General features: G+C 40.3%; 5 protein-coding genes across 5 annotated transcripts; 2 read left to right on the top strand and 3 right to left on the bottom strand.

Moving 5' to 3' along the window:
* Positions 1-7,890: 7,890 nt before the first annotated feature.
* CMQ_2814 (integral plasma membrane protein) lies at positions 7,891-11,167 on the top strand (the record flags this gene model as incomplete). Its single annotated transcript, XM_014316892.1, has 4 exons — positions 7,891-7,981; positions 8,055-8,222; positions 8,701-8,798; positions 9,380-11,167. The coding sequence occupies 4 exons, from the start codon at positions 7,891-7,893 to the stop codon at positions 11,165-11,167; spliced, it is 2,145 nt and encodes a 714-aa protein (XP_014172367.1).
* A 2,240-nt stretch (positions 11,168-13,407) lies between these two features.
* CMQ_2690 (ankyrin unc44) lies at positions 13,408-13,941 on the bottom strand (the record flags this gene model as incomplete). The annotated part of the gene is made up of 1 exon (XM_014316768.1): positions 13,408-13,941. One exon carries the CDS (start codon positions 13,939-13,941, stop codon positions 13,408-13,410), a length of 534 nt encoding a protein of 177 aa, XP_014172243.1.
* A 28,609-nt stretch (positions 13,942-42,550) lies between these two features.
* CMQ_2624 (peroxisomal copper amine oxidase) lies at positions 42,551-44,729 on the bottom strand (the record flags this gene model as incomplete). Its single annotated transcript, XM_014316702.1, has 2 exons — positions 42,551-44,553; positions 44,615-44,729. The coding sequence occupies 2 exons, from the start codon at positions 44,727-44,729 to the stop codon at positions 42,551-42,553; spliced, it is 2,118 nt and encodes a 705-aa protein (XP_014172177.1).
* Positions 44,730-59,674: 14,945 nt separating this feature from the next.
* On the top strand, positions 59,675-61,012 carry CMQ_2767 (s-adenosylmethionine synthetase; the record flags this gene model as incomplete). Its single annotated transcript, XM_014316845.1, has 3 exons — positions 59,675-59,746; positions 59,833-60,498; positions 60,551-61,012. The coding sequence occupies 3 exons, from the start codon at positions 59,675-59,677 to the stop codon at positions 61,010-61,012; spliced, it is 1,200 nt and encodes a 399-aa protein (XP_014172320.1).
* A 921-nt stretch (positions 61,013-61,933) lies between these two features.
* CMQ_3088 (splicing factor 3b subunit) lies at positions 61,934-65,587 on the bottom strand (the record flags this gene model as incomplete). The annotated part of the gene is made up of 1 exon (XM_014317166.1): positions 61,934-65,587. One exon carries the CDS (start codon positions 65,585-65,587, stop codon positions 61,934-61,936), a length of 3,654 nt encoding a protein of 1,217 aa, XP_014172641.1.
* Between the last annotated feature and the right edge of the window lie 6,502 nt (positions 65,588-72,089).

Below are 72,089 nucleotides of genomic sequence, written 5' to 3'. Positions count from 1 at the left end.
GCCACGTATAAATTAACTAGCAGGCCTTCGCCTACTAGTCCCCTATAGTTTGTTAAGTTGAAGTCTTAATATAATAGTATAAACTAGTTAAGCCTTTGTAACTATGCATTGTATACTAGCCCCTTATATAAAGTAAGGTTAAGTAAGTTCTTAAGATGTATTTAAACGTTTAATAATATAGCTTCTTTATTACTTTAAGGTATAAAAGAGTAAGTATATTTTATAATTTAAGACAAATTTATTTATACTTATAAGACTACTCTTACCTTTTTAGCCCTTTTTTTTTAATCTTACTTATATAGTAGGTTAATATAATAGTTTATAACTTTATATAGTAGCTAACTAACGATTGCTTATAAACAATGTTTAACTAAAGCTACTCTTAAGTCTTAATAGACTTTTTTATAAATATAGACTTTATAAAACGCTCTTTCTAGATATACGCACTATCTTTTAAGAGCGTAAGTCTTTGCTAGCATAGTGTTTACTAAGTAATAGCTAACCTTATAGTAGGCTTTATATCTAAACTACGTCTTTAAGGCTTATTTAAATGTTTACTATAAATTCTTATATATAGCTACGCTAAAGAACATAGCGCGCTACGTTAGATATATAGCTAATAATACATTATGCTTACTAGTAAGTGCGTTAACTTATATATACTAGTAGCTAATTGCTAACTAATAGCTCTTTAAAGAGATTAAAGGCTTAGCCTAATACATTTAAAAGTTTTTAGCTAGTATAAATAAGTTGCTACTTTAGTAGATAATAGTTAACAATATTATTATAACGCTAAGCGATTACGCAGCAATTGCCTAAAGGTTAATAGCCTTAATAGTAGTAACTAAGAAACTTAGTTACGCTTTATAAAAAGATAAGTTAAAGCCTTTAGTAACTAACTAACGCTTTTAGCGCAAACGTTTTAAGATAGCATAATAGGCTGCATTGCACCTTAGTGTTCTTTACTAGTACTAGTAAGAGTTAAAGCTTACCTTAACGCTTGTATAGTAGTTAGCAAGATAGCCTAGCTCTTACCGCTAATGTTATTAAATATAAGCATACCTCTATAAGCATAAACTTAAGTTACTACTACCTTTAAAGCAATAGTAAGTCCTTTAATCCTTATTATTAAGTTATTACTAACCTATTACTTAGGCTAATCCTTATTCTATTATGCTTAGCTTAGCCTAGCGCGCTATAGCTATTTAAGCTAGCTATAGTAGTATACTTTACTATACTATAAGAGTAAAGAGGCTACCTAAGTAAATCTTATAAACTATAGCGGCTTTAGTTAAGCTAGCCTAGATTAACTAAGTAGTAGTCTTTCCTTAGCCGCTACCTTAAGCAGCGCCTAGTAAGCAATAGTCTTACGCTAAGTTACTAACCTTAGCTAAGCGCTAGCGTAGCGCTAACACTATTCTTAGTGCTATAGCTAGCAGTAGTAAGGCAGTTATAGTAGCTAGTAGTAGTAGTATAGTAGTATCTAGTAAGAGTACGCTAGCAAGTAGCTAGTTAGCAGCTAGTAATAGCTATATACTAGTTAGTAAAGGCTTGCTTAGTAATAAAAAGAAGGATAAGAAGGATAGTATTAAGGAGAAGAATAAGAGAGTAGAGAGAACGTTTATAAAAAAGAATAGTAATAAGTAGCTAGTAGCTAAGCAATAGCCTACTAATAGTATGTTTAAAATTTATAGCTTTAATAGGCGCTCTTAAAGCTAGAATAAGTAGTTTATAGTGCGTAATTATATAGAAATAGTAAAAGTAGTTAACTAATAATTAGCTTATATATAGCTAGCTATTACCTTATAGTCTTTTTATTTCTTATAAGTGCGTTTTATAGTTTTTTTGTAAGACGATAACTTATAGCTAGTATATACTAAGTGCTTTTTTGGTTTTTAGGTATTATACTTAGCTAGCTAGCCTTTTTATTTTACTAGGAACTAGGTTTACAACCTTTTACTAAGGTAAGTAATAATGTCTTTAACCTTATACTCTTTCTAGTCTTTTACTATTTTTAAGAATAAAAGCTCTTTCTTATCTTTTACTATAACAGTTTATAGCTTAAAGCAAGAGATGTAAAATATATTATATTAGCATGCATACTATAATAGTAAGGCAACTTAATATATAACTAAGCCTAGCTTCTTTATAATGTAGACGCGTAGAAAGGTTAGGTTTAGCTTCTTTAAGCTAGCTAGGTTTAGGTGCTTTATTAATAAACTTATAAATTTGCCTTTAATAAAGTCTTTATATAGGCGTTGCTTATTATAGCCCTTCTTTTATTAGCAAATCGCTTTTTCCTACAACACTTCTAGCTTTTACTAAATAGCTTATAGCCAACTAACACGCTTTTACACGCCCTTTACTATAGCCTTAGTAAAGAGGAAGTTGTTTATAAAATAAAGGTAGTATATATATAACGTATAGAATAAAGAGGGCTTTATTATAGTATAGCAGGCGTTGTAATATACAAACTTTGCTATACTTAACACTTGCATCTACTAGTGTTGTAAACAACTATAGAACGTTTGTAGGAAGCGCTCTAAGGTTTAGCTTAGGATCTTAGTGCTACTATTTGTTTATAGGTAGTACGCTATTAACATTATTAGCTAAACCTTTTAAAGTTGCATTAGTTCCTACTAAAATTAGCTAGTAAATAAGCTGTCCTTATTACTAATAATTACTTCTAAAATACTAAACTTAGTCTTTATATAGTTATAGATACGTTAGGCAACCTTAAAAGCTATAACCGTCTTTTAAGTAAGGATAAATATACTATGCTTTATATAGCAATTAACTATTATTAAGATAGCGTTATATAAATAGCTGTCTAAGCCTAGGCTTAACTTAAGACTAGTTATAAAATTTATACTAATGTGCTAGAATAGCTAAATAAGTATAAGTAAGGACTAAAGGTATTTATATAGCTTATACTACAAAACCTTATTGCTTATATATAACAAATAGTTAGCGATAAACGCGTAAACGTTAGTAGCTATATCTAGCTAGTAGTACTTCCTAGTAAAGAGTTCTATAGTCTTATAGACTCTTATATAGCCTGCTATAAGGGAGTTATAGTGTAAACTAATTAGCCTTACTTATAGCTTGTTTGCTAATAAGACAACGATGTAATCTTTATAGAATAAAGTATTCTCTTCTTATAGATAATAAGTGTTATTCTTTTAGCTTTGTCTAGCCTTTATAAACAGGTTTTTTAGTAATTAGTCTTAGCCTTAAGCGTTATAAATAGTATTATATAGTTTAAAGAAGCACTAGAGTTATAGCGGCTATTCTTAGCTAGTAGCAACCTACGCCTCTTATACTAATATTAATAAAGCTCTTAGTATAAAGAGCCTTAATAATTAGTTTGCAATCTGTATCTTTCTAAGAAGTAAGGAGAGTATGTTATTATATACAATGTTACCTTTTATATAGTCTAGTTAGCAAGATAGACTGTTTACTAGGTTAGTAGACCCTAGGTAGTGCTTAATCTTAAAGTTAAACGCTAAAAGATAGAATACTTATTAGGTAATTTAGTTCTAGAGATTCTTTGCTAATACTTTAACAACGCTTTTTAGCGCTTAGTAGTTAGTTAAGACTATAAATAAGTTCTTTAAACCTTTTAAATAGTAACGCTAGTACTTTAAGCTTTTAATAATAGCTAAGAGCTCTTACTATCTTACTCCTTACTATATTTTATAGACTGTTAGCTTACGTAAGTAGTAAGCAACTAGTTGCTACTTGCTATCTATAAGCTAAGAGATAATGCTAGAGATAGCGTAGCTTAACGCATTCGTTTCTACTTATGTAAGCTTTATATTATTATAGTAATAAAGAATTATTGCTATTATAAATGCTATTTTTAGCAATTTAAAAGTAACCTTTGCCTCTTTAGTTAATATAAATAGTTGCGTAGCAACGGCTTTACGCTTATATAGTAAGCTAAAGCTCGTCTTAATTAACTTTATTAAAGCTTGCATAATGCAAGAGTAGTAGGAAATAAAGCGTTTATAAAAGTTTGTAAACTCTAGGAAGGATTGCACATTTTATACGCACTTAAGGGCCTTTTATTTAGCAATAGCTTTAACCTGCTTAGAGTTTATAGCTAGCTCTTTTATAGTAATAATAAACCCTAAGAAATTAATTTTCTCTGTAAAGAATTTACACTTCTTAAGATTTATATATAGCTGCGCAGCTTTTAGCCGCTTAAAAACTAATTAAAGGTGCTTCTTATACTTCTCTTTAGTCTAAAAGTAGATTAAGATGTTATCTAGGTACACCTTGCAAACTATGCCTACTAGCCTTGCTAGTGCGCGGTAGATATATGCTTAAAATGTAGCTAGCACGTTAGTTAGTTTAAAGAGCATAATATAAAACTTAAAGAGCCTATATTTTGTTTAGAAAGTAGTCTTTTACTAATTAAAGGCCTTAACTTAGATTTTATAGTACGCTTTCTTTATATTTACTTTAAAGAATACAATTATGCTATCTAAGTAATTTAATAGCTTACTAATTAATAAAAGAAGGTAGCAGTCCTTCTTAGTTACTTAATTTAAACCTTAGTAGTTAATGTATATATATAAAGTACTATCTTTCTTTTAGACGAAAATTACTAGAGCTTTAGCTAGACTATTGCTATAGGCAATTTGCTTATTTGCTAATAACTTATTAATAAAGTAGCAAAGCTTCTTTTGCTAGGTAAGAGACAGCAAGTATAGAGGGCTATATAGTACCTTTATACTATCTTCCAGCTTAATTAGGTGCTTTGCGTTTACTAATAAAGGTAGTTTCTTTACTTTATTAGTATTAAGCACTTTAGCAAATAGTTATATATAGAATAGTAGTTGCTAGCTAAGGTCTAGTAAAGCTAGATTATTATTTATAGTAAGGATGTTTAGTTTATAAAGACTTAAATCTAACTATATTAAGTAGATAGCAAATAACTTCTTACTATTATATAAGCGTTAGCTTATTTCCTTAAAGGTCTTAAAAACTATAATAGCAAATAACTAAGCTTATTAGATAGTGTTAATAATAACGCCTAAAAACCTTCGTCTTTTATAACTTAAAATAATGTCTTTATAGTTAGCGCCTACTTAGCAAATAACTATAAAGACATATATTAATATATAAAAGACCTTATTCTTTATTAGTATAATAGTTAGCTTATATAGGCTATAGGCTTATAGTGCTTTCCTATTAATAAAGACTAGGTTTAGGTTTAAGTACTACTAAAGTAGCTTTAAACTAAGCTATTAAACAACCTTTAGGTTAACTACGTTTAGGTTAGCATAGAAATTTAGGTTTATAATAATAGTAGCTTAGCGATTACTAGGCGTCTATACTTTAGCTAAAGTATAGTAGTAAGGAATTATATTTTTAGTTAGCTATACTAATAAGGTTAATAAAGAATAAGGCTTTTTTATTAACCTTACTAGTTTTCTTAGTTAAAGTAAGTTGCCTTTTAGTTATTAAGCTCTTAAAGACTATCTTTTAGTTTTACTTAAAGCTTTTTAATATATACATAGGTTTTAAGCTTAAAGCACTCTTAGAAAGTATGCCTACTCTTGCTATAATTCTAGCACTTTAACGCAACATTAATATTATTTAAACTACTAAGGTTAATAAGTTAAAAAGTAAACTAACCTTAGCTAGCAACTAGTTATAGGCTTAGGTTGCTCTTTATAAAACCGTAGTTCTTTATCTTATTATTATTATAGCGCTATTTCTTTATTAGCTTACTAGCTAGCACGCTATTAACTATAACTACCTACTTTTAGTTATTTTATCTCTTTGTTTATTCTTAGCCTTAAGACTAATACTCTTTATAAGCATTAGTAATCTTTATTACTATACTAAAAAACTTACTAATAGTTTTATTCTAATACTACTTTGCTAAGTAGTTGTTAAGCTTTTATTAATACTTTTAAGTAATCTTACTTACCTACTTAAAGGTATTACTAATCTTTTATTATAAATAGTCTTATTTTTACTAGTACGCTATTAGCAACTTGCCGCCCTACTAAAGCGTCTAGCTTTCCTTATAAATATAGTATATCTAGAATTTAAGGTTTATGTGTTCTTAATAATTAAACGCAATAAAGTGCGTCTATATAAAGCGTATAATTAAGAGTTTACTAGCGTAAAGTTAGTTGCAGTTCTTTTACTAATTAGCTGCTAGTATAGTAGTTAGCTAACTACTTACCTAAATAATCTTTATATCTTTTAACGCATTACTGCGTATATTAATATTATAAGCGTTCTTTATTATTGCTAACCACTCTTTTATCTTTATAGTAAAGGCACTAATTTCTAGCCTTTTAATACTATATTATAGTAGCTTATTATTATAGTAGCAACTACTAGGCAGTAGCCCTATAACCTTTATAGCTATAATATTAGTTAATGCCTCTAGCGTCTATATAATGCAAGTATATTCATCGCTTTACAGCTGCTTTTTAGCCAGCAAGGTGTCGTTAAGCAGCACGTATACCGGTCTCGTTTCTAACTTAACGGACAGGGTTAGGGTGCCTCTAAATGCTGCGCGCAAGGTATAGCTGCCGTGCATTAGCGTAAGGGGTAGCATTAGCACGTCCTTAGCTTCTAACAGTTCGCATGCTAATCGCAGAGTAGCCGCCCTATGATTAGACATTGCTCCTTATAGAATTAAAGTTAAAGAATGTAAGGGTTAGTGTGCAATGCATGGTTATAAAGGCTTAACTAGTTTGTACTGTTATATTAAGACTTTAACTTAACGAACTATAGGAGACTGGTAGGCGAAGGTTAGGGTTAGGTTTAGTTAGGGTTAGGTTAATTTATACGTGGCTAGAAGATGCGGTGTAGCGCAACCTTAGTAGGGCGTGGCATAGCTAAGTAGCTATGCTAGTCCCGTGCAACGTGTTAAGATAGTTTGTTAAGTCTGTCGCTTAGTAAGCGACTAGTTGCTAAACCGGTGCGTAGGGACGCGTGTGTAGAATACCCTTACATTAATTTAGTATAAAGTAGTAAGTATACTAGGTAGTAAGAATAATAATAAAGGTAGTATTAGTAGACGCTATTACTTTTGCTAATAGCCTTATTATATTTTAAGCTAATTAAGCACTAGTTTAAGGTTGTATAGTATAATACTAGTCTTTTTAAATATACTAGTAATTATAAGTAGCTTAAACGCTTGCTAGAAAACGTTTTTTATAATTAAAAGAAAGTTAAGCTTACTAAAGTTTATTAGCTTTTCAGCGATTTTTTGAAGTTAAATCGCGTTGAATTGTGCTTATTTGGCTGGTGTGACTATTTGGCTGGCTAGCGCCACCTATGGTGGTGCGCGTTTTTCAACGCGCGCCCTAGGTAAAGCAAAGCACGAGTAGATCTTCTAAAGGCCTTAGAGCTTACTACGATACGTGCAACTAGTCCGGACGAATATCCCACAAGGATTACCGTACGGGTCTTACACTGGTATTCGCGCAGACGACTGCGCGTACAGACTAGTGGTGCACGGAGTAGAAGCCACAGTAAGTTGTATCGTATCTTACGATAGCGGAATTAGAGCTATTGAGTTTGGACGATAAAGTCAAAGCATGCCACCGAATTTTTCAACCTGGGATCGGGCTAAGACACGAGGTTGCACAGTCATTGGCCAGCTCCTCCAAATAATTTTACTACATAATATACTTAGGGGGGTATGCAGCCGAGGCTACCGGTTGGTGGGCGCGTCGCGAGAGCTTTATTTTCAAATCATCAAACTTGCACGCCGCAAATGCTTATGTGAAGCCTTTCCCGCCCTTTCCTTTCCCCTTCTTCCTTTTCGTTGTCCTGCTTTATTGCTGGGCTTTAAGTTTTTAGCTTCCGCCCTCCCGTTTTGGTAGTGGTTCTCTACGGTCTGCCACTGCCAGCATGGCTTCCCGATACAAGGACAAGGAGGCCGACGTGCTGGTCTCCTTAAATGGACGATGGGTGAGCTGGGCACACACAGCGGCGGCGTACTGTATGTCGACCCCAGTTTTCAGTATTGTCATGCTACGCCTGTGTTCTGTCTACTGATGTTTTATTCTATGCAGCGGCCTTTCTCAGTGCCCTCGTCGTAGGAATCTCGCTCCACTACGAGAAGATTGTCCAAAACGAATGGTTCGGCTACCCAGAAGAGTGGTTCCCGTCCGTATCAGCAACGATCGGCGACAGATACCCAGAACGATCGTTCTTCATGCTGTTTATTGCTTTGACATCCGGTTAGTTTGAGCACTACGAGATAAATATGGTCATCTCTGTTGGCTTACTTCCTGCTAACGAAACGAGGCCCGAGATTCGCCTTAGTCGGATTGTGGTACTTGTTGGCGTCAAGCCCCGGACGGGAACTCCCAAAAGTTGTCGCTTCTTTCGGGGTGTTTCGATCACTCACATGTGGTGGCTGGACGTATGTGACGTCGACAGATAATCATGATTGGCACGATATTTTCATGATATCCTACCTTGTTGCAACAATCCCGTGGATGTTCGGATGTCTCGCCCTGAGCCCCGCAAATGCACAAGCTTTGAAGTACCGCAAATGCATCGCCGCTGGGTTTTTTGGCACCATCATCCCGATGGTATATTTTTTTATCCAACACAAGGTTCACCGTGTTGCAGGTGGTGAGTTGTTGACGTTTACCTTGGCCACTACTCGGTCTCCATGCATTGTTTTCTCCTACTAATCACCCGCAACCGCAGCCTACACGATTTACGCATTTTTTGAGTGGTCTCTTGTCCTCTCCGACGTGGCCTTCGATGCCGTGACAGCACTAGACTTTAAATCGCTCGATCTGATAGTGAGGGATACCAGAGGAACAAGCAAGGGGTACGTGCAATGGCTTCCAAGGTAGATGGTTCTGCATACCTCTGTCACAATGGCAAGCATAAGACGGTGTTCACGAAAAAAAGAATTCGCGTTCTGTTTCAGGTGTGGAGGGGTGTCTTGACTACTCGATAGAGGCAAGTTCGATGAACAGCGTTCTAAAAATTCTGCAGTGCACGACGATCCCCTGATGCCGCTACTCAAACCTCGGAGAAAAGGGAGAACCATACCGATAACGTGGTTTTGGCCTTCGCATGGCCTAACGCATTGGATGCTGCCGCTGATGTGTACCACGGATTTGTATTCTGGTCGGTCCTGACAAGTCTCGGCTTAGTTGTATGGTACTTCCCTTTGTGGCACATGGGCATCTCTGGATACGAAGCCTTTGTCATGTCGACAATATCTCCGTTCTTATTCGCTATCCGGCCATTTCGAGCCCTCGTTGTTCGGCATCAGCGTCTCATACATCTGTCGTCACTCGTTGGCCTCTTAGCATACAAAGTTCTTGATCCTGCGTATCGCTTGTTGACTATCGGCCTTGGAGTTTCTTTGCAGTGCCTTGCTTGGGTCGCCACTTTCACATCAGCAGCCAATCGTGAGGGCGTAACTGAGACCAAGGTCCTCGCTTTCACTCTCGGCTTGCTCATGTCGAGCATTGCAAAATTCGCCTGGCACACAAACAATCCTATTTGGCCGATCATGCATGCGGAAAATGGCGGCTGGAACGCTACCGGCTTCTTTATTGCCGTTATTGCAGCACTGCGATTCACGAGAAAGAGTGCCACTTTCAACAACCATGCGGATAGTCTCACAAAAGGCTCCAGCTTATTGTATGCTCTAAGCGTTGGTGGCCTTTTCTTTGGACTTCACTCTCTGCTGTCAGACTCTAGCACTATGATTTTATGGGTATGGGAGGGTTACCCAGTCCGGGGACCTCTCTCTAACACACACGCCCATTACACAATTTTCGCCATGACCTGTGGTGCTGTGCTCGGAGTGTCTTCCCCTGCCCTGGTCTCGTCGTGGTTGGCTTTCGGATTTGCAAGCGTAGGTGCTGGTGCGCTCACTTTGTCGGGCAACTGGCTCGGTTTCTACGGTGGCTTGATCTTAGCGACATACCTCACAGCCTTTGCAATCCCTCTTCTCACAGCTGCGTCCAGAAAAAGCCCCGCCGTCGTATTTGGTCTAGGCTTCCTGGTTTACAACTTTATGGTACTCTTCCATGTCTGGGTTGTCGCTTATGCCTTTGTCCCTGGCGGACCACTGGTTCGCGAACACACGGATTGGATAATGACAATCACAATGGCTTTACTTGGCTGTGGCGTTTTCAGTATCACTGCAGCGGAGGCGCGTCCCTCCTCATCCAAATACCGGAAGCGCGGTTCAACTGCCGGACAACGCAAATACTACTATGGCGTCGCAGGATTACTGAACATACTGTTCCTCTGTGCTGCTTTTGGTCGTTTTCCCACAAACGACTTCCAGACGTATCATCCCGAAGATCGCGTTCTGACCGCTGGTATCTGGACGATTCATTTCAGCTTAGACAACGACATGTGGAGTTCTGAACGGCGAATGCGCGACTTGATTAAGGAGGCAGAGTTGGATGTGGTAGGCCTCCTCGAGAGCGACCTTCAGCGCATTATCATGGGCAACCGTGATACGACTCAGTTTCTTGCAGAGGACCTTGGCATGTATGTCGACTATGGTCCAGGTCCAAACAAGCATACGTGGGGCGCGGCTCTACTCTCAAAATTTCCCATCCTCAACTCAACACACCATCTTCTTCCTAGCCCAGTCGGCGAACTAGCACCTGCCATTCATGCAACGCTAGACGTCTACGGAACACTGGTTGATGTATTCGTTTTCCATTCGGGACAAGAGGAAGACCCGGGGGATCGTAGACTTCAGTCAGAATATCTCGCAAAACTCATGGGGTCTTCTCATCGGCCCAGCATCCTTCTCAGTTATCTCGTCACGAAGCCGCTAGAAGGCAATTACAACACATACGTTTCCGGGACATCTGGAATGCATGATGTCGATCCGTCTGACTGGGACAGATGGTGCGAGTACATTCTGTTTAAAGGCCTTCAGAGAGTTGGCTATGCCAGAATAAGCCGCAGTACTATCACAGATACCGAGCTTCAAGTTGCAAAATTTGTTGTTCCGCACAGCAGCGAACGAGCGGCATATTTATTCAACGTCGATGATGAGACAAGAAACAGACGGGTGCCTGAGGCCGAGGTTCCAGAGGGTTGGAGATTTCCCGCACTTTTTAGAGGTGACGGCGTCAGAGGCCATCGATACCATGTTTTTGACGAGCCATGGTATTACAACTATTGAGAAAGACACTCGCGCCATAAGCAGTTCAATTTGTAGGATCTAGACCATCGCACGCCATGTACTACAAGCATTGTATATTGTATCACTACAAACCCGTCTACTATGCACTGTTTCAAGCCCACCTAAAGATTGACAGGTAGAAGGACTCAAGTGTGTATTCATTGTCATATTCTACAGTTGTGTTTTTAATAAAATCAGGCGAACATGCGTTTGGTAGAAGGTGGTACGTGAACACACAAGACGTCAGCTAACTGTCTCACAATGTGACACGACCGCCAACCTCAAAGGTGTGCAATTATGACAATCACAGTCCAGCAGGAAAGCAGTTGTAAGTCAGTTGTAAGTAAACATTTTAAAACGTAACTCGACATACAGCAGTCATGCAGTTACACTTCAAGAACTGTTAATCCTTCTGTACGTAAATGTAGACAACTTTCTTCTCCCCTCGAAGCCCAGTTCGTGTAGCGTCCCAGCCTAGTTCCTTGATAGGAAGTTTCATGGACTCAGCATCATCGCCGCGAAGTTCAATGCCTTTATACCAACGACCACCGCCACCTGGACACACTTCAGTGATGATGTTCATTTTTGGAACGGAATTCTTGGCTCCAAATCCTTTCATCAGTTCAGCCACGGAGGTGTTGACAGGGACGTGGCAAGCGTGGAACTGCATGGCGAAGTTTGCAGGCAGCTGCCAGGGGGGGGTAGAGCCAGTTTTCAGAACATGTATTTTGGTGTGTTCTGAGGGGAAGAAATAATTATAACCTGGCTCACAGCCAAAGCCACCTGTCGAATTTCGCATGTTGCAAGTGCGGAAATTGCCATCAAGCTGGAGCTGCCTCCTTTGGCCCTGTCCTTGGCCCCCAGTTGGCGGCTGACCAGACACGGGGAAATATGGAGGGAAAATCGTGCTGGGAACGTATTGGGGCGTGAGCGGAGGGCCCTGATTAATGGCATAGTAGCAAGGAACCTGGCTTTTCTCGAACGATGACATGTGCCGGGAAATATGTTGATGGGAGGACGCTCGCAGCCCTGGCATGCCTGCATTAACTGGCGGCGGTCCGTGTGGATCCTGTCCATATCTGGGGTTGCCGCCACCGGAAACCCCGTTGTAAGCCATGAAATGCCTTGTTGCTCTCTTTTTTTTGTACTAGCCACAATGACGTTATTTCTTACTTCTGTAATATCTGTCACCTGTGAGAGTGGTGAGCAGAAGATCTCTCAAGGTCCCGAAAGTAAATATGCGGTAGATTAGGTGCTGGGGCTGTGGTGGATGAAGAAAGAGTTATTCAGAATGCAGGAGCCGACCTACTTATATGCCAACTACTGTAATCTTAGGAGTAGCTAGCACATAAGGACCAACGAGCTTGTGGATGATTAAAATCACAAGGTAACCTCGTCAATGGACGAGTTGTTCTTCCCTTACAGACTTGGTGAGGCGCGAAGAAAGCTGTACAAATGCAGCACAAACCAGCGTTTAACAAACCTTTAGGTCAGCACTGACTCTTGAATAATGAAGACTTCAGTTTCCCAGAGCCTGTTGTCATGGGAGTCGTAAAAGACAGACACAAGTAGCCAGGCCCAAAAAATTGGCGCTTGCTGTGAAACGTAGAGATATTGTCCTATGACAACTTTGGTTGCTGGAAACGGAAGTGGCTCCTCAGCTTTATAACCTACTGTAACACGTGCAGTATGTTCCTGTGCTTGACGATCCACTGTGACAGCCTGTGACAAATCCCAGCACGAGTAAGCAACGATAGTAAAGGACGCTTTCTTTTTCTGCAGTCGTGGAAGTGAAGATCTAAGAAGTATCTGACAGCTTAAAAGCATTTGGAGGGCGAGAAGAGGGAGGGCTGGTCTCGTAGAAGTTCAAAGGGAGGACGTCTGCCGCGTAATAAGAGGTTGCCACGTAATGTAAACGGTCATTATACAGATGAGACAAGGCCATAGCAGAGAAATCTAGCAGTGACTCAGAAGGTGCTTTATAAAGCACTCATGCCATGTGCACCAGCCGGGGCGGTTTTCATTAACAGGTAACACTCAACTGCTAAAAGCATAAACTAGGCTGCCTGACGTGGCTGAACAAGACGCTAAAATGAAATCTTTACTATTACAAAAACTGCAAACCTGAGAGATGCAATGCCTCCAGAAACAGCTAAAGGTGCTCTGCCCGGCAGCAGAAGAAATGAACGTGGGGGCATGTCGATTATCGTTGAAAGCATACCAATGTGGTCATAGCCTTATTATGGTGCCAACCGAGGAGGACGGAGTTTATTATCATCTTCCTCCCGCACGATACGCAGGCCAATAGTGCCCGCACCCCCCTGTCCTCTTTTTGGGTCTCCGGGCGGAGATAGTTTATTTTTCCGCGTCTGAGATTGGGCCTGTTGCTGTCGGCGTTTCTCTACTTCGTTTATCAAGCCTTTTAGATACACTTCGGCTTGGACGGATGCGCTGTAGGCGACGGGAGTCCAGCACCAAACATTTTCGTGGGTAGCATCAGCGCCAGCGGCAAGAAGTGTGCGGAGTACAAGAAGATGGCCACCGCTGCTCGCAAAATGTAGGGCTGTGTTGCCCTCCTGGTCCTCGCGGCGGACGGCTTCTCGAGCCCCTCCAGGTACGTACGTCAGTAAGATCTGGACCACCGTATCGTGACCGCCGCGGCTGGCTTCCATGATGGCATCACGGCCGTGAATATCACGGCACAATATCCAGCTCGCATCAACCTGACACAGGTAGTGCACGGTCTCGATAAGGCCACCACGAGCCGCCAACATTAACGCTGTCTCGTGGCTTTCGTTCAAGGCTGGTCCCCCCTTTTCATGACCAAGTTCGATGAGGAGCTGACAGATGGAGAGGTGGCCCAAGCTCGCTGCAAGGTGCAAGTTTGAGTTCGACAGACCGACATCGCTTATATCGGGGTTGTAAAGCAGCTGGGGGTGTGATTTCAAAATGCGTTTCGTTAAGGAGAGGTCGTTAGCGTGAATCGCACGGCGTAGACGAATAGAGGCGTCGATCCTAACAAGCATCACATCGAATCAGCCATGGCGGCGAGTAAATAGTTATCAAACTTAGGCTGCTCTGCAAAAGCCAAAGCATTCGCGTAAGTTCGAATCTTACATTTCACCAGATCAAGGCTTAAGGAGAAGGTAGAAATATTAGTTTAGTTGACTAAAAACAAATTGGCGTGTTAAGTTCTCCGTACTCCATACTCCGTAACTTATTTATTATCACTTTGTTTAGGCCCTAATTCCAAGGTTTTTAGTACGCCTTTTAGTACAGTACACGGCGGAGCCATGCTTAACCGATACCTAAAGCGACTAGCAAACTGCATATAAATCAATATACCGTTTATGCAAACTGCATTTCGTACCTAGTTACGTAAGGTATACTTAGAAAATAAGGGGTAGTACGGAGGTCCCTACCAAAAGTTCTTTCTCACCGCTTTGGCAAAATAAGAAGGTGGGTATAGTGCTAGTAATGTATTGCTACTGTATTTACTACAGCAGTGTTAGCGTATTTCTATGTGCTAAGCGCCCTGTAAAAATATTAGTAATTGAGTTATATTAGCGATAATATCCACTAAGCTCTAGCGTATCATCGCTAATAGCTTTCTCCGTATGATTTACACTCTGCACTATGTATTGCCGCAGTTATAGAAAAGCGGTGAGAACGAACTTTTGGTAGGGACCTCCGTATATAGAGTATTAAGTACTTTATGCAAATTTAGTATTATTATATATAAGCAAGTAAAAAAATAGATAAAGATAAAAAGATAATCGAATATGCTATGGCTTCTACTCCGTGCACCACTAGTCTGTACGCGCAGTCTTTGCGCGAATACTAGTGTAAGACGCGTACGGTAAATAAGTTGTTATAGTTTAATAAACTTTAATCGTCTCTTTGCTACTATTAAGGTAGTGTTGCTATTACTTAAAGAAGTCTATAATTGCTAGTAGCTTTGTACTATAATTTAGCTTTAGTCTTTATAGTTTTCTTAACTAAAAGGCAATTAAGTGCTAGGCTCTTTCTTTATCTTATTAAAAGATAATCCTGCTAATAGCTACCTTTAAGGCATTAGTCTCTATGCGTATTACCCGTTCTAGGTTAAAATGGCGTAGTAGAGTTGCTTTTATAAATGCCCTTTTTAGCATTATAAAGGCTACGCGCTCTTTGCTCTCTAGCTATACTAGTCTTAGCTTTTTACTATTTTTGCTACCTTATAGCAGCCTTAATAAAGAAGATAAATTGTCTAAGTAAGCTTTAATAAAGCAATAATAAAAGTTGTAGAATCTAAGAAAGACCTATACCTTTCTAAATATTTATAGCGTTAGCTATTCTATAATTACGCGTACTCTGCGTAAGTCTATTATAAACTCTTTGCTTTTAATAACAAACCCTAGGAATTTAACTTCTTATTAGTAAAACAAGCATTTGTTGCTGTTAATAAATAACTAGGCTTGCTAAAGACGCTTAAAGACCTAGTTTAAGTGCTCTATATGCTTTTTTTTATTATATAAGAATATAAAGATATTATCTAAGTAGGCAATATAGATTATATCTACTAGACTATATAGCGCTTAGCTAATATAGTGCTAGAAGGTTGTTAGGGCGTTAGTTAGCTTAAAAGGTAAGACTAGGTATTTAAAAAGACTATATCTAGTCTAAAAAGCTATCTTTTATTTATCTTCTTCTTTAATCCTTAAGTAGTAATACGCCTCCTTAATATTAAAAATTAATATTACCTTTATTCTTATTACATAGTCTATAATCTTAAAGATTAGGGGTAGTAGGTATTAGTTCTTTACTATAATCTTATTTAACTCTTTATAGTTAACGTATAAGCGTAAGCTTCTATCCTTCTTAGGTATAAAAAGAATAGGTGCGCTTATAAAGCTTTTTAATAAGTAAATTTATTATATTACTAAGTTATTATCTAAGTACTAGCGTAGCTCTTTTAATTCTTTTTATAACAAAAGATATATTATCCTATATAGTAGTTAACCGCTAGGTAGAAGATTAATTATATAGTTAGCAGCCTTATATAGTAGTAAGACCTTAGCGTTAAATAAATTTAATACGCTACTATACTTACGCGCTAAATGCGCAAGTAGTACGCCTATGCCTCTTAGATAACCTTTTACTTCTAGGTTGCCTAGCAAGATTATATATACCTATACGCGCTCTCTACGCGCTATAGTAAGGAAGATTCCTTATAGTATAAGTTGTATAGTATTTATATATGCTTTAAACTACTAGCAGTAGTTTACTAGCTTTAAGTAAACTTTCTTACTCTAAAAGGTTATTATTAATAGTAATATAATTAGGCCTCAATACCTAGTAAGTTTAATAACTCTTATATAAACTTATATAATCTTATAGGTATACTTATAAGAGTCTTTTATACGCAAAAGCACCTTCTACGCTTTTGCTACGCTTATAATGCTTTTGTTATACGCTTTAAGGGTTAGTACTAACATCTTTATAAATTTTAGTCCTTATAGTCTTATAAATTTATAGTTAATAATATTAAGACTTATATAAGTATTCTATATAATACATACTTTTATAGTTATTAGTTTAAGAAGAGAATCTTGAATAAAAAAAGAATCAGTAATCTTAATTATCTTTAGTAACGCTTAAAGGTCTTAGTTTGTCTTAGGCATCTTTAGTTTTTTACCTTCTTAGCATTCTTTTTAGTTAGCTAAACTAAATTTACTAATATAGTCTTTTACTTTTTTAAGCAGTTTTAAGCAAAGTAACCTTTACTTTTATAGATAAAGCACTTTATACGCTTACTATTTATATAGGTAAGGATCTTTTAGTAGCTCTTAGTAGCTATAGTAGCTAGTCTACCTCTTCTTTTACCTTAGCCTTTACCTTTAACACTACTATAATAGTTACTATAATTATTTTTTTAAGTAGTATTATTTTAATAGCTACCCTTATAGCCGTTTTAACTCTTTTATACCTTTTTACTATATATACTATTATTATTTTATTTTAACTAAGCCTTTAGCTTCTTTAAGCTTTAAAACGTTATTACTTTAACTACTAGCTTTGCTTTAGTCTATAGTATTTTATTCAATTTTAAAAGATCTTCCTTTAATTTTAAAAGTAGCTTAAAGAATAGCAACTATGCTTATTTCTCTTTTAATTTAATAAGTAATTAGTTTCTAAAGAAGGTAAAGTAGTTATTAATGTCTTAAACAGTTTGCCCTAGTCTTTAGTAAGCCTTACTAATTTTATTAGTAATAATAAAAGCTATATTATAAAGATTAGCTATAAAGGTTAAGGTTTAAGCCTTAAATGCATCTTAGTTACTTTAAGCCTTTACTACTACTATGTTTATTATACTTTATAAGTACGTTTCCTATATAGTATAGCATAACTACTTTATATACTTAAGCATATAATTGATCTAGTAACTAGCGCTTTTAAACTTATTAAAAGCTAGATAAAAGTATTGCTTCCTAGCCTATAGCTAGATAGCGCGCTTTTAAAAGCTGCTAAATATCTTAAAGGGCAGTTTAATGCCGCTTTTTAAGATAATATCTTAACTATAAAGGCTATCTTTGTTAAAGTTCTTGCTATAAGTGCACTTACCCTTTACTTAGGTTACTCTTAATCCAAAAGCTATTACTATAAGTCTACTATTTACTACTTTAAGCGCTCCGCTTTACGTAGTCAATTATTTTTAGCAATAAAGTCTGCTACTATCTAGTCTATAGTAAGCTTAATAGTCTGCTCTAAGAAGCCTTTACCCGCATTATCGTTATCTAGTTACTTATAATCCTTTTTTAAGAGATTAAAGTCTTTATTCTCTACTTCTTTAACAATAAGGTTAAGAGGGTTCTCGACTATTGCCCTAAAGCTACTCTCTCCTTGCGCACTACATGCGTACAACGTTTGCTTTATAGTCTTTTAAGGTGCTATTACTCCTTCTACCTTTTAACTTAAGTAGCTTAATAGTAAAAGAATTAAGAATTGTTAAAGGTATACTTAGGTAGGCTAGGTAAGTTAAGCAGGCAAAGAGGTATCTTCTTGATAAGAGGAAGCAGCCGTATATTCAATAGCTAATTCTTGCCTCTTACACTCTAAGGGAGTACAAGAGGCGCTCTTTATCGTAGGCGCACCTTTAGCGCACTAAGTGCGCAAGGCAAGCGCGACCCTGTTTCTACTTAGCCTGTGCGCTAGCACGTGCTGTGGCCTGTGCGCAGACTGCGCCACGCAGACTGCGCCACAAGTACCGCTTCTAGTCTACGATGTGCATTTAATACGCTGTGCGCATACTGCGTATAGCTTGCGTGTGGCCTGCGTTGGTCCTCTTCCTAGGGCGGCGTAACACTTTTTATAAAAGCGTAGTTTTTTTCTTATTATTATTATAGCATTATTTCTTTATAAGCTTACTAGCTTATATATTAATAACTATAATTACTTACTTTTAGTTATTGTATTTTTTCTTTACCTTTAGCTTTAAAACTAATACCTTTTATAAGTATTAGTAATTTTTATTATTATACTAAAAGACTTACTAATAGTTTTATTTTAATACTACTTTACTAAGTAGTTATTAAGCTTTTACTAGTACCTTTAAGTAATCTTACTTACTTAGTTAAAAGTATTACTAATGTTTTATTATAAGTAATTTTATTTTTACTAGTATACTATTAATAACTTACTACTTTACTAAAGCATCTAGCTTTCTTTATAAATATAGTATATTTAAAATTCTAAGTTTAAGTATTCTTAATAAATAAATATAATAAAGTATATTTATATAAAGTATATAACTAAAAGCTTACTAATATAAAAGTAGTTATAATGCTTTTATTAATTAGCTACTAGTTTAGCAGTTAGCTAACTACTTACTTAAATAATCTTTGTATTTTTTAACGTATTACTATATATATTAGTATTATAAGCATTCTTTATTATTACTAACTACTTCTTTATCTTAGTAGTAATAACATTATTTTTTAGCTTTTTAATACTATATTATAGTAGCTTATTATTATGGTATTAATTGCTAGGTAGTAGCTTTATAGCCTTTATAGCTATAATATTAGTTAGTACTTTTAGTATTTATATAATATAAGTATATTTATTACTTTATAGCTATTATTTAACTAGCAAAGTATTATTAAGCAGCATATATACTAGTCTTTATTTAATTTAATAAATAAAGTTAAGGTACTTATAAACGCTATACGCAAGTATAATAAGTATTGCTTAAGGTATACAATTTATAGCAAAATACAAGGTAAAATAAAAGGTATAAAGAGAGTAAAAGTAAGACTTTATCTTACTTCTTTTAAATTTATTACTAGTAAGCGCTTATAAAATATATATATGCTATAATAGTAGTCTAGCGTAAAAGAACGCTTTAAGGCGCTTAGCAAAGCTTGCTAATCGTTATTTTGCTTATTCGCTATAGGTCGCCGAATCCGGCTTAGCGCCCTTAGCAGGGCTCGGCGATACTTTTTCCTAATACTAGGTAAGACTTGCTAAACGCCTTACTCCGGCCTTGCTAAGCCTTGCGCGGCCTATATATACTTTATTCTATAAGCCTACTTAAATTATTACTAATTTGTGCTAGCATCTTATACTTTAGTTAATCCCTTTATAATACTTTACTTAAAGGTTATTATAATAAATATAAAAAAGCTTATCTTATAGTGCTTTATTTTTTAAAATAACTAAATGCTTTTTAAAGAATAAGGTGCTATTTTTATTAAAAGAGTACTCTTTATAAGCGCTGCCTTATTACTAGACTTTAGTAATAATATTATAAAGCGCCTTATTTAAAACCTATAAAGGTATAATAATATAAAAAAGGTTTATACTTAAGGTGCTTAGCTATAAGGATTCTTTTTAAAAATCTTTTATATTACTAGCGCTAGTATAGTTAGCGCAAGCTATAAAAGATTGCTAGGCTTATTACTTTTTTACTTCTTACTGCTTAAGTTAGTCTTTTAAGGCTTGCTACGCTTCTTCTTAATAACTATATTAATAGTTGTTAGCTAATCTTAGATTACTTACTTAGCTTGTTTAACTATATTATGCACAACCTTGTATCTTTTAAAGACGAAGTGTAGTGTAGCAATCTAGGCCTATGCGGTTAGTAATAGTTTTATAATAAGGTTTAGTTTCTTTTATAACGTAGGTAGAATGTTTAAGTCTAGTATAGTCTTAGCTATATAATTAAGATAATAAAAGAGGCTGTTAGCTAGGTTTAAGACTTTTAGCTAGTATTTTATAGTAAAGTTAAATGCTAATAAATAATATACCTATCTAGTAAGCTAACTATTAAGGTTCTTTATAGGTAATTTTGATACTTTTATTAATGCCTAGTAATCCATTAATACTAAAAATAGCTTTAGCATGCTTATTAAATAGTGCTTTAAATACTTTAAACTCTTTATAATAGCTAAAAGCTTCTACTAACTTATAGCCTATTAAGTCTTTATATTAGTTAGCTTATAAGACTAGTAAGCTATAAGGTTCTATTAGCTATTAACTATCTAAGTAAAAATCTTAAAGATAGTAAACTTAGATGCGTTTGTTTTTACGTAAGTAGCCTAACTTAGGTCTTAGTAACAAAGTATAGTAGCTAACTAAAATATATCTTTTAGATACTTAAACGTTTAATCTTATTTCTTACCTTAGTTAAATAGGCTAAACTTTCTTTTATTAGTGCCGCCTTTAAGTAAGCTAGTAAGGTAATAATATAAAAATACTTCTTAATAAAATAGTAGTAGAAGTTAGCAAAACTAAGGACAACTTATACATCTTAGTAAGAACTTAGCGTAAGCTATTCTTTAATTAAGTAGACCTAGTCTAAGTGTATACTAATGCCTTTTATACTAATTATATATTCTAAGAAATTAACCTAAGTTTTAAAAAACTTATACTTCTTAAGATTGATAAAAAGCTAGGCTGCTTAAAGGCGCTTATATACCTAGTAAAGGTACTACTAATACTCCTTCTTAAAGTTAAAGTAAATTAGTATATTATTAAGCTAAATAACGTAGTAAATATCTAAAAGATTAAAGAAGGCCTTATAAATATATACTTAAAACGTTACTAGCGCGTTAGTTAACTTAAATAGTATAACTATATATTTAAAATAGCTATACTAAGTGTAAAAAGTAGTCTTTTACTAGTTAGTCTCTTTAATATAAATATAGTAGTATACGTCCTTAAGATCTATCTTTAAATACATTATAGTGCCTATAAGCTAGTCTATTAGTTCTTACGCATTACCTAGTTAAGGCTTTAGTAGTTAATATAAAGCTATAGTATTTTATCTTTCTTAAGAATAAATAAGATTAACGCGTTAGCTAAGCTAGTAAAGTGCTAGATACGTCTATTACATAAGTTTTCCTTAATATATTTCTATAACTTATAAAGCTAAGTTGTTAAAAGAGAATAAATAAGCTTATAAAAGGGCTGCCTATCTAGTATAAGATTAATAGTATATTCTATACTTTATAGTAGTAGTAAGGATTTTATAGCTGCTAAGGATATAATGTATATAAAATTTATAAAGTAAGCTAAGAGTAGTAAGGTATCTTAGTTTATAGCATTCTCTTTATTAAAAGAGTTTACTATATATTCTTTTAGTAAGTAGATATTTATAACTTAGATTATAGGGATGCTAAGGCTAAGGTGTACTAGTAATATATAGGTTATAAATAACTATTCTTTATATATAGCGTCTTTTATTAATTATTTAAAAGTTACCTTTTAAATCTAACTAAACTTTTAAGAAAAGTTAATAGTATTAATATAAATATTAAATAGTACTATCTTACTAAAAGAAAGTAAAATTAGTACTACTAACTTACTATATTTAATAGTATAGTATAAAATTATAATAGTATATAATTTTCCTTTAGCGTTAACTAGCGTTAAAGAGTATTAATATACCTTATAAACGTAAATATATTCTTTACTTATACCTTTTAGATTTAGTTTATAAAACTATATATTTTTTAGTTATAACTTATAGGCTAGTTTTTAACTAATAACTAAGATAGTAGCGGCTATATTTAGCTAGGCTAGTACTAGTACTTATTCTTTACTAGTAAGGCTATTTAAATAAGCTTTAGTAATAATAAAGTAATTAATAAGTATTATAGCCTTTTTTATATCTCTTTTACTTCTTTAACGTAGTAAAAGAGGTAAAAAAGTCTTTCTTTACTATAAAACGTTTTTTAAATTAAAAAAGAGTTTCTTTATATATACCTTTATTAATATCTCTTATACTAGTACTATAGCCTTAAGTCTTTTTAAGTAGTTATAACTAATATACCCTTACTTACTATAATAGTAGCATTTAATAGTCTAGCTTATTATAGTTTTACCTTATAATATTTAGTTTTACTATAGCTTTACTTTATTTTATAGTATAGTAAAGTTTACTATTAGCTAAAATGTATTATTTAGCTATACTTATTATTACTTAAAGTGTTACCTTTTTAGTTACAATTCTAACACTTAATTAGTAGTTTATTTTTAAATATAAAGGCTACTTAACTAGAGTCTTTATATATATATAGCAATTATATATATATATTATAGCTTAATATTATAAGTTAAGATTTCTTTATAAAGTTTAAAGATAAGTTAATAATAATATATAAGGGGCTAGTGTGCAATGCGTAGTTATAAAGGCTTAACTAGTTTATACTATTATATTAAGACTTTAACTTAACAAACTATAAGGGACTAGTAGGCGAAGGCCTGCTAGTTAATTTATACGTAGCTAGAAGATGCAGTATAGCGCAACCCTAGTAGGGCGTAGCGCAGCTTAGTAGCTATGCTAGTCCCGTGCAACACGTTAAGATAGTTTGTTAAGTCTAACGCTTAGTAAGCGACTAGTTGCCGAACCGGTGCGTAGGGTTACGTGTGTAGAATACCCTTACACTATCCCCTCCCTCCCTAGGTAACGCCCTTATTAGCTTAGAGGTGCACACGCGGTAGCTACTTGCTTGTTAAAAAACCTCTTGTATACGTAGGAAAAAGAGTTAAGTGCTTTAGGTTATTAGCTGTTGCCGAGCGGTCGCGGACCGCTCGCTAGTGCGACTGCATTCGGGTGACGTAGAAGCGCACACGTACTGCTTAGTCTATAGCGGCAGTAGACGCCGGATCCTGCTTAATGCAAGGGTTGTCTGGTTTGTAGGAGCTCTCTAGGGGGCGTGCGGCTTAGATCCTAGTCGGGGAACGCTTAGGTTGCCGCCGATAGGTATTAAGAGGAGGCTAGCCTTAGACACTAGAGGCACTAAGGTGCAGTGCGCGCTAACTGAAAACGGCGGCGTAGGGCTTATAACTTTTAACTACTAGCAAGGTAAGATAAAGGCAATAGCGGCCGTTTGTTACCTGCCGATTATAAAACTATCGCCTACTAGATAGTAGAGGCGGTTTGCTGCTAAAACGTCCCTTTATTTAATTTTAAACGTTTTTTACCTTGCTGTTAAAGCAAGGTTAAGTAAGTTTTTAAGATGTATTTAAGCGTTTAATAACGCGGCTTCTTTGTTGCTTAAGGGTATTAAAAAGCAAGTGCATCCTATATTTTTTAAACGATTTTATTTATACTTTATAAGACTACTTTTACTTCTTTAGTCCCTTTTAACCTACTAGCGTAGTAGGTTAGTATAATAGTTTACGTCTTTATATAATAGCTAGCTAATAATTACTTATAAGTAATATTAAACTAAAGCTATTCTTAAGTCTTTATAGACTTTCTTATAAAGGCAGATCTTATAAAACGCTCTCCCTAGGCATATGCACTATCTCTTAAGAGCGTACGTCTTTACTAGCATAGCGTTTACTATATAATAGCTAACCTTATAGTAGGCCTTATACTTAAATTGCGTTTTTAAAGCTTACCTAGACGTCTACTACAAATTCCAATACATAGCAACGCCTAAAAACCTAGGGCGCTACGCTAGCTATATAGCTAACAACGCGTTCTACTTGCCTATAAGTGCTCTCTTTGTGTATGCTAGTAGCTAGACACTAACTAATAGCTCTTTAAAAAGATTAAGGGCCTTGCTTGCTACCTTTAGAAGTTTCTAGCTAGCATAAACAAGTTGCTACTTTAGCAAATAACGGCTAACAACGTTGTTATAGCGCCGGGCGATTGCGTAGCAATCGCTTAGCAGGTAATAGCGTTAATAGTAGTAGCTAAAAAGCTTAGCCGCACCCTAGAAGAAGACAAGCTAAAGCTCTTAGCGACTAACTAGCGCTCTTAGCGCAAGCGGTTTAAGATAGCATAATAAGCTACCTTGCGCCTTAGCGTTCTTTACTAGTACTAGCAGAAGCTAGAGCTAACCTTAACGCCTGCCTAGCGGGCGGCAAAGGTTGCTCGGCTCCTGCCGCTAACGTCCCTAGACATAAGCACGCCGTCGTAAGCGTAAACCTAAGTTGCTACTGCCCTTAAAGCAATGGCACGTCTCCTTGTCCCTATTAGCAAGTTATCGCTAACTTGTCGCCTAGGCCAATCCTTGTTTTATTATGCTTACCCTAGCCTAGCGCGCAGCGGCTGTTTAAGCTAGACGTAATAGCATGTTACACTATATAGTAGAAGCGAAGGATCTACCTAAGCAGATTGCGTAGACTATAGCAGCCCTAGTCGAACTAGCCTAGGCTAACTAGGCTATAGTCTTTCCCTAGCTATTACCCCTAGCAATGCTTAGTAAGCGATAAGCCTATAGCTAGTTGTTAACCTTAGCTAAGCGTTAATAAGGCGCTAAGACTATTCTTAGTGCTATAGCTAATAATAGTAAGGTAGTTGCAGTAGCTAGTAGTAGTAGTGCGGTAGCGTCTAGTAAAAGAGCGCTAGTAAGCAGCTAGTTAGTAGCTAGTAAGAACTATATACTAGTTAGTAAAGGCTTACCTAGTAGCAAAGAGAAGGATAAAAGGGTTAAAAGAACATTCTTAAAGAAGAAGGATAGCAATAAGTAGCTAGTAGCTAAGCAATAGCTCTTTAATAGTATATTTTAGGTTTATAGCTTTAAGGAGCGCCCTTAAAGCTAGAATAAGTAGTTTATAGTATATAATTACATAAGAAATAGCTAAAGTAGTTAATTAATAATTAGTTAGTATATAGCTAGCTATTGCCTTATAGTCTTCCTATTTTTTATAAGTGCGTTTTGTAGTCTTTTAATAAGACTACAACTTATAGCTAGCGTACGCTAGGTGCTCTTTTAGTTCCTAGGTATTATACTTAGCTAGCTAGCCTTTTTATTTTACTAAGAACTAGGTTTATAAACCTTTACTAAGGTAAGTAATAATGTCTTTAACCTTATACTCCTCTTAGTCTTTTACTATTTCTAGGAACAAAAGCTCTTTCTTATCTTTTACTATAGCGGTTTATAGCTTAAGGCAAGAGACGTAAAACACGTTATATTAACGTGCATACTATAATAGTAAGGCGACCTAATACGTAACTAGGCCTAGCTTCTTTATAATATAGACGCGTAAGAAGGTTAGGTTTAACTTCTTTAAGCTAGCTAGGTTTAGGTGCTTTGTTAATAAACCTACAAATTTACCTTTAACAAAGTCTTTATATAAGCATTGCTTATTATAGCCCTTCTCTTATTAGCAAATCGCTTTTTCCTATAATACTTCTAGCTTTTGCTAAATAGCCTATAGCTAACTAACACGCTCTTGCACGCCCTTTACCGCAGCCTTAGTAAAAGGGAAGTTGTCTATAAAATAAGGGTAATATACATACAACGTATAAAATAAGAAGGTCTTTATTATAGCATAGCAAGCGTTGTTATACGCAAACTCTGCTATACTTAACACCTATGTTTACTAGTGTTGCAAACGACCGTAGAACGTTTGTAGGAAGCGCTCTAAGGTCTAGTTAAGGATCTTAGTGCTACTATCTATTTATAGGTAGTATGCCGTTAACATTATTAGCTAAACCCCTCGAAGTTGCATTAGTTCTTGCTAAAATTAGCTAGTAAATAGGCTGTCCTTATTACTAACGATTACTTCTAGGATATTAAACTTAGTCTTTATATAGTTATAGATAAGTTAAGCAACCTTAGCAGCTATAACCGTTTTTTAGGTAAGGATAAACATGCTATGCTTAATATAGCAATTAACTACTACTAAGATAGCGTTATATAGACGGCCGTCTAAGCCTAGGCTTAACCTAAGACTAGTTATAAAATCTATACTAATATGCTAGAATGGCTAAATAAGCATAGGTAAGGACTAGAGGTATTTATACAGCTTATGCCGTAAAACCTTATTGCTTATGTATAACGAATAGTTAGCAACAAACGTATAAACGTTAGTAGCTATGTTTAGCTAGTAGTACTTCTTAGTAATAAGTTCTATAGTCTTATAGACTCTTATATAGTTTGCTATAAAGGAGTTATAGTATAGACTAATTAGCCTTGCTTATAGCTTGTCCGCTAATAAGACGATAATGCAATCCTTATAGAATAAGGTGTTCCCTTTCTACAAATAATAAGTATTATTCCCTTAGCTTTATCTAGCCTTTATAAACAAGTTATCTAGTAATTAGTCTTAGCCTTAAGCGTTATAAATAGTATTATATAGTTTAAGATAGCACTAAGGTTATAACAGCCGTTCTTAGCTAGTAGCAACCTACGCCTTCTATACTATTAATAATAAAGCTTTTAGCATAAAAAGCCTTAACAACTAGTTTATAATCTATAGCTTGCTAAGAAGCAAAAAGAGCACATTATTATATATAATATTACCTTTTATATAGTCTAGTTAGCAAGACAGACTATCTGCTAGGTTAATAGACCCTAAGTAGTGCTTAATCTTAAAGTTAAACGCTAAGAAGTAAAATACCTATTAAGCAATTTAGTTCTAAAGATTCTTTACTAATGCCTTAACAACGCCTTTTAGCGCCTAGTAGTTAGTTAAGACTATAAATAAGTCCTTTAAACCTTCTAAATAGTAACGCTAGTGCTCTAAGCTTTTAATAATAGCTAAGAGCTCTTACTATTTTACTCTTTACTGCATCTTATAGGCTGTTAGCTTACGTAAATAGTAAGCAACTAGTTACTACTTACTATCTATAAGCTAAGAGATAATGCTAGAGATAGCATAGCCTAACGCATCTGTTTCTACCCGCGTAGGCTTTATATTATTATAATAGCAAAGAATTATTACTATTATAAATACTATCTTTAGCAATTTAAAAGCAACCTTTACCTCTTTAGTTAATACAAACAGTTGTATAGCAACGGCTTTACGCTTACGCAGCAAGCTAAAGCCTATTTTTATTAACTCTATTAAAGCTTGTATAATATAAGAGTAGTAGGAAATAAAGCGTCTATAGAAGTTTGCAAACTTTAAGAAGAATTGCACGTCCTATACACACTTAAGAGCCTTTTATTTAGTAATAGCTTTAACCTACTTAAGGTCTATAGCTAGCCCCTTTATAGTAACAACAAACCTTAAGAAATTAATTTCCTCTTTAAAGAATTTATACTTCTTAAGATTTAAATATAGCTACGTAGCCTCTAGCCGCTTAAAAACCAATTAAAGGTGCTTCTTATACTCCTCTTTAGTTTAAAAGTAGATTAAGATATTATCTAAGTATACTTTATAGACTATACCTACTAGCCTTACTAGTGCATAGTAAATATATGCTTAAAATATAGCCGGCGCGTTAGTTAGTCTAAAGGGCATAATATAAAACTTAAAGAGCTTATATTTCGTTTAAAAAGCAGTCTTCTACTAATTAAAGGCCTTAACCTAGATCTTATAGTACGCTTCCTTTATGTCTACCTTAGAGAACACCTTTATGCCGTTTAAGCGATTTAATAGCTTACTAATTAATAAAAAAGGGTAGTAGTCCTTCTTAGTTACCTAATTTAAACCTTAGTAGTTAACGCATATACGCAAAGTACTATCCTTTTTTAAGATAAAGATTACTAGGTCTCTAGCTAAACTATTACTATAAGCAATCCGCTTATTTGCTAACAACTTGTTAATAAAGCAGCAAAGCTCCTCTTACTAAGCAAGAGATAGCAAGTATAAAGGGCTATATAGTACCTTTATACTATCTTCCAGCTTAATTAAGTGTTTTGCATCCGCTAATAAGGGTAGTTTCTTTGCCTTATTAATATTAAACACTTTAGCAAACAGTTGTATATAAAACGGCGGTCGCTAGCTAGAGTCTAGTAAAGCTAGATTATTATCTATAGTAAGAATATCTAGTTTATAAAGACTTAAATCTAACTACGTTAAGCAGATAGTAAACAACTCCTTGCCGTTACATAAGCGTTAGCTTATTCGCTTAAAGGTCTTAAAAACTATAATAGTAAAGGACTAAGCCTATTAGATAGTGTTAATAATAACGCCTAGAAACCTTAGTCCCTTATAACTTAAAATAATATCTTTACAGTTAGCGCTTACTTAGTAAACAGCTATAAAGACCTATATTAACGTGTAAAAGACTTTATTCTTTATTAGCATAATAGTTAGCTTATATAGGCTATAGGCCTATAGTGCTTTTTTATTAATAAAGACTAGGTTTAAGTTTAGGTACTACTAAAGCAGCTTTAGACTAAGCCGTTAAACAACCTTTAGGTTAACTACGTTTAGGTTAGTATAAGAATCTAGGTTTGCAATAACGGTAGCCTAGCGATTGCTAAGCGTTTATGCCTTAGCTAGGGTATAGTAGTAAGGAATTATATCTTTGATTAGCTATGCTAGTAGGGCTAATAAAGGATAAGGCTCTTTTATTAACCTTGCTAGTTTTCTTAGTTAAAGTAGGTTGCCTTTTAGTCGTTAAGCTCTTAAAGACTATCTTTTAATTCCGCTTAAAGCTCTTTAACTTATACATAGGTTTTAGGCTTAAAGCACTCTTAAGAGCTGTGCCTGCTCTTACTATAATTCTAGCACTTTAACGCAACGTTAATATTATTTAAACTGCTAAGGTTAGTAAGTTAGAAAGTAGACTAACCTTAGCCAGCAACTAGTTATAAGCTTAGGCTTTTTATAAAACTATAGTTCCTTATCTTATTATTATTACAGCGCTATTTCTTTGTTAGCCTGCTAGCTAGCACGCTATTAACCGTAACCGCTTGCTTTTAGTTGTCTTATCTCTTCTTTTATTCCTAGCCTTAAGATTAATACTCTTTATAAGCATTAGCAATCTTTATTACTAAACTAAAAGACTTGCTAATAGTCTTATTTTAATACTACTTTGCTAAGTAGTCGTTAAGCCCTTGCTAATACCTTTAGGCAATCTTGCTTACCTAGTTAAAGGTATTACTAATCTTTTGTTATAAGTAGTCCTATTTTTACTAGTATACTATTAGCAACTCGCTGCTTTACTAAAGCGTTTAGCTTTTCTTATAAATGTAGTGTATCTAGAATTTAAGGTTTAAGTATTCCTAATAGATAAATACAACAAAGTACGTCTATATAAGGCGTATAACTAAGGGTTTACTAGCGTAGAGTTAGTTGTAGTACTTTTGCTAATTAGCTACTAGTATAGTAGTTAGCTAACTACTTACTTAAATAATCTTTATATCTTTTAACGCGTTGCTATGTACATTAGTATTATAGGCGTCCTTTATTGTCGCTAACTACTCTTCTATCTTTATAGCAAAGGCACTAATTTCTAGCTTCTTAATGCTATATTATAGTAGCTTGTCGTTATAGTAGCAACTACTAGGTAGTAGCCCTATAACCCTTACAGCTATAATGTTAGTTAATGCCTTTAGCGTTTGCATAATATAAGTATATTCATTGCTTTATAGCTGCTTTTTAGCCAGCAAGGTGTTGTTAAGCAGCATATATACTAGTCTTATTTCTAACTTAATAGATAAGGTTAAGGTACCTATAGATGCTGCGCGCAAGGTGTAGCTGCTATGCATTAGCGTAAGGGGTAGCATTAGCATGTCCTTAGCTTTTAATAGTTTGCGTGCTAATTGTAGAGTGGCCGCCTTATAATCGGACATTACTCCTTATAGAATAGAAGTTAAAGAATATAAGGGTTAGTGTGTAATGCATAGTTATAAAGGCTTAACTAGTTTATACTATTGTATTAAGACTTTAACTTAACAAACTATAAGAGACTAGTAGGCAAAGGCCTACTAGCTAATATATATATAGCTAAAAGATGCGGTATAGCGCAACCCTAGTAGGGCGTAGTATAGCTAAGTAGCTATGCTAGTCCTATGCAACGTGTTAAGATAGTTTATTAAGTCTGTTGCTTAGTAAGCGACTAGTTGCTAAACCGGTGTGTAGGGACGCGTGTGTAGAATACTCTTATAACTACTTATCCTAGCTATAATAAAGACAGCGCCTTAAGAGGATAATACGTATATACTAACTTATATAGTTTAAGTTTTTAATAGTAAAGCTATAGTAGTAAAGATTAAAGATTAGATTTAAGGTATAAAAGCTATAAATAATAACTAACTAAACGTATTTATTTACTATACTATAAAATCTTATAAGCGCTACTAAAGCTTTTTAATATAATTACTATAAAATAAAAGGCATATAAGATAAGGCTAAATAGTATAAGTCTTAATAGCGTTTTAAAAGTAGTTTACTAACTATCTTTATAAAAAGTATTTAAACCTTAAGTAAATAAAGCTTAAGCATTAAAATAAGATCTTCTTTAGCTACTAGTAGTATAATAAAACCTTTAAGAATTTCTTTTATTAATAGTAAATCTTATACTAATAGCTTAGTAAAGATAAAGTATATAACTTACTATAAGCATTTAGTTATTATATAAGAGTATTCTATACACATAACCCTACGCACTAGTTCGGCAACTAGTTGCTTACTAAGCGTTGGACTTAACAAACTATCTTAACGTGTTGCACAAGACTAGCATAGCTACTAAGCTACGCTATGCCCTACTAGGGTTGCGCTACATTGCATCTTCTAGCTACGTATAAATTAACTAGCAGGCCTTCGCCTACTAGTCCCCTATAGTTTATTAAGTTAAAGTCTTAATACAATAGTACAAACTAGTTAAGCCTTTGTAACCACGCATTACACACTAGCCTCTTACATTCTTTAACTTCTTTTCTATAAAAAGCAATGTCCGATTATAGGGCAGCTACTCTGCGATTAGCACGCGAACTATTAGAAGCTAAGGACGTGCTAATGCCACCCCTTACGCCAATACACGGCAGCTACACCTTGCGCGTAGCATTTGCAGGCACTCCGACCCTGTCCGTCGAATTAGAAACAAGACCGGTATATGTGCCGCTTAACGATACCTTACTGCTTAACGATACCTTGCCGGCTAAAAAGCAGCTATAAAGCGATAAATATACTTGTATTATATAGACGCTAAAGGCACTAACTAACATTATAGCTATAAGGGTTATAGGGCTACCGCCTAGCAGTCGCTACCGTAACGACAAGCCACCGCAATATAGTATTAAGAGGCTAGAAATTAGTGCCTTTACTATAGAGACAAAAGAGTGGTTAGCGATAATAAAGGACGCCTATAACACTAATGCATATAGTAACGCATTAAAAGATATAAAGATTATTTAAGCAAGTAGTTAGCTAACTACTACACTAGCGGCTAATTAGCAAAAGCACTACAACTAACTTTACGCTAGTAAACCCCTAGTTATACGCTCTATATAGACGCACTTCGTTGCGTTTATCCGTTAGGAACACTTAAACCTTAAATTCTAGATGCACTGCATCTATAAGGAAAGCTAGACGCTTTGGCAAGGCGGCGAGTCGCCGATAGCGTACTAGCGGAAATAAGATTACTTGCAACAAAAGATTAGCAACACCTTTAACTAGGCAGGCAAGATTGCCTAGAGGTATTAGCAAAGGCTTAACGACTACTTAACGAAGTAGTATTAGAATAAGATTATCAGCAAGTCTTTTAGTATAGTAATAAAGATTGCTAATGCTTATAAAGAGTATTAGTCCTAGGGCTAGGAATAGAGGAAAAGATAAGATAACTAGAAGCAGGCGGTTATAGTTAACAGCGTGCTAGCTAGTAGGCTAACAAAGAAACAGTGCTACAATAATAATAAGATAGAGAACCGCGGTTTTATAGAGAGTAACCTAAGCCTATAACTAGTTGCTAGCTAAGGTTAGTCTACTTTCTAACCTGCTAACCTTAGTAGTTTAAACAATATTAATGTTATGTTAAAGTGCTAGAATTGTAGTAAGAGCGGGTATACCTCCTAGGAGTACTCTAAGCTTAAAACTTACGCATAAGTTAAGAAGCTTTAAGTAGAACTAGAAGATAGTCTTTAAAAGCTTAACAACTAAAAGGCAACTTACTTTAACTAAGAAAACTAGCAAGGTTAATAAAGAAGCCTTACCTTCTATTAACCCTACTAGCGTAGCTAACTAAGGATATAATTCCTTGCTATTATACCTTAGCTAAGGCATAGACGCTTAGCAATTGCTAGGCTACCGTTATTGCAAACCTAGATTCATATGCTAACTTAAACGTAGTTAACCTAAAGGTTGTTTAATAGCTTAGTTTAAAGCTGCTTTAATAGCACTTAAACCTAAACCTAATCTTTATTAATAGGAAAGCACTACGGGCCTATAGCTTATATAAGCTAACTATTGTGCTAATAAAGAATAAGGTCTTTTACGCGTTAATATAAGTCTTTATAGCCGTTTGCTAAGTAGGCGCTAACTATAAAGACATTATTCTAAGTTATAAGGGACTAGGGTTTCTAAGCGTTATTATTAACACTATCTAATAAGCCTAGTTATTTACTATTATAGTTTTTAAGACCTTTAAGCGAATAAGCTAACGCTTATGTAACGGCAAGGAGTTGTTTACTATCTGCTTAACGTAGTTAGATTTAAGTCTTTATAAACTAGATATTCTTACTATAGATAATAATCTAGCTTTACTAGACCCTAGCTAGCAACCGCCGTTTTATATATAACCGTTTGCTAAAGTGTTTAACACTAATAAGGCAAAGAAACTGCCTTTATTAGCGGACGTAAAGCACTTAATTAAGCTAAAAGACAGCGCAAAGGTGCTATATAGCCCTCTATACCTACTATCTTTTGCTTAGCAAGAGGAGCTTTGCCGCTTTATTAACAAGTTATTAGTAAATAGGCAGATTGCTTATAGCAATAGTCTAGCTAAAGCCTTAGTAATTTTTATCTTAAAGAAGGACAGTACTTTGCGTATATGCATTAACTACTAAGGTTTAAATTAAATAACTAAGAAGGACTACTACCCTCTTTTATTAATTAGTAAGCTATTAGATTGCTTAGATAGCGTAAAAGTATTCTTTAAGGTAGATATAAAGAAAGCGTACTATAGGATTTAAGTTAAGGCCTTTAATTAGTAGAAGACTACTTTTTAAACGAAATATAGGCTCTTTAAGTTTTGTGTTATACTCTTTAGACTAACTAACGCGCCGGCTATATTTTAAGCATATATTTACCGCGTACTAGCAATGCTAGTAAGTATAGTCTATAAGGTATACCTAGATAACATCTTAATTTACTCTTAGACTAAGAAGGAGTATAAAAAGCACTTTTAATTGGTTTTTAAGCGGCTAGAGACTGCGTAGCTATATGCAAATCTTAAGAAGTGTAAATTCTTTAAAGAGGAAATTAATTTCTTAGGGTTTGTTATTACTATAAAAAGGCTAGCTATAAACTCTAAGTAGGTTAAAGCTATTATTAAATAAAAGGCCTTTAAGTATGTATAAGACGTATAATCCTTCCTAAGGTTTGCAAACTTCTATAAACGCTTTATTCCTTATTACTCTTGCATTATATAAGCTTTAATAGAATTAATAAAGATAGGCCCTAGCCTGCTACGTAAGCGTAAAGCCGTTGCTACATAACTGTTTATGTTAACTAAAGAAGCAAAGGTTGCTTTTAAATCGCTAAAGATAGCATTTATAATAGTAATAATTCTTTACTACTATAATAATATAAAGCCTATATAGGTAGAAACGAATGCGTTAGGCTATACTATCTTGAGCATTATCTCTTAGCTTATAGATAGCAAGTAGTAATTAGTTGCTTATTACTTATACAAGCTAATAGCCTATAAGATGTAGTAAGAAGTAAGATAGTAAAAGCTCTTAGCTATTATTAAGAGCTTAAAGCACTAGCGTTACTATTTAAAACGTCTAAAGAACTTATTTGTAGTCTTAACTAACTACTAAGCGCTAAAAAGCGGTGTTAAGGCATTAGTAAAGGATCTTTAAAACTAAAATGCTTAATAAGTGTTTTACCTTTTAGCATTTAACTTTAAGATTAAGCACTACCTAAGGTCTACTAACTTAGCAGATAGTCTATCTTGCTAACTAGACTAAATAAAATGTAATATTATGTATAATAACATGCTTTCTTCGCTTCTTAGTAAGCTATAAATTATAGACTAGTTGTTAGGGCTCTTTATACTAAGAGCTTTATTATTATTAGTATAAAAGGCGTAAGTTACTACTAGCTAAAAATGGCTATTATAACCTTAGTGCTCCTTTAAACTATATAATACTATTCGCAACACTTAAGGCTAAAACTAATTACTAGATAACCTGCTTGCAAAGGCTAGATAAAGCTAAAGGAATAACACTTATTATCTATAAAAAGAGAACACTTTATTCTATAAAGATTGCATTGTTATCTTATTAGTAAATAAGCTATAAGTAAGGCTAATTAGTCTATACTATAACTCCTTTATAGTAGGCTATATAAAAGTCTATAAGACTATAGAACTCTTTACTAGGAAGTATTACTAGCTAGATATAGCTACTAACGTTTATGCGTTTGTTGCTAACTATTTGTTATGCATAAGCAACAAGGTCTTACAGCATAAGCTATATAAATACCTCTAGTCTTTACCTATGCCTATTTAGCCATTCTAGCACATTAGTATAGATTCTATAACCGGTCTTAGGTTAAGCCTAGGCTTAGACGGCCGTTTATACAATGTTATCTTAGTAGTAGTTAATCGCTATTATAACGCCGCCCTAGGAAGGAGACCGACGCAGGCTACGCGCAAGCCGTACGCAGTATGCGCACAGCGTATTAGATGCATATTGTAAACTAAAAGCGGTGCTGGTGGCGCAGGCTGCGTGGCGCAGTCTGCGCACAGGCCACAGCACGTGCTAGCGCACGGGCCAAGTAGAAACGGGGTCGCGCCTGTCCTGCGCACTTGGTGCGCCAGAGGTGCGCCTACGATAAAGAGCGCCTCCCGCACTCCCTTAGAGTGCAGAAGGCAAGAATTAGCTATTGAATATACGGCTGCTTCCTCCTGTTAAAAAGATACCTCCTTGCCTGCCTGACTTACCTGGCCTACCTAAGTACACCTTTAACAGCTATATAAAGCATAGCATATTTATCTTTACCCAAAAGACAGTTACGGCTACTAAGGTCGCCTAACTTATCTATAACCGTATAAAGACTAAGTTTAGTATTCTAAAAGTAATTGTTAATAATAAGAACAGCCTATTTACCAGCTAATTTTAGTAGGAACTAATGCAACTTTAAGGGGTCTAGCTAATAATATTAACAGCGTACTACCTATAAATAGACAGTAGCACTAACATCTTAAACTAAACCTTAGAGCGCTTCTTATAAACGTTCTATAGTCGTTTGCAATACTAGTAGACGCGGGTGTTAAGTATAGCGGAGTTCGTGTATAATAACGCCTGCTATACTATAATAAAGACCTTTTTATTCTATGCGTTATACGCATACTACCTTTGTTTTATAAACAACTTCTCTTTTACTAAGGCTGTAGTAAAGGGCGTGTAAAAGCGTGTTAGTTAGCTATAGGCTATCTAGTAAAAGCTAGAAGTGTTATAAGAAAAAGCAATTTACTAATAGAAGAAAGGCTATAATAAGCAACGCTTATATAAGGACTTTATTAAAGGCAAATTTATAGGTTTATTAACAAAGCACTTAAATCTAGCTAGCTTAAAGAAGCTAGACCTAACCTTCTTATACGTTTATATTATAAAAAAGCTAAGCCTAGTTATATATTAGGTTGCCTTGCTATTATAGTACGCACGCTAATATAATGTATTTTACGTCTCTTACCTTAAGCTATAAACCGCTATAGTAAAAGATAAAGAAGAGCTTTTATTCCTAGAAATAGTAAAAGACTAAGAGGAGTATAAAGTTAAAGACATTATTACTTACCTTAGTAAAGAGTTATAGACCTAGTTTCTAGTGAAATAAAAAGGCTAGCCGGCTAAGTATAATACCTAAGAACTAAAAAAGCACCTAGCGTATGCTAGCTATAAGTTATAGTCTTACTAAAAAGACTATAAAGCATACTTATAAAAAATAAAAAGACTATAAAGCAACAGCTAGCTATATATAAGCTAATCGTTAGTCGACTACTCTTACTATTTTTATACAATTATACACTATAAACTACTTATTCTAGCTCTAAGAGCGCTCTTTAAAGCTATAAACCTAAAATATACTATTAGTAAGCTATTGCTTAGCTACTAGCTACTTATTACTATCCTTCTTTATAAACGTCTCCTTTACCTTTTTATCTTCTTCCTTAACACTATCCTTCTTATCCTTCTTCTTACTACTAGGCAAGCCTTTGCTAGCTAGTATATAGCTACTACTAGCTGCTAACTAGCTGCTTACTAGCGTACTCTTACTAGATACTACTATACTACTACTACTAGCTACTACAACTGCCTTACTACCGCTAGCTATAGCACTAGGAACAGTCTTAGCGCTACGCTAGCGCTTAGCTAAGGTTAATAACTTAGTGCAAGACTATCGCTTACTAGGCGCCGCTAAAGGTAGCGGCTAAGGAAAGACTACTACTTAGTTAATCTAGGCTAGCTTAACTAAGGCTGCTATAGTTTATAAGATCTACTTAGGTAGCCTCTTTACTTTTATAGTATAGTAAAGCGTACTACTATAGCTAGCCTAAATAGCTATAGCACGCTAGGCTAGGCTAAGCATAAATAAATTCGTCTTAAATTATAAAATATACTTGCTCTTTTATACCTTAAGGTAATAAAGAAGCTACGTTATTAAACGTTTAAATACAATTCAAAAACTTGCTTAACCTTACTTTAATAGTAAGGTAATAAACGTTTAAGATTAAATAAAGAGACGTCTTAGCAGCAAACCGCCTTTACTGTCTAGTAAGTAATAGTTTTATAATTAGCAGGCGATAAACGGCCGCTATTGCCTTTATCCTACCTTGCTAGTAGTCGGAAGTCGCAAGCCTTACGCCGCCGTTTTTAGTTAGCGTACACTATACCCTTATACACCTAGTGTCTAAGGCTAGCTCCCTTATAACACTTATTAGCAGCAACCTAAGCGTTCCCCGACTAGGATTCAAGCTGCACGCCTCCTAAAAAGCTCTAACGAACAAGACGACCCGTGCATTAGGCAGGATCCGGCGTTTACTGCCGCCATAAACTAAGCAGTACGTGTGCGCTTCTATGTTACCCGAATATAGTCGCACAAGCAAGCGGTCCGCGACCGCTCGGCGACAGCCAATAACCCGGAGCGCTTAACTCTTTTTCCTAACTTTATAAGGAGAGGTTTTTTAACAAGCAAGTGGCTGCTGCGTGTACACCTTTAGGCTAACGGGGGCGTCACCTAGGGAGGGAGGGGATAGTGTAAGGGTATTCTACACACGCGTCCCTACGCACCGGTTCGGCAACCAGTCGCTTACTAAGCGACGGACTTAACGAACTATCTTAATACGTTGCACGGGACTAGCATAGCCACTTAGCTGTGCTATGCCCTACTAGGGTTGCGCTACACTGCATCTTCTAGCTACGTATATATTAGCTAGCAGGCCTTTGCCTACTAGTCTTCTATAGTTTATTAAGTTAAAGTCTTAATATAATAGTATAAACTAGTTAAGCCTTTGTGACTACGCATTGCACACTAACCCTTATAGTAGTTTTATAAATCTTTTTATAATTATTAGTAGTATCTTCATTAGTTCTTTAAGCTAGTTATTAAAGTAGGTTAATAAATTAATGCTTAAGTTCTTTAAAGAATACTTAGCAGCTAGGGTTATACTATGCATATCTTATAATTGACCTTTGTTAAGATTTATATTAAAGGCTATTATACTTATTAATAAGCTTGCTTTCTTATACTTTACCTTGCTAGCTACTATTAAATATATAGCCGCAACGCTAGCTAACAATTTACTAGCAAAGAGCCTTAGAATAAGGGTTGCGCGCGTTACTCTCTTTTCTTCTACTATTATAATAGACTATAAAACTTAAAGAGTATAAAAAGATAAAGAATTATAATAAGTATTACCTAAGGCATACAATTTATAGCAAGATAAAAGGCAAGATAAAAGGTATAAAGAGGGTAGAAGTAAGACTTTATCTTACTTCTTTTAAATTCGTTACTAGCAAGCGCTTACAAAATATATATATGCTACAATAGCAGTCTAGCGTAGCAGAACGCTTTAAGGCGCTCGGCGAAGCTCGCTAAGCGTTATTTCGCTTATTCGCCGTAGGTCGCCGAATCTAGCTTAGCGCCCTCGGCGGGGCTCGGCGATACTTTTTCCTACTACTAGGCGAGACTTGCCGAACGCCTTACTCCGGCCCCGCTAAGCCTTGCGCGGCCCGCATATACTTTATTCTGCGAGCCTGCCTAAATTATTACTAATTCGTGCTAGCATCCTACACTCTAGTTAATCCCTTTATAGCAAGGTATAGCTGCCGTGCATTAGCGTAAAGGGTGGCATTAGCATATCCTTTACTTTTAATAGTTTGCGTGTAAATCGCAAAGTAGCCGCCCTATAATCGAATATTACTCCTTATAAAAAGGAAGTTAAAGAATATAAGCGTTTATATATAACGTATAGTTATAAAGGCTTAAACGTGCTTATACTATTATATTAAGACTTTAACTTAATAAACTATAGTAGACTAGTAGGCAAAGGCCTGCTAGTTAATTTATACGTAACTAGAAGATGCAGTATAGCGCCGCCCTAGTAGGGCGTAGCATAGCTAAGTAGCTGTGTTAGTTAGTCCTATGCAACGTGTTAAGATAGTTCGTTAAGTCCGACGCTTGGTAAGCGACTAATTGCCGAACCGGTGCGTAGGGACGCGTGTGTGGAATACCCTTACAAGTATTTATTGAAGGTAGTGTTGCTAGTAGTAGTAATACGTCTACTTACATTTATATTTACGTCTACGTCTTCGCCTATAATAGTATTTTTAGCAGTAGTAATAGCTTTATTAATGTCTTACGCGTTAATAGCAAAAGAATAACTTAAATGCAGTTCTTCGCGCCTAGTTTCTTCGTAACGGTCGTAGTCCTTATTCTGCTTCGCGTAGTGCGAGTAATCACTTATAAGGCCTTGTTAGTGCCGAGGATAGTAAAGAGGTCGATGTGTCATCTTGCCGTAAGTGCCGCTAGTGCCTTGTGTGTCCTGCGTGCCTGTTTTAGCGTTGTTGTTGTTGCCGCGGCGCTGGTGTAGCCGTCGTCGGATTCGTCGTTAGATAGCTTAAACGTAGCCATTATAAAGGGTTTTGTTTTATGCAATGTGTAGTTATAAAGGCTTAAACTAGTTTGTACTGTTGTATTAAGACTTTAACTTATTAGGGTATGTATTCATTATGCGTTTCTTATGGCGGCACCTCTTACCTTATGCTTGAAGGCAGATCTGAATATAAAAATTATAAAACAAAGCCCGTCGTCACGTGCATGGAAGCCGCTGCCATTAAGTGCTTCCAACCCCTGTCAACTAGTGTACCGGATAGCAGCAAGATGCACGTTGTTTTTTATCGATGCGGGCGCCAAGTCTCCTCCATCTTCACGCCAAACATAAGCTGCAACAAGAAAACCAGCCGAGTCATCATCTCCTCCTCCCCCTCTCCTGTGCACACACGGCACGCACAGATGGACCCGACCAAATGGCGAATATCAAAGGCTTGTGAAGAATGCCGTATCAGGAAAATTCGCTGTGATGGTAGCAGCCCGTGCCAGCGCTGCCACGCGCGTAATGTCAACTGCGAATACCGCAAGAAAGCGCGAAACCGCATGAGAAAAGAGGCTGTTACGCCGTCAATTCTTTCCATGTCGCAAAGCAGTAGGAATAGCGATGCCGGGCAGGAGGCCGGGCCTGGGCAACTTGATGCGGCAGCGCCCGCTGAGGGTAGTCCTGTCAGACACGTCACTCAAAACAGCATACATAACCACAGCGTAGCTGCAACCCACCGCGCGTCTCCGTCCGTATTTCTCCAACTCTATTACGGCCCCTCGTCAAACTTTTCTCTGCTAAACTCTATATACCATCAACTTGAGGGTACGCGTCCGGGACTGGATGCAGCGAAAGAAGTGGAAGAGATTGGTCCAGGACTAGACCTGTTCAATAGTAGGCGTCTCTACTTCGGCGATTTAGTCGGTGTCACCGATTCCAGTCGCATGACCGATACCATACCGGGATTGTTTCTGGACCGATGCATGGCTGGGAAACTCATGGACCGATACCTCACTACGTACTGGCACGCTCTGCCCATCTGGAGTCAAGACGAATTTCGAAACCGGCTCGACCTTCTCTACAGCTCGTTGGAGCTGTACAGCACCGAGAATCCCGACACCATTATAATAGTGCTTGCCATGGCCATTGGTGCGTCTATGCTTCAAAAGGAGCCTGCAGCCCAGTACCTGTTTCAAAAAGCCAAAAAATGGTATGCCTCACTTGATGATATGGTGAACATACAGACTGTACAAATTGCCTTGCTTATGATGAGTCTGCCCCCTCCCCCTCCCAACACATAAGCGTCCCAGGGTTTTATTTGCACGATTGGAATGTAGCTCATGTTTATCTAACTCATGTTTACTCGCATTTTTGTGCCGAAGACGCAAGGCCGAATAGTGGGTTTCTTCTTGCCGGCGTTGCGGTAAGAAAAGCAGTGGCGGCGGGCCTACACAAAGATGTCATCGGTGCCGCACACTCTCAGGATGATACCCGCCAGGGGCGGATAACGATCTGGTGTGTGTTTTTCTGGGAAATGTAAGATGGCCGGGGTCTTAACCATGACGGGATACTGCTCCTAACATTTAACAAACAGATGGCTCTGTTTCAGTCTTGGCCGGCCCAGCTCCTTCCCAGAGTCCGACATAGACGTGCCCTTTCCCAGCGAGGAAAAGATGCTTCAGTCGTTGGTGACTCTTGCTAGACTCATGTCCAAGTGTGTGACACGGATATACAAGCAGCACCATGACTCGTTACTACCCATTTGGAACGCCGCTATTGACATCCGGCGCGAATTGCGTCAGTTCGCAAGGCAACAACTTGAGGATCTCAACTTCGGCCTTGTCGGGGACGCATTCGCCGGCGAGCTTGGTGTTTGCCAGACCATGGTGTCAACGAGTATGTTTCCACGCCAATCATGTCTATTGGCCCTCTGATACGCTGACCATATCGTTCACATTAGTGTATCATCACACATTGCTACTGACATTCCGTCCTTTCCTCGTATTGCGTGCCAAGCTGCAGCAGGACGCTGCGACGGTCAGTGGCCCTGCTGTGTTGCCGACGCCACCGGCCTGGTTGGACACAGCCTGTGACTACTGCATTGACGCGGCCCGGCATGCTATATCCTATCTATCGGGAGCTTGTCAGAATAATGAGCTGTGTCGTGTAGGTTGACTTTTACGGTCCGCAGATTCAGACGATAACAGATTTTGAGCTGACGATTTGCATCTTTCAAGGACATCAAGTATCATGGATTTTTCCTCGAAGGGGCAAGCCACGTTTTGGCATTCTACTTGCTACAAGACAAGGCCGCCGGCCGCGCAAACTTCCCTTGGCTGCAACTAGCTGCTCGTGCATTGCAGTTCATGAGGCCTAATCCCAGGTCGGGTCCGCATTCCGTTGATCTAGCTAGCAATCTGGAACGAATGATTCAGTCTGTTTATCCGGATTTCCGATTGGAGCATCTGACTAGCAATCCACTCTCGTCCGGACACGCCACCGTGAGACAAGAAGCAGAAGCCTTGACGACTCGGATGACAGCACCGATCGATACGTCTACCCCCTTTGGTCTAGACGACAGCGGACCGCCGTCTACGGAATCACCGTCGACAAGCACATTGAAATCCGACGCTCCGGCAGATCTGACAGCAGCAGACCTCGGTTGGAACTTTGATTTCAGCACCATGAATATGGAGGCTTTTCTAACCATCGACCCGAGTATGGCTATGGATTTCACAACTTATTCACCTGGTAAGTCTTCGAGGTAGTAGGTAGCTCCACCATTGGCATGCTATGCTCTAAGGGTTGGGACGAGGGGATAACGAGAAAATTTGGAAGAGGAGACGATCTGGCTGTATTCGGTCTGGAAATTTAGCTAGCTATAGAAAAACGTCCAAACTGAGTCTAACGGTTCACGAATCACGTATCACTGTTTAGTGTTCTATTCACAATCTATGCGGGAGCTTGGCAGCATGGCACGCTGGGATTTTCTTCGACGGCTCGGAGAAGGCAATCTGCGAGGTGGTATCCACGGCCATGGAAGACGGGGGCACCCACAAAACCGGGTTTCGCTTGAAGAAGTTGGCGGCGCGTAGCATGACACCAACCGGCTCGCAGGGCATGATGGGGTAGTCCTCGCAACGGGGAAAGTGCGTCAAGCCAAACTGGATGTAGCAGACGATGTCGGTGTTCTCAATCGACCCGTCTTGCTCCACCCAGTCAAGAACAGTCTTGTTGTGTGGGTGCCCCAACTCACCCGAGCTCTGACAGACATAGTCCCCAGCTGGGAACAACACGTAGTCCTCGTATGGCACAACGAACAAGCTCTCACGCGCGAAAGCGGCACGTTTCCACACCCTGCTACCAGGCCTGGCAAGAATCGCTGGGCAACTGCTGTTTATAATTTTGTATCCAACTGGGGCACCGGATGCAGTGGTCGTGACGGCGGGATTGATTATGTTCCAGGACCGGCTCGTTTCATGGCAGTAGCTCGTGGCCCCCTCCTTTGCCGTTCGAAGAAGCGTCTTCTTGGCGTGAAATCCATTGCCATATTGATTTGCTGCAGATCCAGCAGGCTCGTCGGCCGCAACAGCATCTGTCTGCACCACTGAATTGTTCGGCCCGTCAATTTCAGGGTCGACGCGAAGCGAAAAGATATGCTGATGGTTGTGGGCATTGATGCGTGGAGCGACTTCCGTGCCGTAAGGCGCTGCTGTCTCTGAGGGATGCATACTGCTTGTGTTCAGTTGCCCTGTCAGCTTCACCTCGAGCTTGTAGGTTCCATCCAGTGTGAAGATGTGGTAGAAGCAGTAGTCATAGTTGGCAGCCGTGATGATCTGCGAAATGATCAGTCTGCGGTCACGAGCCGAAACCACAGTGCCGTCACGGTAGTCAGTATGCTTGTACAGAAGGCCGTTGTCCTCCTCATGTATGCAGATAGCATTCTTCACAACCGCTGGCTCGCCACGGGCCGTCGCCATGACGGCATCAAGGTAATGGATGGTGCCTTTGCAGTCGCATCCTAATTGGAGGGGATTTGTCATCAGGCCACTGCCATATTCGCCAACATCAAAGGCATGCTTCCTTTGGTGTGGCGAACTTGGTTCGCCGTAAGGAACGACCATCTCGACAACACTAATGCGGTTGAACAAGTTTCGCTGGCGGCCTTCCTCAGGGTCGTCCACACGCACGTCGGAAAGGACAATGCCCTCTCGGTAGTTGAAACCAATGTGCATGTGAAATCCAGCCCACGAGATCTCATTTCCGTTGAGGCTGAACGACACCCCTTCCGGCTGGGTGATATCAATCGGCTTCAGTCTGTCGCCGATGTACCTGTTCTGGATAAATTGCGGGAGGAAATTGTCCGCCGCGAGAGACACGGCGGTACGCTCACCATTGACACGGCGAATGTCCACAGACAGAAGCTCCTCTTTCTCAGTATCAACCACAACGGTGAAGTCCAGAGGATGAGCATACTGATTGTCTAGGGCAGAGTTGCGGTAGTATGAGATGCCCTGCTGGAGACGTCTGTCACGGCCCCACCGGTCATCAAATCCAATAGCCCATGCGTCGATGAAGACCTTCGACATGTCTGTAATACCGATTTCGCGGCACACCTTCACCACTTCGGGGTGATTGCGACAAACGCGCTCGGTCACGTCGAGGTCTTCAAGCGTGAGCGTGGGACAGACATCTTGCACTACCTTCCAAACCTCTACCTTGGCTGTAGCTAGGTTGGCAATGACTTCCGCTACAACCGAAGTTCCATTTTCCAAGATGATGGCGAAAGCCTTTCGCTCAGGGCGAGAGCTCTGGTTATCTCGGAAGGCAGTATACTCAGTCTTAGGTGGCTCGCGAAGAGTGATGCAATTAAACCTGATAGCCTTAGGATTGGCATAATGGCGAATAATCTTAGCAGCGAGTGAGATTTCTTCAATCGACAGCTGATCTAGATACGCCACAACAAAATTAGCTCCATAACCTGACATACGAAAGTCGCATTTACTGACCTAGAGGATGGACCAGCTCGTTGAGCGGAAGAGGGACTGGATCTATTGCTGAGGAACCATTGTCCTCTTCCCGATAGATCGTGTATCCCGAAATAGACGTCGTGTCTATGTTCATGATGATTGCTGTTCTGAAGGCGTCTATACTGTGCCATCCAGAGGGGCGTGTGTTGTATCAGACGAGAGGACTAGGGTGCCGCAGATAGGCAACTAGTGTTTTTGATGAGAATATGATATAAGAGAAGGTTTGGATTGTGAATCTAGAGATAAACCAGAGCCACATGGAGCTGAGAGGGGCTGCGAAATGAACAATCAGACCTGGCAGCGCGAGCTATTTGAAGACAGTGAGTGGAAGCTTGCCGGCGCTTGTACCTACCGCATGTGGAATTTCCCATCAGAAGTCTGTTTTACCAAACCAATCGCGTGTTGTCGGGACTTTTTTGTCGTTTGAGGTCTAGCTCGGAAGCCTTGGCTCGCCGGTCACAGGGAAGGTTGTGCTGTTATCTCGCAATCTATTACATACATATCGAAATTCTGTACTCCGTACGGAGTTCCTATCTTCAGACGAGTCGATAAACTGGTTAGTTACATCGTAGGTTGCTCTGCAGACCAGCGAATTAGCTGTGCTATGCACTGTGCGTCACCATTGGTGTATCGGGCGTCGCTTCGGACGAAGTCTTCTCTCCTTACAGTCCAATGACTGCTAATCGCTTTGGTAAGATAACACCTGGATTCTCAATGATTACTTTACCAGCGAGCTACTCCGTACATAGCAGATTTTTAGTCAGGCTAACCCGATACATGTATGCATTAACTAAGACGAGAACTTCTCAGCAATGGCATGTAAAGATACCATATTCGATAAGAATTTCGCGACGACGCTTTGCCTTCTCTATCTAGACCTGCATATCATTGACAGCACGTGTGTGTTTGCACTAGTTCAAGTATCTTGAAAAGACTAATATACGCAATGAGAGCCTCGTTGAGAGCTAATAACTGTTCGCTTCATAAAATGCAGCTAAGGCCCTAGAGTGCTACATGCATACGGAGTATGCTTCAGCCAAAGACGTTTATAACATCATTGTCTTTCATTATATCAAGCCAGTGAATTTCCCTTGAGTCGCCCATTTCGTCGTAGGTAGACCAAACAGTGGTTAACAATTTCTTTGTGACAATAATTGGTCCTGGCGGCAAGCACTTTTCTAATGTTGAAAGTCGTTCCTGGATAGTTGCACGTGCCATCTCTACCGAACTCGGCGACTCCGATAAGCCGCCCGAAGGCTGTATGTCGCCTTGGATAACACCATTTTGCAAGATCATAATATCCCGCTGCCTGACATGGACTGAAACGCCATTTGCTTTTAATGCGCTCCCCACGCAGAGACAGATCAGCGGCTGTAGACAGCGCATGGGAGAGATCGGGGGTATTTTGGAGAGGAGGCCCACAATGTGCAATGCGTAGAATATCAACCATTGCTCACGGTCAACGTTCTCGTCTCCCTTTGGTAGCGTTCTCCGGTGCAAAGATGCGAGATCCGGGAACGTCTGGTAAAGTTGCAGCAACGAAGTAAGCCGAAATGCTTCCGCCGCCATATAGAGATGCGCCTCAACATCCTTGTCTCCACTTTGGTCAGGTCGAGCAAGTTGATCTCTTGCTAACGGGATTTTAAGAGACACGAGCATTTCTTCGAGGGCCTTGCCGTCTTCGATGTCCTTTATAGACTGGTAAAGAAAATGGTACGTTGGCTGTGAAGTTCGGCGCCACAGCCTCCGTGACCTCCGGCATAGCACCATGACTTTACCAAACAAACCAATGAGGATAATCGGAACTCCAGCCCAAGGGTGTAATCTCATGCTTGTCAAGGCGCCTATTGGCGCGTCCCAATTCAGTAAGGCTCGGATATCTTCATCATCATCTGTTACGATACTCCGTAGCATCTCTTCGTAAATGAGACATCCGCGAAAAAATTCAATAAGGTCTTTATCATTTTGAGACAAATAAGCGGCCTGTATATCCACCAATTCGATGACCGAGCGGGCATTTCGCAGATATTGGATCCCAAGCTGCCTCGAATCGATCCAATTTAGCGAAGAGCTCATGCAGAAAAGGGCCGCCAAAAGGCCCGCTGGAACACTCTTTACAGAGCCCGGGTCACTAAATAAAGATTGTAATTCGCTGATCAAGGCCTGATTCGATAGTTGAGGGGCCAGGCTAATTATTTCCACAATGTTGGGGGTTCGTTTTGGCAGGGAGGCCGCAGCCATTGTTTGAAGCGAGAAAAATAAAGGCTCATGGGACGCCCATAGTGACGAACAAAGCTGTCGGAATGGATTCGACGGTGAATCAAAAGCGGCCCACATACCGCAGACTGATTTGAACCACAATTCGACTAGAGAAACACCTGGAATAGATAGCTGCCTCTCCGGACTCATTAATTGCCCTGGTCGCCAAAATTCCAATGCGAAGTCATTCACGCCGGCTGTTCTCTTTTCAGTCCGATACTCGAGACGTCGTAATGGCTCATTTGCTAGCTTGTGAGTAAAATAGGTTGTTATGTGGCTGGCCGTATGTTGCAAATTAATTTCATGGCTTCGACATTGAGACGATGTGACCAACACAGCATTTGGTGGCCGCTCTTGTGTATCAGTGGTTGACTGGTTGACAGCCAAAAGACGCGGCATATTGTTATTCTTCGTAGTTATGCGCCTGCCAATAGCGCTATTCTTGGACTGAACCGATTGTGCCGCCTCTAGGGCAAGTTGAGAGAACTGAGGGATGTTTGCACTATCACTCCATTGCCGTGAATCTGCTTCGTGTTTTGTAGACCATTTCAAAGTTTGTCGATAGCCGGGACAAGAAAGCCCTCTCTTTGTGCAATTTAGGCACGAAGGAGTGGTCTCGTCGCATTTTAACTTTGAAGTCAAATAAGATTAGCCCTGTGCTCAATTGTATGTGCAGTTCCTAACTTCAGAAGAGCCGTACTCGTTTTACTTTGCAAAGCTTGCATCCAGAACGAGACTTTACATGGCGACTCATACTGTAATGAAGGGGATGCCGCCGTGGCTTAACCAAGTGCAGTCTGGACGTGGTGTCTGTACGGAGTACTCCGTACTATGTAAAACTAAAATAATTTATGGAGAAAGAAGAGGGCCAGCCGGGGTAAATAACAAGCTTTAAATGCTGCTGTACGGAGTAAATTGCATATCTTGGTGTTTTCCCGTTACGTAACTCTTAAGATAGCCAAGTGGGGAATGTTGTCGGCATCTAGGGTACTGGAGGAGCTCACGGGATACTCCGTACAAATTGTCCGACCTACGGAGTACAAAGTATTTCGTACTTCCGTCGCAAAGAAATGCCAGCTGGATTTCTTTGTGCAGTAAGTACGGAAACGATAACCACGCCCTTTTGAAACAACTGCTTTACGGAGTATCTGTCTCTTACATACTAACCTTTTTGTAGCCCATTTAGTTGCGTTGTTTTTCGAGGTTTTCGTAAGTCCTCTTAGTCATCGTCCTGGCTTAAATCAACGATGAGCAATCGCGGTCTCTGTAGGCAGCTATCACTGAGTAAAGCTGGTCGTACGTTTCAAAGCTATCCGTTTGCCGAGTGTATAATAGTTGCCTTGTCATCTCCACTTTGCCTTTGACAGAATATACGGTAACTTTTGAAACAAAATAAAGTACATGGCGGGGGAATCGACCTTAAAGGGGGAAGAGGTTGAAGGGGCTAATAACACTCTAGGTGCCGCCACTGATGTCATTGTACATATCGTAAACAGCTCCAAAACTTGCGACACACTTTATTTATCCCGGTGGTCGTCTATTTGGTGAGGGACGCTCACAATAAGTCGAAGAAAAGGCGTGGAGATCCAGCCTGCGGGTTCGGGTTATCCCATCCAATTACTTACGAGCCAAGAGCTCTGCCTCTTTGATAATTGGTCTGGTAATGTAGAGTGATGCGCCGCCCAAAATACGAGCATTGGAAAACCTAGCAAGCGCAGCTGCGTTATTGTCGAACTTAAAAAGCAAGGACAAAAGTTTACAACGTGCTCCGTATGTTTCCGTGATTTGCCACAATTGTGAAGTGTTACAAATCCCTGTAGACAGCTCAAGGCAGATTTTACAGTCCATGAGGGCACACGTAGGTTGGAAGATAGCAACGGGACTTTTGTGGCTTGCAAAATTAACTGAAGCATCATTCTTATGCTTCTCTATCTGTTTCTACATCCAAACTGAACTGCCAACTATCTTCGCCTGATAAATATTAGTTTAACTTTTAATCTCCTTGCATTACAATGGACCTAAAACAGAAAAGCCTACTCCAGCTGACACCCAAAAGCTAGCAAATAAACAAGTACAAAAGAGCAAAGAGGATAACCATCCCCCATCATACTTAATGTGGTATAATCGATTAATAAAAGAGCGCGTGATCTTGGTAACATCGTTAAGACTGCCTTGCCTGGAAATGATTATAGACACAAGGCTTATGACCTTAAATTATAAGTACCCTCATTCTGAATGGTGTTCTTCCGATCCCGTTTCAGAAAGGGCGTGATCTTTGTGTACTTTGCGATGGCGGCGCAGGTTTGATACGACGCTAAAATGGCGTCCGCAACCCTCGACTTCGCAAGAAAACGCTGTTGAATAAAGTCAGAATGCCTTTCGCGCAAAACACATAAAAGGGCGAGGATTGAAGGAAGACGTTATTAGTGTACATACGTTTTTCGCCTGTATGGCTGTACATGTGCGTCTGAAGAGAGCTGGGCCGCGTAAAACGTTTGTCACACACTTTGCACTTATGCTTTTTCTGCGCAGTGCTGGTCATCTTGGAGCTGAACTGGCTCATCATAGACTGAGCGGGAGGAGGAACCTGGCTTGGTGCAGCCACGAACCCCTGTGGTCGAGGAATAGGTAACGCACGGGACGTCACTGTTTCGATATCAGAACCCGTGGTAGAATATTCGCTGACGCTTGAGTCGACAGAGCCTCCTCCATAGAAACCGTTGAAGCTTGTGCTGGAGACGCTGGAACTATTTGACGGGAAGCCGTACGAGTCACCAGAACCACGAGATCTGTTACCATATAGTGGCCTGGGCGTTTCTTGGCTTAACGATAAAATGCCATGGCTTGCCTCTATAGCATCAGCAAAGCTTCTCCTATCGTCATTCTGAATGTTTCTATTATTAAGAATCAGTATACGTATTTCGACTTAAGCCTACCAGCAAAACCCAATATTGGAAGAAGGGCTGCCGCGAGGAGCTTCACTCGCTGACAGTATATCTGTTTTGCATCACTCACGTATGCGGTTGCGAGTATCTTCTCCCATCAGACTCTGAGGGTATCGTAAATGCAGAGCGCATCGGTGCGGGTGCGTATCCCAGTTGATCGTAAGGTGTTGAGGATGCCGCATACGCAGGGTGAATTGGTGACGGGGCAGTGTAAGCAGTGTCATATGTCGCCGAAGTGGAGGGTTGTTGGGGGGCGATCCGACTCAAACTCAGAATATCTTGGGGCAAGGATAGCATATCCCGCTGTCCAACATAAACAGCATCCGGCACTGCACTTCGGTGAGGACTGCCGCCACCGCCACTAGTACCAGCTGGGACGGGGCCATACGCTGTCATGGAGGAATTAGATCCACTGCCCAGGCGGTGAATCTGGTGATGCGTCTGCGTGTGTGTTGGCGGGCTTGGCTGTCCATGGTGGTGCTGGTGCTGGTGCTGGTGCTGGTGCTGGTGCTGGTGGTGCTGGTGGTGCTGCTGCTGCGAGTGCTGCTGTTGTTGTTGACAGGGCGGCTGGTGATGCTGCTGGTGTTGCGGTTGTTGATGCTGGTGTTGCTGTCCTTGATGTGTTATTTGTGGCTGAGGTGACGGATGTTGTTGCTGGTGTGTCGGCTGCTGCTCGTGTTTAAGCGGTTCCAGGCCAAGAGATGTAGGCTGCAAGCTCTGGCTAGCCATATACATGTTTTTTGAAGCGACTTGTGGGGCTGACGTAGTTTGTGAGGACGAGATCCATGGGTTGGTGAAATGGGGAGGATGCGCAGAATAGGAAGACATGTGGTTGAGGTTTAAAGGGAAGCGCTGCTGGTTGGTTTCGATTGTCATCGTCATGATGTGAAAATGCACGCCTCTTCGACGAGAGTTTGAGTGGACTTGTCTTAACAATGACAAGCTTGTTGATCCCCCTCGAGCTACAAATGAGGCCACAGGCAGATGAAGTGTGTTCACCTTGGAGGATGATATTTCCAAAACGCGATGATGAGGATAAAGCAAGTTTGTAAATAATCCAGCTACCTGGCTCCTTGTTGATCGGATGTTTGGGGGTTTGCGTATGTATGTCTGGTCGGCAGTGAGTGAAATGGGGGATCGGCAATCCTTAAGTGTTCTTGGAGCAAGGGGTGTCTTTTGGGCAAAGGGGGTGGGAGAGGGGCAGGGGAGAACAGCAAGTCGGGTTTTGTACAAATAGAGGGAAAGGGCGAGGCGGGATACTCGTGGAGAAGTCGACGCTGCTTTGTATTGTCAGCAAACCAAGTCGCCCCTTCCAACCTTGCAACGACCGTCGACTTTGTCCACTTGCCCGCACGGCTTCGATGCGGTTGGACTTTCAGGCCTAACACGGAAAATGTTGGCTGAGTGACAACTTTAACCGAATATATAGAAAAGATTTGCCGTCCAGAAATCCATGTCAATGTTTCCTTCTCTTTTAGAAATAAAATAACGATCGAATTAATATAATTGTAAAATAAAAATGATACAATAAGTGATGGAGATACGTCTAGTGAAGTAAGTCATATGGCTGGCTGCTGTCGCATTCAACGTTGCGTGTGCGGCAGTCTTTTTTTCAACACAGGTAGCAAGATCGCTGTCGTCTTTCGATCCGCGCACAGTACTCCGTAGTCGAGAACGACACACGAATTGGTGGGTGGGAAGAAGAAGCCAAGCTTTGCACATAAGTAGTACCGAACAGCTTTGCTAAAACGACTCGTACGGAGTACTTGGACGCCACATATTGTGCCAGGCGAAGAAGGAACGGTACTGGAGGGCGAAAGGGGTGCAATTAAAATGGGGACGTACTTGGCAGAGTAGGCACAGACAGGGTACGGAAGGGAGGGAATAAGAGGTGGTGGGGCAGTGGTCTTGGAAAGATGACATGGCCTGTGTAAAAGGCTGTCTGGCTGGTCGACTTTTGGAAATACATGGATTCCTACGAAGTTCCTCTGGTCATCGACAGGCAAATCCCACTTTCTTCACAAAGTGCTGACTGGCTTGAGCAAGACATCAGCCCTTGCACGACCCCATCAACTCGCGCCCGCCTATGCACTCGTGCAATCCTCGTACAAGCCTTGCGCATACATAGTAGCGTAGGGCTGCTTGACAGCTTTCAGGCCTGGAGCGTACGAGTACGGAAGTGAATTGATAATCTTGGTTCGGGGAACAAGGGGCCCCCCGGGGTGAGAGGGGTAGCGACTGCTCGGATGTCCAGGGGTGCAGTTCACAAACTGGTGTCCAAAGTATCTACGACGTACATTCATGTCGGCAATGGTGCACATAAGGTTGCCGCGCCGGATGGCCTTGAGAAGTACGAGGAGGAGGCATCGAAAGCTCCTCTCAGAAGATGCTGGACCCTTTGAGCGAAGCACATGCAAATCGACTTTCAGTCTTCGCTGGCGTCACGAGCTAGCGGATTTAGCGGGGCGACTGGTGTTTTTTTTTTGGGGGGGGGGCGCGCTCGGGTTAATCACGGGTGTCTAGGATCACACTTCTTCTCGGTGGGACTCGAAATTGCTGGCCGGTGCCGGGCAAGGGTTGCGAGCAGGTACGAGTAATCACAAAAAACAGCCATTAATCCATACAGGCAAACGTCACAGCCGGCCACCGTACAATTGCACACGCATATGCTATATTCTCGTATCCGTGCTCTCAGCTCGATGATCGAGTACTTTTCTCATCATCACATACTCGTCTGGCAAATTTCGCCCTGCCTACACTGTGCTGATAGCTGGTATCTTACGGAGTACAAGAGAGGAAAACAAAAGTGAAAGAGGGCGTAGAAAATGTTGGCCGTTTATTACTCCGTTTAAGTTGTAATAAAGTGGAATCTCAGCACTCTCCGCAGACAACTCTTTGGCGCAAAGGATAGTTACATAGTAGTGTCCTTTTCAGCCCACTTTTGGCTATTTTCGTGCTGTATTTTTCCTTTTTCCTTTTCCCTGGTCGGTCCTCTTTTTCCTTTCTGCCGTTTGACTGTCGATTCTTTATTTCCTTTTTCTCTGGCAAGTGGGCCGACGGCAGAGCACTCGGAAAGCCCTCTAACCCCTCCCCTTCCGAGCCCTCACACGTCATTTCTGTCATAGCTACCTGTTTGGGATAGTGTGATTCGCCCCCGCCACGGTCGCCGTATAGCTATCAATGCACTGTCGGTCTATAGGTGCAAATGGTGCGCAGCACATGCTATAGCATCGCCAGTCAGAGGCGATGGACAGAACAATCCGCACATTTTTGTGGGGGGACGTATACCCAAAGATCGGACAAAGCTTCGGAAATGCCCCCACAAGAAATGAAGAAAGTAAGATATTTCATCTCCCTCCAGTTTGTGATGCATGCGGTTTCGAGAAATGGAAAAGGTCGGCGCGATAGCCTCTCAACGAGATAAGCTGAGCTCAATTGTCCAGTCCAATCCAAGCAACCTCAGTTCAGTCAACACTAATAGCAGTAGCGCATGAGTGTACTCCTTTCAGTAGGTTCAATGTGGCATAGCCACAGTAAGTTTGGCTCATCCATCTCACTTGTCGCCTGCAGCGGCTTCATTGCGAACCCGCTCAAATCCACTGGCGCAGATTCATTGGTCGTTAGCCTACTTTGTCTCTTATAATGCACTCAACTCGTACTCCAAGTTCAGCGTGAGTAGAAACAAAAAGCAAACGGGAGTGGGGAATTGAGGGAAAGAAAGGGATAAGTTTGGTGTCGTCATACTACGAGGCAACAAGAGGTACCTTCCAAACTGGGGCCTTCTAAGATGATCCTCCGTCGCGCTGCACTAACACCTTAATGGCTTCGGTACTTGCAGCGATCATGGTTGGTGTGCTGACACCAGTGCAAAAATGGCCAGCTGAGGAAGAAGCGGTGCAAATGGTGCGTTCAAAAAATAAATTGGGAGATGACTTGTTCCCAATTGAGGTCGTAATGCCATCATGTAGCTCGTACAAGGTAAGGACCTGTGCATAGTGCTTGGCAAGATGCAAATGCTCCGTACAAATAAAGAGGGGCGCAGATACAGGGGTTTGTGTCCAGTGAAACCCAGGTGAGCAAGACAGGTTTCCGGGATCAATGCCGATGGAGGTCGCCGACCAAAACAGATAATGAAATACAAATACTGCCGAATACCGGCAACCAGAAGAAGGACAGAATAGGAATGCTTATTCCACCGCTCCTTTCCACTTACGGCGGGTGTGTGGGCCAACTCGTTCACAGCCCAATCCTGTCGCTGAGCACACTTTAGCGTCAGGTGCTCCACATGCGTAGCCGTTCTTGGGTCACGTTTCTCTTTCGTCTCCTGTCAGAAAGGCTCCTCTTCGTTTGATGAACACTGCATGCCCGCAAGCGAGACGATTTTCCTGTTCCCGTCCGTCTCTTTAGTGCGGCTCCTTGCTTTATCAACATGGATGGTAAGCTATACCCGTACAGCCAAGCATGGAGTGAAATAAAGGCAACTTACTCAAACGGCCCGGACCAGGTTGTCCCAAGATAACCAGCCACTTTCCAGTCGAGCCTACGTCGTACGGAGTACCTGGCCCCAAATCATGCAACTGAAACTGAGCCGATCCGGGTCAACCCCATTGTTTTGGTTGCCAGATATGTACTCTGTACGGAGTATTCTGTACGGAGCACATACGTAGTAGAACTAGATTTCGCGTCTAGTAGAGTGTTGTTGAAATACGAACAAAAAGCGACGAAACTAGCGAGCGAACGCATGGAAAGTGCCCGGGAAAGCATGCGCACTGAGATACGACGACACATCGCAAGCATCTTGGAGGGATTACCATAAGGCTGATGCCAAAAACCTCCTTTGCCAACGGAGCTCTTTGTAAGAAATAAGAAAACTATGCGACCCAGCCTGTCACAATTGCCCCGTGAAGGGTATTTTTTTTGGTCGCATGCAAGGGATGACCAAAGCGGTCTTAGACCGCCAAACTTGTCAAAATGACCGCCAATCTCCTCCTAAATGGTTAATGAGCAAGACGTAAAGGGGATAGAAGAACGCTATCCCTGGTCCCATCTTTCGCTTTTGCTTCCTGGACAAGATGGTGGTGGGCAACAAATCTCGGCTGCATCCAGCTTCGACGACGATCACGGCCGGCAGTGCCCGATTTCTGGCTGTAAAAAGATGTACATAGTAAGATAATAATAAGACTAGTAGCAAGCAGCTCTCTTCTTTGAACACAATAAACTACTACTGCTGTACGTCGTACTCTGCATCTCTCTTGTAAGATAGAGACGAGATACGTCCGGTAAAACTTTAGCTAGACTGGAGCGTGTACTACTGAGGTAGTGGAAGCCAAGGACGCTCTCAATCCACACTGTACACAATCGACTAAAGACGCCATCATTTGGGTTGGCATTGTTCCCACGTACAGGTACCTCCAGTCAATGTATTTGCTAGAAGGTGAGGGAAATTTGTAAGGAGAGGCCAGTGGGTCCCTCCACACGCTCAGACCCATTTTTCCGGGGGTTTGAGCCACTGAGCTCTGTGCGTAAGATGCGTCAACAGGGGTACGTCTCACCATGAGCCCAGCTTTACCACGGAGAGAAAAGCCGTGTGGTTCCGGGCGTTCCAGGCAAGAGTGTAAAAACGGGAAAGACGAGCTAGCCACTACCCCCAGAAGAGCTGCTGCATTGGACGATTGCAAGATACGAACATTTCACACATACCTTACATAGTACGCGTGCACCGGAAGATGCACCCTACGGAGTACCGCTAAAATCTCGCACTACACTGCGCCATCCATCACCCACGGTCTCTGTCTTATAACTGGCAGTTCATATAACAATCCCTCCATACATACATATCTTGTTCGTACGGGCAAGGAATACAAATTATACTCCGTACTACCCCATACATAGTATGCAAAAAGTGAGATACTTCGCTCGCAGTAACTATTTCCGTGAGACGATCACCCAAATGGTCTTGCCCCAACCCGAAGAAGGACAGTATTTTATGTGTATACGAGCTTAACATGGTGAGATACCAGCCTTACTCTCAAGCCTTGTGTTTACTTAAATTAAAGCGAGATAGTGCGGTACATACATACATATGTAGTAACTTGCCCTTTCCGGTGCCAAGACTTGTCCTTTGTGTATATCTTGTATACTATGTTTCTTCGGCGCGCCGTAATACAGACATACTCCGTAGTTGCATCTCGGCTTCTCAGATCTTGTACATAGTAAAAACGGTAACATTAAAAAATCCTTCCTCGGGGTTTTAAGGGTTATATTATTACGTGTGCCCATACAATGTGTGGTTCACTAACGAGCTTAAACATATATATGCTACGTGCAATTTCTAAAGTTTTCACTTGACGCCTGCACTACTACCCGTATGTACGATGTACGGCGTGGGTGCTCTGGACACGTGTCCCAATGCTCCGTAAGGAGGACTCATTGCAACAAAGGCGTATTTTTTTTCATCCCAAACCAGCCGGCTGGTCCAATTAGGTTGTATCGTTCATTGTGTCTGTTATTACATGGTAGTTACAGGCAGGCTCGCGCCACCAGCATCCTTGTAAGATACTTTGACCGAGTATGTACTTTGTACTCCAGATGTAGATCATTCCGTGTCGAGTACGGTGTGCTGTTACTAGTTCTTGCCTTTGCAGCTGAGTGGGTCTCTCCGCAAAGCCTTAGTGATTGACCTAAATCCACGCTACTGCGGCCAAGGTAGTAACGAAAATCACAGTGCCAATTAAACAAGGTGGATGGGCAGTGCTGTTTTTTTTTAGCAGGCTTTACCTTGTTTTGAAGTCGCTGCATCTCTGGTTCATCCACACAAGCTAGCATGCTTGGTCCCTGTTGTCATTTCATGGCTGGTGGATACGTCGTATGTCGTACGGGAATTGCCATTTCCCCATTCCATCCTAGGGCTAAGCGAGATGTACTCCGTACCTACACATAGCGGAGAAAGAACGGGAGAAACGGGACGGCCGGACGACAGTCGGTTTAGCTGCTTAAAGTCGTTGTCATTGCTTGAAACAAAAAACGGCAAGTGTCAGATGTGACTACTCCGTAGTACCCCAGGGAGGTCGGGAGATTACAACGGCCATGTCTCGGCCGGACTGTGCTCTATTCTATTATACCATATTTCCGCACCATGTTAAATCACTTTCCTCGTGTGCCTGCGTCGTACGAGCAGTGTTCTTTCTGGCCATGAAATTTCCTAGCTGTTCCTAGTTATTGATTTTACAGCATTAGGGTGTCATCCACTGCCATGCCCAGGGTCGTTCTTTTCGTACTGCCCACCGGCGTGCCCCGTGCTGGGTAACATAATGATTTTAAGCAAATAACGATGACCGCAAACATTGGCGACCTAGTTAAGGGAATTAGAACTTTCAACCTCCTTATATTCTATCACGTTACTGGAACAGACCCAGATAATGATTGCCCGCTTACTCTGTATACTGAGTGCATGCACCCTTGTTCCAGCCCTCGCTCGCAGTGTGGTTGGCTAAGTATTGATCTTGTTATCCCCTAAGTTACGAAACTGTGTATGCGACTATATTAACACAAATATAGGCATATTGGTTACAAGTAGAATATGCATACTGCCAGAGGCCTTTCTAAGCTTAGGATACTTTCCTCCTGTAAGGCAGGTATAATACTTGCAAACCTCCGTAGAGATTGACGAACTAGCTAATACTTGTCAATCGACACTAAACCTCATCCTCTCTACTCCGTACTTAGTCTTTGATTCAACTATCTACCAGCCAGGCACAGTCAGTGTTTTGTATCTTTTGTTTGTCCCCTATACGACGAATACGCCTAGTACGTCAAATTTGGTTATCTGCAGCAAAAACTACATATTCATCCGCACACACTGCACACATTTGCCAACAGGCAATATAAAGACATTGTCGCCCTACGATAGCTTCCATTTCCCCTTTACCTGAAATTTGTTCATTTATCATTAAGAAAAAAAGAATAGGTATATTGATCTTACTATGGGAATGTCTTTTATACACTACGTAGACCACGTATTGGGACGCCAATCGGAGAGGAAGCAGTCTAATTGAATTTACTTTGTATCAAGGAGAATTGGCGAGACATGTTTGATTCCCCTTCTAAACTGTACGGAGTAATGTGTAGACAGGATTAGAACCTAAACAATGCACATTGTCTCTACCTCCCCCACCTGCATCTTGCTATATCCTACTATTGGCGTGACATGCAAAACATCAGCATGGTCCAAACCGCTATAATGCTGCCTTTCACCAATATATTGTACAGGCTGTGCAGCCCCGGGTAACTCTTAAAATGGACCGAGAAAGTCCTGCATCACAAGTGAGCCCCATGTTATTTCGACTAAGTATGTGATATGGCGTTGCGCCTCGTCCTTATCATTGAACGAGACAAATCGTCAAAACGAGTTTAATGTCTCTTGATCTGTTGTTAGAAGCAAGTCATACCAGGCAGAGGCTGAGGAAAACACGTCAAGGTCCACGGCAGCAGTTTAAAAAGTGTAGTCCGTATAAAGTCAAACACCGAAGGTTGCGGACTGATGCCACTCCTACGAGGAGTGACATTAAAACTAGAAAAACGTATTGAGCGCGCGTTGTCTAGAGCCAATAACTTAGTAGAAGACAGGTAGGGCATCGCGGTCTTACCTAATATGGGTCGCACTTTGATACTAATCAACCGTCTCAAGTCTCATCATCAGACTTGTTGTCTTTGAAGTTGAAACAGCCAAAAAAAAAAAAGTCTTGATGCTTGCATCCATTTTCTTTGAACCCGTACACCTTTTTTAAAGGCACCCTCGACCCCTACGACTGAAACTGGTTTCCTACTTCGAGATAACACTGTAGAACTATGGGAAGAGATGTTAACTTCGAAATATAATGTTGTTATTTCAATCGTATAACTTGTTAGTCCTACTCCGTATTGTATTTTGTGGCAAGTCCCACCTAGAAGAATACATTAGGTAGGTTTTCTTTCCTAAACGCTATAAACCCGCTTGAAGTCACTAAATATCTTTCTTTGTCTTTCTTTAACTACTGCATTGCTTCAGTATTATTGCAGGTCACTTAGGTACGCGCGTCGCTATATTAGTAAGACGCTTGCACACACATGTATATATACATTTATGTATTTAATGTCTTTACACGGTAAGCTTGTAGGCGCCACTGTCTGTAATGATTGGCTTCTATCTTGTAATCAGGATACCTAACTGATAAGGTGGACCAGCACGTCCTACGTATTTAAATAGAAAAAACTGTACGAAGTACGGAGTACATACCGGTAGCTAAAACTACGTTAGACAAAGCAACTTCTTTGATAAGTATACATCCAAGTGCTTAACTCCGACATCAGTTGCGCAGTATCCATCGCTGGCCCTTAAAAAAAACTCTAAAAAATGGGGGACTTCGTAGGAGCTGATTGTCGCAGATGGCAGTTGAGAAGTTTTCGTCTGTCCAGATAACAGCGCTGACCGCAATTTCTCGGGTGTTCCTGAGATTCAGAAACAACCCAATCAGGGCCTTGATTGGCTGCAGCTTTATGAGCATTAGTTCGGGTGACTAATTTACTTCACCCACGTGCGATTGCGAATGCAATCCACTTTAAAAAATATTCTTTTGAGTACCCCTCATCGCAATTCATTTCCTCCCTTTTCATCTTCCTCTTCGCTCATCTCACCTTCTGTGCACTCTTTGTAAGTCTAGTCACTTCTTGGCCGATTCTAGGTTCAATTGCTGATAACATACTTTCGTTGAAGTCTTTGCATGACGTATCTGCACTTATCGGGACTTGCTACAATCATAGATCGTTCGTTTTCCGACGCATCCCCGCCTCTCTAAAAATGTCTTCTGTCAACGGTACTTCTAGCCTGCCGGCATGGCAGACACACAAGTCTGGCACGTTTCTTTTCACTGTAAGACTCATTCCATGGATCAATTCTTCAAGCCCAGAAATTGTAGTACGTGTTGGACAATTTGTTCTGACTTTAAATGCCGTTAGTCCGAATCAGTTGGTGAAGGTCACCCTGATAAGATTGCCGACCAGGTCTCGGATGCCGTTCTTGATGCTTGTCTGAAAGACGACCCTCTGTCTAAGGTAGCCTGCGAGACAGCCACCAAGACGGGTATGGTCATGGTCTTCGGTGAGATCACCACCAAGACTCGACTTGACTACCAAAAGGTCGTCCGTGACGCTATCAAGGACATCGGCTATGATGATTCTGCAAAGGGATTTGACTACAAGACTCTCAACCTTCTTGTTGCTATTGAGGAACAATCTCCCGATATTGCTCAGGGTCTCCACTATGAGAAGGCTCTGGAGGAGCTCGGTGCTGGTGACCAGGGTATCATGTTCGGCTATGCTACCGATGAGACCCCTGAGCTCTTCCCCCTCACTCTGCTGTTAGCTCACCGCCTCAATGCTGCAATGTCCGCTGCTCGCCGTGACGGCACTCTACCGTGGTTGCGCCCCGACACAAAAACCCAGGTGACCGTTGAATACAAGCATGACAATGGTGCCGTCGTCCCCCAAAGAGTCCACACGGTTGTCGTATCAGCCCAGCATAGTGAGCATATCACTACGGAGAAGCTGCGCTCTGAGATCAAAGAAAAGATCATCAAGAAGGTCATTCCAGCTCAGTACCTGGACGACGAGACGATCTACCATGTATGTTTGGCGATTTAAACTAGCATCTCCGATTTACTAACGCTCACCCTAGATCCAACCCTCCGGCCTGTTCATCATTGGAGGCCCCCAAGGTGATGCTGGCCTGACTGGCCGAAAGATCATCGTAGATACTTACGGTGGTTGGGGTGCTCATGGTGGTGGCGCTTTTTCTGGAAAGGATTTCTCTAAGGTTGACCGGTCAGCTGCCTACCTTGGTCGCTGGATTGCAAAATCACTGGTTGCTGCAGGCTTGGCCCGTCGTGCGCTAGTTCAGCTTTCGTACGCCATCGGTGTAGCTGAGCCGCTTTCGTTGTTTGTCGAGACATATGGCACGTCCGAGAAGACGTCAGACGAGCTTGTCGAGATCATTCGTAACAACTTCGACATGCGCCCCGGTGTTATTGTCAAGGAACTGGACCTGGCAAAGCCCATTTACTTCCAGACGGCCAAGAATGGTCACTTCGGCACTAACCAGAGCTTCAGCTGGGAGAAGCCGAAGACTCTCAAGTTTTAATCGCCGGGATCCGATGCATGGTGGGGCTAAACACAGCACACACCTCAGCTGGGGGACTTGTAAGAAAGAATCAACTTCTTTTTTACATCTTCCTCCGTTACTTCAAAGAGTCTGACTAGTTTGTATTGCCTTTGTTTTTGTTTGTTTTTTCTTTGCAAAAACAGGAGGCACTTGTAATGCTCATGACCATGGGTGAAATGACGATAGCACAGGCGTACGGTTTCAACATACCTTCGGTTTTCACGAGAGGAGAGGAGGAGCGGTAAACGGACCCTTTACTCGGACAATTGCTGACGAGCTCTCACCCTCGGATAGAGGAAGCATCGCAGTATTATTTTTCTTTTTATGTCATATTTAGTTGCATATTTCGCATTTATCTTATAGGTGTCATATAGCTGCCCTTGCTAGAGAACTACGGTTCGTGGCTTGTTCAACATTAGTAATTGCGGGGGGGGGGGGGGGATTCTCGTGTACTCATTGATAGGAGGCACAATGAGAAGAGGAGCATGACGTTCGTCTTTCAACAAAGACAACCATTTTCTGGGCAGGATAATAAATCACTACGAACGCAAACGCAAACGTTGTCGTTATAGGAAGTACCTCCTTGAAAACAAATGCCTCTCTTTGCATCTTGCCTGACCCAGATAATAGCTAAGTGGTCATAAGGTGTGCTTTGTTCTGTCCAGTTGATTGGTCACTGCTTGGATATACTTGTAGTACGAGTGAATTGCGCCTTGATCAACAACAACACATTTGGCATTTTTGCGCAAGCTTCAAAGTTGTATTTCCCATACACAAACGCGCTGAAGAATATGCTCCCCACCCATGTTCTCTTGGTAGTATATAAAGGAGATGACAAAAAAACAGTTGGATCAGGAAATAATAAAAACAGGAATATGAACGCAAAGTTCCCATGCACTATTACAGCATCACGGCTAGTTCGGGCCTGTCCACCTTCTCTTCTTCCAAGTCGGGGTAATAGGGAACCATCGAATCAGCAGCTCCAATATAGCAATCCGACAAGACCCTCCAGTATATCGTTCTCACCTTCCGTGCTGGATGAAAGAGGCCGGCCCAAACATAATTCAACACCAGGCCAGGTCCCACCGCCACGCGAATCGCTTCAATTGCTTCCACAATCCTATCGATTACATGCGGGCTTGTCTCAAAAAGGTTCGGGTAAAGAAGATTTAGCAGATGGACCATGGCATCCTCGCAGCCAAGACCAACGACACCCAGAGCAATGTGCTTGACAACAGAAGCTGCGGTCTGTCGGTGGACCTGATCACGGTCAATCAGCGCGTCCTCGAGCAAAGGCGTCACGGCATACACATAGTCCTTTGCCATCTCGCCGATGTACTCAAACAGAAATGAGAGCGACTTCAAAACACCATTTTGCACATTTAGCTCTGGGACACGGTACTCATTCATGAGTGCCGGGAGAACCGTGAAGGGTGCGCAAGTCTCTGCAACAATGCCAATTGCGACGGCAGTATTGACACGAGATTGGCGTTCCTGGACGCGTAAATTGTTCAGGAGTGTCGCAAGAACGTCCTGGGGTCCAATTGCCTTTGCAATGAAACCAAATGTATTGTTTGCGGCCCGGCGAATGCCCTTCTTGTGAGCCTTCAACATGTCCAACAGCTCGAAGCAGATACGCATCCACTCTCGTGCATTGACACTTTCTGGTCCGCGGTCGGCAATGCGGCCCACGAGATCAATCGTGTTCTCCTGCACTTTTTCGTGTCGGTTTCGGAGAATAGGTGTCAGTCTTGGTAGCAGATCCTTGATGGGAGGTTGCATTTGGCTAATACCGACAACGGTGACAATGGACCGAAGTGCACCCAAAATCGAACCCAAGACCTCTGGATACTCCTCGCCCAAGTATTCGTACAAAACAATGCCGAGTTTGCCCATAAGTGCATCTTCGCCACACTGCTTCATCACCATCGCTATTCGCGAGATCAGGTCCGCCGCTTGTTGCCGTACAGTTGCCGACTTGTTGTTTAGCCGCCACAGTATAGTGCTGACAATTTGTGGTAAGTAAGGCTTGCAACGGGTGCCAAGGGCGTTGACGACAGAGCCAAAACCGTTAAGCATGACAATGTCCTCTACTGATTGTTCCTGGAAAGCATGCAAAATTCCATCAACAAGCCTTTCCTCTAGGCGCTCACCAATATCAGCCGCACCAAGCGAAGAGACCAGTTTCTCGACCGTTTCCACCGTCATTTTGCGATATGCTTCGCTCTCATCCTTCAGATTGACGACGATTCTCTCCAGAATCTCGCTCACTCCAACCTTTTGGCCAATGTCAACGGTTGTTTCGACAACCTGCCGGTAGTTTCGCTTATCCAAAGCCATACGGCGCACCCAAAACCCTTTGAAGAATTCGTCCAGAACGTGTTCCTTTAGGTACCCAGCCGTGACACCTTCCGTGCTCGCGCATTGGGACACTACCTTCAGGACTACCTTCTTCATCTCTTCATCGGGGGAAGAAAACTCCCGCAGCAAAATTTCCATAATTTGGCTGGTGTAGTAGTTGGCGTATTCCTCGTCCATGAGTGGGATGATGTACCCGACGGCTTTCAGAAATCCTGCAAGCCCCTTGCCCCGCTGCTTCCGGGCACCTGTCCATAAGGGATTGAGTATGTCGTCAAAGCTCTCGATACCGTACGGGTTCGAGGCCTCGGCCAGCGCAGCAATGGCCAAGCTGGTGACAGTTCTGACCTTGGTTTGTTCGTCATTGAGGCATGGGGCAATGCAATCGACCAGTCGCTTGAGATAAGGGAGGATGGCACACCCCATGAGAATAGGGATTTGCTGCACAATCTTCACGCCTGTGTGGCGCGCTTGCCATGATTTCTTACTCCGACAAACAGCCTGGAGAAAAGGAAGAAGTGCGGGAATGCCCAAGGCAGATGCAACGACAGCAAAAGCCCTCGCCGTTGTGTTCCGCACATATTCGTCAACATGATCAATATCCGGCCTCATTGTACTGATCATGGTTGCCAAACCTGCAGCTTTGCTAAGATTAGAGATAATCTCGCTGCCCTCGACTCGAGCATAGTAATCTTGATCGATGAGAAGAGGTTCGATGACAACAAGAATTTTGTGAACGAAAGGCCGGACCATATCATCTAGTTTGTAGAGAATCCGATCGATCACCTTGACAAGCAAGTGACGCTCTTGATCTTCAAGGCTCTTTTCCATCAACAGCGGTAGAATTTGGTTGAACAACGGACCCGCACCGAAGTTTCGTGCGTTGTCGGTCAATTGACGAAGGGCCGTCTTTCGCATCGGCGGGGTTCCGTTCTTCACTTTGAGGAGCAGTCTCATGATTTTTCTCTCCTTCAGCTCCTCTACACTAAGCGTGTCCTCGTCAGCCCCATCAGACAACTTGCCAAAGTAAGTGACATCTTCTGGTTTCAGAAACTGCAAGTCCCACATGCCGGGTATTGCCTTTGCCATCGGTTGGCCAGCCATTCGTCCACTGTCGGGATCCTGCATCACAAATCCAGTTGCCGGTGCTGGCGTTTGCTGAAGTTTGTGTAATGGAGCACGAATGGGAGCGTAGCCGGGTGGAGGGTCAAGAACTTTGTAACCATCTTCTGGTCCCGGAAGCATGATGTCAAGCTCTTCGTCACTGATAGGAGCGTTACGCGACGACAAGTCATTACCGAAACCGATAGGAGCTGTAATTGCTGCTTGCAGTGATGGATGCGCAGGGGTGATGAGGCCTTGGTCTCCAATTGGCGTTGCAGATGGAGCTTGGTCCCAGCGTGATCGCTTCTTGGGCGCCTCGCTGCCGGGCTCGGATATTGCAGGAGCTTGGTCCCATCGCGATCGTTTCTTTCCTTCGGATTGTGTACGATCCTCTGATTTTGCTAGTACAGCCACATCCCACCTCTTCTTGCGCTTCCGGCTAGCAGCGCTGTCTGTTGGTTCGGTGTCTTCGTTCTCCTTGTCAAAGTATTCAAGGTTTGCTTGCTGGTCACCAGCACCCTGAGTTGTTTTCTCTTTCCTCTTGGTGTCGATGACTCGACGAATGCGTTCCTCCTCTCTCTCAATTTCCCTTCGCTCCATGACATCCTTATAGCTTTCCCCTTCTGTTGCGGCACCAGCCTGTAGATTGGCAGCAAAAGGGTCCGCCCGAGTAGGCGTGAGGACACGATCGAACCGACGTTTTTGGTATTCCGTCTCCCGATCAGATATCTTATTACCTCGCTCGCCTTTTCCTGTGAGAATATCTTCCTCTTCTACCCCGTTGCCGTGGGAAAACTCGTCGATTTGGGCACGTGTAGCTGTATACTGGCCTACAAGGCGTCTCGAGGTGTCGACTCCCTCCATCTCCTCATCGTCCGTCTCATTAGCGGGAAGGGTCCGAAGATAACCTGCAAACTTGTCGTCGCTATTGCGATCGTAAAGATCGGTGTCAAAGGCGTCATCTAGATTGGCCTTGGTTGAGTCGCCAGCGCGTTGAGAAGAATCCAATGATCGCACCCCTTTCTTCACAGCAGCAGCAGCATTTCGCTGCTGCTGCAGCCTCTGGATTTGTTCAAAATCAGAGTCCGACATTTTGATCAGCTTGGCATTGCATTGGTACAACCTTTGAGGTAAGGTAGCGAAAGTTGGCAGATTCAGTGTGTTTGTAGCGTCGCGACTCTCGAAAATTTGCCAGACAGATCGTGTAATTATCGTATCAACTATTACTAAGCAAGAATACTGCTGATCAACATTGCTCGCTAAATTGTTTTATCACGTGACTACAATCGTGATTTTTCTGACTAATGTTCAGCTTTCCTTACTTCACAGCACGTGCGAGCTTCTGGTTTTTTTCTCCATACTTTTTATTTTACTTTACATAGCATTTTGTGAAGGTTAGAGGAGGCTACGTGGCGGTCATATAACGTGATGCACTGTGAGGAGCAGGAGGCTGAATAGGGTCTAGTGTGGGCAAAAAGTGCTGTGTACGGAGTACTCCGTACTAAGGAAGAAATAGATATGACGCTCCGTATGGAGTACATCGCGACCCTTCTGGGGGTCCGTATTAATACTAGTGCCAGGCCCCGCTTTTGTGCCTTCTCACCAATCATAGGCCCGTACGGCCAAATGGGGCGGAAGGGCCACAGTGTGGCGGATTCTAATGCTTGACAGATACCTGTGCCACGCCTTACCGAAATTGGTCGCGAAAACGCGCATTACTATAGGTAGTGTTGGACAGATTTCTTTCTTCTAAAGGTCTAAATAGCTTAATAACTAAATAGTAGCTATTTAAAGTAGTATAATTATAAGTAGCTGTGAAGGTTAAAGGAGGCTATACGTAGCGGTCATATAACGTGATGCACTGTGAGGAGCAGGAGGCTGAATAGGGTCTAGTGTGGGCGAAAGAGTGTTGTGTACTAAGGAAGAAATAGATACATCGCGACCCTTCTGGGGATCCGTATTAATACTAGTGTCATGCCCCGCTTTTGTGCCTTCTGACCAATTACAGGCCCGTACGGCCAAGTGGGGCGGAAGGGCCACAGTGTGGCGGATTCCAATGCTTGACACTCCCCCTGAATACGCCACGTAGGCGCACCGCGATGCACTGAAATCATCCTCGGCAGCCCTTTCACGGCTGCCAGCCCATTAAGCGAGGCAACAGCCTCTCGAACGCTGCTTTAGGCAGCGCCTTCGTTATGATATTAGCGATCTAATCCTTAGACTTTACGTACCGTACCGTTAACAAGCTGCCTAGTACGCTTTTACGAAAGTAGTGCTACTTAACGTCGAAGTGCTTCGAACGCTCTTTGAATTTAAGCTTCTTTGTAATGCTGATCGCGGAGGTGTTGTCTACGAACATCTAGATGTTAGCTTAGAGGCCTATTTCGAGCATAAATTGCTCGATCTAGCGGGCCTGCGTTGTTGCGTAGTAGGCGGCGCTGTATTTAGCTTTATAGGTAAAGGTGCTAACGGTTAGGAGCTTCTTAGCTCTCTAAGAGACCGGCCCTCTTAAAATCCTAAAGACGAAGCTGTACGTAGAGTGACAATTAACTAGATCGTCGGCCTAGGACGTATTAACCTACCCTTTAACGCAAATGTGCCCCTTTAGAGGAGGCTTTTGACGGCGGTAGACTATCGCATAGTCCTCCTTACCTTGCAAGTAGCAAAGCGATCGCTTAGCTAACTTAGCATGCGTTTCCTTAGGTAATTTTATTACCTTTAAGTGCTAGTGTATAGTAAAAGAGATGTCTAGTCTTGTTATTATACTAGCGTAGATTAGCTTGCTATTTGTATGCTAATATTAAAAGCTATCTACTAAGTGCTTATACTTGTTAGAAGTTACTAGACTAGTAATTAAGGTTATAATAAGGTGCGATTTGTTTATACCCTTATATTTAAGGAGGTTGCGAATATACGCCGACAAGGAAAGGCTAATCTAAGTACCCCTCTTTATAGTAGTAATCTTAATCTTAACGCCTAGTAACTATTTAGGCGTTAGTGTTATTTCTATCTCTAGCAACTAACGCATACTAAGTTTAAACAAAGCAACGTTAGTTTTAGCTTCTTTATAAAGGGCATTGTTAACGTGCGTTACTACGGTTACGCCTTTACTATAATATATAGTAAGGTTTATTATAAAGAGCCTAAGCCTTGCTAATGCTATAGTTTTGCGTAGCTTCTTTTACTAGACGTAGCTAGCTTGCTTTAAGCTATATAACGCTTGTTATAGCTAAATAACGCGATTTAGCGCCTAGTTAAGCTGGCGTGCTACTTTAAGTTTTTATTTAAAGTACTGCTAAAATAGCTCTTTTTATTCTATAAAGATATTTTTGTTTAGTAGTCTATATAAGTAAGCAGCAATTACGTCGAATTAACGTAGGGTCTAGTTAAACTAGACAGCTAGTGCTATAAGCATGCGCTAAGAGTCTAATTGAGAAGTTAATGCAAAGGTTTCGTTATAGTTAAGGCCCTGCCTCTACTAAAAGCCTCTAGCTACCAGCCTTGCCTTCTTCTTTATCTCTTCTTAATTCGGTCCTTACTTTTACTATAGCACCTACCTGCTAGTAATTATCTTCCTACTTTTTAGTTAGTCTATAAACTTAAAGACGCCTTTTATAATTAAGCTGTCTATCTTCTTAAATATAGCCTTACGCCATTAATCTAACTTGCTTCCTAACAGCGCCTCTTTTATAGTTAGCTTATCTTTTTCTATATTGTGCGCACTTAGTGCGCGCTATATACGGTCTACGCTGCCTACTTCTATTAGATTGCGCGCAGCCTAAGGCAGCATGTAAGGGTATTCCACACACGCGTCCCTACGCACCGGTTCGGCAACCAGTCGCTTACCAAGCGACGGACTTAACGAACTATCTTAACACGTTGCACGGGACAAGCACAGCCACTTAGCTGTGCCACGCCCCACTGGGGTTGCGCTACACTGCATCTTCCAGCCACGTATAAATTAGCTGGCAGGCCTTCGCCTACCCGTCTCCTATAGTTCGTTAAGTTGAAGTCTTAATACAACAGTACCAACACGTTTAAAGCCTTCGTGACCACACATTGCACACCAACCCTTACACAGCACTACGCGTTTATAAATAAGAGTTAGATTTAAGATTATAACAATCTCTTAAGGTTGATTTAGGATGCTAGCTTAGTCCTATAAAGGCTCCTTAAAGTTTTCTAGATTAAAGATATTATCTAGATCTTTATCTAGATTAGGCTCCCCCTTAACGTTAAAGTTAGGTTTTAGGATAAAAACGTTATAGTCCTACGTTTTCTAATCAATCATTACCTTCTTAGTGCGGCGCTAGACTCTCTTAGGCTAGGATTTAATTAAATCTACGTCTTCTACGATTTCTTTAAATATATGCACGTCTTTTATAACGACAAGCTTACTATAAAGGATAGCTTAACACTTATATAGGTAAGTCCCTTTAAAGCCTACAAGCATAGCCTCTTTGCCTTATAGTTTAAGCTTTAAATCGCCTACCTTTTAAATAACTTGTTTAGGTTTTCGAATTATAGCTCTAGAGCTAATTATACGCAAGTAAGAGACGTTTAGTATAAAGTTTTCGTCCTTCTTTTAACCGTTATTACATCGCTACTAGACAATTAGCACTAGCCTTTTAAAGTTAGCTATATAGTTTTAAATATAGGTTGCTAACTTGCAGACTTCTAGCTAGAGTATAGGGGGGATATAACCTTAGAGATAAAGTAGTCTAGTACAAATAATAACCTCTTTAACTGCCCTCTTAGCTCCTTTGTTTTTAGCTAAGTTATATAAAGGGCTAAGGATTACCTTAATGCCTCTTAGCACGTAGTAGCGCTTAATAGCCGTAATAGCGATGTTTATACCGTTATTAAGGTAAATTCGAATAGGCTTATAGCCTAGTTTATTTACGTTTCTTTTAAGCACTACTTTAATTATAGGCAGTGCTTCTATTTTCTTTTTGTGCACTAGCACTTCGATTAAACCTATAAATTTATCCTTAATAATAGTAATATACCTTAACCTATTATAGCTAACTTGCTTAAATTAGCCTAGGTTAATATAATATACCTCTCTTAGTCTTTATATATAAATTTCGCGTCTATCTTTTAGCTTAAAGTGCTTAGCCTTTACTAGTTTATAAAGGGTACAAACTAGCTTAGTGTTTTCTATAACGTTTTCTAGCTTTACAAGCCCTTTTTCTACCTGCTTTAACGTCTCTTTAAGCGCCCTTTAAGACGAGTAACCTATCCTTTGATAAATAAGGCGTAGTTTCTAGCGCTTGCTTAAAGACTACGTATAGCTTTTAGGTTAAATTTGTTAAATTTAAGATTAGTCTTAGCATCCTAAACAAAGTCTTAGTAAAATTCCTAAGCCGCGCAATTTATCTTCTTTTAACTTTCTCTCTATATAGGAGAAGGCTTATTTTAAATTATAGCTTAGTGCTATTAATGTAATTGCCTACCTTATAAAAGCGTAGGCTAGATATAATATTTAAAGGGAAGCCTAGTACTAAGAAAACATAGTTTAAGGTTACTTTATATGCCGTACTATCTAGTCTTATTATCTAGAGCACTACTTAGCCTGCAAACTTAGTAATAATAGGGCTACTACTAGTATAAATCATAATTATAGCAGTATGCTTTATACTAGGTTTAAACTAACTAGGGTTGTTAGTAATATAAATATTACCTTCTATATTAAACAGCTAGTCGTCTATATAGCTACTATAGAAGTTATAGAAGAGAGCATAGTAAGTATAACCCTTTATTAGTTAGGGGCATAGATCTAGGCCTTTATAATTCGTTCGCGCATCTAGCGCGCAGCTATCGTTATCTATAGTAATAATACTATTATATAACTTATAGTAAGAGTCTACGTTTACTGCTTCTTGCAAGTTATCGGTGATTATAACTATACCGAAATTAAGTGCTAGCATAAACGTAAGCACCTTGTCTATAGGTTTAAACTAAACGGTAGTTATAAAGCTAACTACTTTGCTAAAGGGTTCTTTTTCTACTATATTGCTAGTTTTGCCTTTAGAGGCTTACTTAAGGCAAAGCTCTAGGTTCTTCTTCTAGCATTTAGTAATTATATGCCTAGTGCGATTATAGTGCGTGCATTTCGCGCCCTTTTAGCGTTTGCTAAGAGCCATAGATTTTAGGTTTTTAGTGCTATGACTGCTGTCTTTTTCCCTAGTTATCTTGTTTTTAGTTTTAATCTTGTTAGTACTAGTGCTGCTACTATTGCCGCTTTTAGCGTTTAGTGTAGCAAACGTTTGCTCTTTATAGCGGTTAGTAACGAAAAGCTTTACCGCTGCGTAGACTTTGTTATTAGCTATAGTAGTCTATCTACTTTGCTAAAGGTTAAGCACTTTTGCGTTTAAGGTAGGGAACTTTCTATAAATGCAGCTAATTAGATTTATAGCCTTTTGCTTGCCTATAAGCGGCTTGATATAGGTATTATAGCCGCGAATAATTTCTTTAATTCTAGTAAAGAAGTCCTTTATCTTTTCGCTATTATACTAGCGTATTGTTGTCTAAAATTTAATGCTATAATTAATAGCTAGATTAGCTTCCTATAGTTTTAAGAGCTATTTAAGCGTTTTATAAATAATCTTAATATTATTTCTTTTAGTCTGCTTAAGTAAGCCGTTATTAACCCGTAGGGTTACGGCGTATTTAATCGATTAACGGTTATTAGTAGCCATCTACCTAATAGTAGTAAAATCGTTAATGCCTAGCAAGCTAAGGCCTTTAGGTACGTTCTTCTCCCATTTATTCTAGTCTACGCCGCTAGTAAGCGTTAGCACTTACTTCGAGTAGTAGCTTACAAACAGCTTAATGCATATTAGGTTAACTTAAATTAGATTAGGCGCCGCTACACTAGCTTGTAACATAGTAAGAGATTTAAGTTTTAGTTCTAGATTGTAAAAAGATTTAGAGGTTCGTGACTGCTAATCAGGTTCTTCACCACCAGCGTCGTTTTCGTTGTTTAGAGTGTCTTCGTTAAGCTTAGCCCTGTAAATGCTATTTTCGTTAGCCACGTAAATGCTGCTTCTAATGCTTAACTTGGACTTAGCGTCTAATTCTAATTTAACGATCAAAGGTCTGCTGCTTAGTCTGCCACTAGGAGTTCTGTTCCAGCCAGGCGAGGTCATAAATATAACCTTAGTAATCTTAACAAGGTTCTTTTCGTCCGTCAAATTAGTGCCTAAAGCACTAAGTGCTTCACAAAGCGTATCGTAAAGGCTTTTTGGTTTATTTGTGTTGAGTGCGGGAATGGAGCACACTGTGCGTTTTCCGGCTAGGGTTGGCCCTGCGCGTTCTGATTGGCCAGAATAGAGAAAAGTGGGGAATAGCCCCAGTGAAATCTCTGCGCCACAGAATCAGTGTAATGTAGCTTTTTCTTCCCTAGTACAACACGCAGATCACCACCTTCATGCAGGCAGACCCATACAGTGCCTTCCCCTTCCCCTGTCATTAGCTAAGTTGTGACACCTTCTTAACTGCTCTCTTAGCTCTTTCGTTCTTAGCTAAGTTGTACAAAAGGCTAGGGATTACCCTAATGCCTCTTAGCACGCAGTAGCGCTTAATAGTTATA

Source organism: Grosmannia clavigera (assembly GCF_000143105.1).
Source record: "Grosmannia clavigera kw1407 unplaced genomic scaffold GCSC_144, whole genome shotgun sequence".
Classification (NCBI taxonomy): domain Eukaryota; kingdom Fungi; phylum Ascomycota; class Sordariomycetes; order Ophiostomatales; family Ophiostomataceae; genus Leptographium; species Leptographium clavigerum.
Note: the sequence above shows the minus strand (reverse complement) of the source record. Positions and strands in the feature narration are given on the sequence as shown.